The sequence below is a fragment of the Schistocerca gregaria genome, chromosome 1, assembly GCF_023897955.1.
Source record: "Schistocerca gregaria isolate iqSchGreg1 chromosome 1, iqSchGreg1.2, whole genome shotgun sequence".
In the NCBI taxonomy this organism is placed as follows: Eukaryota; Metazoa; Arthropoda; class Insecta; order Orthoptera; family Acrididae; genus Schistocerca; species Schistocerca gregaria.
Window position 1 is genome coordinate 803944015 of NC_064920.1, and position 72089 is coordinate 804016103.

Consider the following 72089-nt stretch of genomic DNA (forward strand, 5'->3'; position numbering starts at 1 on the left):
ATTCCTCTGTAATCTTCCTCCGTCTCGTCATTGACTGTTACAACATTATATAGGATGTTAAAAGAATATTCCATATGTTGACAAGTGGTGGTATGGACCAAAACAAGACAAAATGTTCAGCATGCATGGGCTCTAAAACACGTAACTTAAGAGCTATGAGCAATGTTTCTACTTCGCTATTCCAAAACACATCTCTTCCACTTCAAGTTCGATGCTGTTATGAACGCCGAACAGAATGCACTAAATAAATGAGGTCACATTCCTCTGTTACTGTTCATGGAAAGAACTTGCACTTGTATTATCGCTACCCATACATTTAGGAAATGTAATTACAAGTAGTGATAAAGCCACAATGAAGTATTGCATTAGCAGCTGCAGGCTGGTAGCCACAATGTGGTGGTACGTGGGTCAGAATAACATACCACAGACAGAAGGGGACTGCTCTGCTCCTTGCAGCGGTAATGACCATAGAGGGCGGGTCAATGTCACCACACCAGGGCAGGTCTCTTGTTATGGGCGACGTACTAGGTGCCAGGTTTTAGTGAAAGAATTGAGGTTCTGTGTGATATAACATGTTTGAATTTTGAGTCAGAGGCAGTCTTGTCGCCAGACTCCAGCGCCACCACCACGGCGCCAGGGTCATGCTGGACAGTGAGACGATGGGACACCGCCAGAAGCAGCCATGAGTTCGAGACAGGGCTGTGCCTGCCACTGACAGCACTAAGCTCCTCACGGGGCGGTTTCCGAGCATCGCCAACTTGCCGTCAGCATCTGCGGTTTCCAGCACTGAGTACACCCCCCAGGTACACAGTAGCCACGGTCCGACTTCTGTCTGGGAGATGCGCGAATCGAGTCGCACTCACAGCAGTCTCCACACACCGCCGCAGTGGCTGCGGAAGGAGCCGAGGGGCCTTCCATGGTGTCGTCACCGATGTAGCAGTGGTGCGCTGCGCGCGACAGTGGCCTACAGAGGCCACCGACCTTCCTGGGAGCCTACCTTCAGCATTGCAGGGCACCTATGCAGTATCATCTCACCAGGGCATACGTCTGCACCGGCTAGGGTCAATCTAGGCTGGCGTGTTTTTCCGCACCAAGCCATGACAATGCATGTGCTGTAATTCAATAAAAGCCTTCTCTATTGTCAGCAGTGTTTTCAGCCCATTACCACCACCACTCACTCCATTAAGTGCAACTGCACTCTTCACAGCAAACGTCTGTTGATGTTGTTACTATAAACCACATTCACAGTACCGGTAAGTGCAGATAGTTCTAATGTTCTAATGCAACCAGTTTGAGATTTGATAAGTTTGTGAATTGCTTTTACATTGTACTTTTCTCTTCGTACTTACCAGCATAGTAGACGTCCCTTTATTCCAGACCAGAATATCACACCAAATCTTCTTTTGTAGTCTGGCAAATAGAAGCAATCACTGAGCCCATGCCATGTATGCTGAAAAATATACAGAATGCAGAGTACCATCTACACAATTTTCAAGCGTCTTTCCCAGCAACTTATGGATCTGTAGCTCCAACAACGACTGGTCATGGCAGACCTCGCACCATTCACTCCTACTGTGGAGGTCCTAGTGTTGCAGCGAGCGAAAGAGGATCCTGGAACTAGTGTTCATAGAATTTCAGCATCCATCGTAGTTAGTCATCCTCTAGCCTGCGCGATCCTGCATAAAAAGTTATTATAGCCATTTCCCTGCAACGTTTTCAAGTCCTTCAGCCACAAGATCAGCCTACCAGAAAGCTGTTCTGCCAATAGTTAGTGCAAAGATGTAGTGAAGATCCACTTTTCATAACAAAAATACTGTCCATGGACGAGGCTTGTTGCAGGCGAGATGGAATTTCCGATTTTCACAACCAACATTGGGCTGATGCAAATCCCCATTGCATCAAAGCTGATTTTAATTAATGTTTCAGCTCGAATTACTGGTGATACACTAATAGGACCTTACATACTACCAAACAGGTTGACTGCGGCAAGGCATCTTCAGTTGTTATCAAACGGCTTGCCTGTTCTGCTAGAGGAGCTATCAGTCAAACAACTGCTGGAGATGTGGCTCTTTCATGATATGGCACCAGCCCATCTTCTCTGAAATGTCCGGCAACACCTCACACAATAATGGGTAATAGATTGATCAGAGAGGTACAGTACGTAGGCCAGTACTTTGCCCCGATCTTAATTCCTTGGATATTTGCTTGTTGTAACATTCCAAATCTTTAGTGTATGCAGGTTCCATTAGTAAAGTACAAACATTAAAGGCATGTGACATCAGTGTCTGCCACCGCATCTGTGACCAACCCGGAGTTTTTCGGAGAGTGTGTGGTTCCCTATGACGTTGGAGAGAAGCATACCTTGCTATGAATAATTGTGTACCTCGTTCACCGTTAGCTCACAAGTACAGGTCGTATATAATAGCAACCAGGGACTGGGTGTTTGTGTTGTCTTCATCATTTCACCATCATAATCATTTGTGATAGTGACTAGGTCGGATTGTGAAAAGAAAATGGACTGTGTAATAACTGGGACTTTATAAGGGCGCTGATGACCGTGCAGTTGAGCGCCCCACAAACCAAACATCGTCATCAACATTTGCTTATTTGTTTACTGCATTTTGTAGGTCGTTTGTAACAGCAAAGAGTTTACTGTAGAAAGGATATTTTTCACAGCAGCGAAGATGAAAACTGATAGTTCTTAAAGTGAGGATTTTGCACCACATGTTAACGGGACATTTTTCTTGTTTTGGTCCATACCACAACCTCTCGAAATATGAAATGTTTTTTCACGCTGTACGTATTTATAAGCTCCCATTAGCACACATTCCGCTTTATTGTGACGATTCAAACTCCACTACATCCAGAAGCTACAGGAAATCACTGCCCGCACAGAGATTCGCCTGAAGTGTAAAGTACAGGAGTTTTGTGTCATTTCTTAAGAAAATCTGTCTCCATTCTTTGGATAACACACTGGCCAGTGCTAAAGGCGCGGCTTTTTTCCACGACTTCAGGAGGATTCTTATTGAGCCAGTCTGAAGTACGAAGTCTGTCAAAATCAGGAATGCCTAACACGATTGCTGTACTAACATCCTGCTTCGAGGCATCTAAAGCAGCTATCTGACTGTCCGTTCATTGAAAGGGGGTGACCTTACGACGCAACTTGTTTAGAGGAGCTGCTAGCTGAGCAAAGCCTAAAATGAACTTGCGGAATAAGTTGATCATCCCAATAAATCGAGCGACATCTCGCTTATTCTGTGGCTGAGAAAAATCCCTTAAGGACTCGGTACGTTCTGTGTTTACCTCCTCTCGGCTCACTGACAATAAGTATTCCAGGAAAGATACTTCTGAACGTGGCAAATTGATCTTACTTGGCTTGATAGTAAGACCAGCTTCGCTAAACTTCTCCAAGACCTGATGTAAATGGTCAACATGACCTTCAAATGCATTTCTATACACATCCACGTCATCCATATAGGTGTAGATGAAACGAAATTTCAGCCCACCCAACGCAGAATCTAGGGGTCTGGACAAAACAGTAGGTAAGCCAAATGAGACACTGTTAAATTAAAAACAAATTGTAATCAGTGCAGAACTCGTTTTATAGTTTCGAATCCTCAGTAAAGGATATCTGATTGTAAGCCTGCTTGAAATCTAACAGCAAAGAAAGGGACACTCGTGAACCACGTGAAACAATTGTGCAAATAGGTAGAGGTACCGACTCGAGAACTACCTTCCGATTTAGGGCTCTATATTCAACAACCGGCCTATACTCTCCACCGCTTGGTTTGGGCACCAGAAACATGGGTAATGTGTATGAAGATGATGGGCTGATAAACACTCCTTGTTTATCAATTTTTGTCATTTCCTCCGTCTTGGCTGGAGGGAAATCTATAATATGGGCGGCGCACTGGGATATAAGTTGTCAAATGGATTCCATACTGAACCTGATTAGTAACCACCAGACGCTCGGTAAGAACATCCGGAAATTCTTCCAAAATCCTCACCAAGCTCTTTGCTTCGTCTCTCTTCGAATGAGCAACATCAAACTCCACGTAACTTCTTTGTACTCGTACACAATTAAACCCGATCTTAGAATTACTGCAAAACTAATACCTCCGACCTGATCTAATCTTAAACCAAAATAATTTGAAAAATTCAACAGCAGTTTGCCTTATCAAGAAAATCACAATCCAAAATGACATTAACAAACAGATATTTTACGATACGAAATGTAATGGTAAACGAGAAATTTAGAAATCTTAATGTGAGCCCTCAGTCTACCCACAACGGGAACAGACTCGCCAGACTGAAAGACACTACTGCTTCACTGGTGTTAGTTCAGGAAATTTACACATGTTTCTATACCTTAAAAACAGCTGGAAACTTAAATTGCTGTCCGAGTCGCAAGGCGTACACACGCGGCAACGAACCACGGCCCACAGCACTGAGCTTATTACATTCCGCCGGCACCCAGTTCTCAACACGACGGTGAGCAGGCAACTCTTTGCGGCAGCTTGTGTTACTGTCTTTACGTCCCGGGTAGTTTCTAGCAAAATGGTCCGTCTGCGCACTACGAAAACAATTTCCTTGCGAGACAGGGCTTTGTTTCTCAACAAACCCGTGAGGAGCAGCTGAACTTGCTTCAGCAACACCGAACTATTACTTTCCTCGTCATTGAAACGAATCCATTCAATACTGCTAGCAATACGATCGAAATCTCGATAGCTTACAGGTTTCCCACAGACTGCAACTCTCGAGCGGTCGTCCTGCCGCATACCGTCCAAAATACTAGCAACAGTTTGTTCTTCAGTGAAATTAAGGCCGAATCAACTTTAGCCGTCATAATACTTTCAACACAGTTAGCAAAGGTCTCGGTCGACGATTGAACATGAAACTAAAACCCGTTAGTAAGCTCATTTCTCACTCTGTCAGAAACAGCTTCTTCAATAATTTTATCCCTCACATGCTGTAACGATTCGCCTTCGCAAATAACGTTATGAACCACTCCGCCTAGCCGCCCCTCGTCCATTGTAGAAACTGTAAAATAAAAGCAAGAGAAATTTGAAAAACCTCAATATGAATGACCAGCCTAGCAAATAACCATAAACGTTTTACAGTACTGGCTCTCGTCTCAACACTAAGCTCACCAATCCCCTCCAGGAACGGCAACATCGCATTCGGCAATTTACCAAACGAGTTGGAAACCTCAGTCTGTCTGCTATTAACTGACATGTCTCCCTGTTTACTGACATCCTTTGCCCTTTATGTTGCCTTTTCACTGAAGCACTTTCATTTTCTATTGAAGGGTTGGTTCAAATGGCTCTGAGCACTATGGGACTTAACATCTGTGGTCATCAGTCCCCTAGAACTTAGAACTACTTAAACCTAACTAACCTAAGGACATCCCACACATCCATGCCTGAGGCAGGATTCGAACCTGCGACCGTAGCGGTCGCGCGGTTCCAGACTGAAGTGCCTGTAACTGCTCGGTCACACCGGCCGGCGCGCCGCGAAGGCTCTGTAACACTTCCACGACACTTCTTCCAAAGACTGCGCACTCACGCTAAGTTCAAACGTTAGATGGTGAGATGTTCCATACCCAAATTCGCTCGTGACGTCCTGATAACCAGTTAAACTTGAAAGCAAAAATCTGAGCATTACACAAGCGCCAAAAAAAAAAAAAAATTAACAGTCTGAAGAACAATTACAAGAGACAATATATTGTCGTAAACGTCGTCATGGCATGAAGTTACCGCTTAAATAAACGTTCTGCTACCATCTGGTGTGGAGCGAGGATTTAGGTTGAATGGTAAGTATCTAGGATGTGAAAACATTTAACAAAACTAAACAGTCTCCTTATTGATCCTTGAGAATATGTAACACACCCAGCATAACTGATCAATGAACAAAGAGGGAAACATCTCACTATCCAATTTAGCGTTTCATAACAGGAAGAGCAATTCAAATTTAATTTTATAAAATGCAGTTTCAACCCACATGGGAAGGATTGTCAGACTGGCTCCTTGGACAGTTAAGACAATACTAAACTAGAAATAAGGTACAATGTAAAAGAAGCAAAACAAATCTTAAGCCACCGAGAATCGGCCACAAGTAACCTAGATAGTGAAATTCTAAGGATTCACTTTAACAGCTGAGCAACAAGACCGTGAATAAGGAAACTTTTATGTTTAGTTCTACATAAATTAAAATCAAAATAGGACAATAACACGCGGAGAAAGTGGCCCAGGCAAATAGCTCGTTTTCAAGGGAACAGCTCGTGCATAGAACACACGCGATGCTCACCTTTTGTAACAGCTCCCCGTCAACCCATGCGTCCAGCGCTGTCTGCAATCGACCCTCTCATCTGCGTCCACCACATTGAAGAGGGTACCAGGTCACATCTCGTCACAAAATGACCAAGTACGTTCGACGACCAAGAAATGACTCAGCTTGACCAAGGCACCATCGCGTCACGAAATTCTAAAGTGACGCCACACACGAAGATACAGAGGGTACCCATTGTTTAGTGAGAATGGGGTTTGTGCCTTGCATGACCACTGCTGCGCCTACACTACGTAACAGACTCTGCGCGTAACTCCACAGATAAACATTGATTGATGCCGACAAGAAGTCACAGACCAGGGGCAAAACTTCAATATTTCGCTTCCCGGGTAGACTCCTCGTGAGCGCCTCAGCTCACCGCTAGAAGAAGCCTCGCCAAAACCCACGGCGGCGCCATCAGAGCGGCCACTCCAACTTTAGATGAATGACAGCTCGGGTAAAATCAAATCGAGATATCGCGTTCGAGATCGAGCCAGCACCAAATTAGCTCAATAATGACATAATGTTGTAAAAGGTTATCTTGGCTGTTACTGTAACGGGACGGGACAGACCTCATGCGAAACGCGTTATGCACAACATCAAATAAATTTTGTATAAATTTAATTGTACGTGCAGTAAAGAAACGTGTCAACTCACAGCTTACCTGCAGTATTTAAAAATTCACTTCGGTCTCTCTCTCTCTCTCTCTCTCTCTCTCTCTCTCTCTCTCTCTCTCTCTGACTGTTCGTTTAGTTGACTCCGACTCTCCGTGACCCCATGAACTAAAGCGCGGCAATTTCTTGCGTGCTGCACTTTCTCACGTTGACTTTCCAGGTTGGAATCCATTACTTTTGCGATGCCATCCATCCTTTGCCGCCCTCTTCTCCATGTACCTTGCATCCTACCCAATATGAAAGTATTTCCAGCGAATACGTCTTTTAGAGCGAATTATGTCTTTACACAACGTTCCCAAAGTCAGTTTTTGTTTCAGTATCAGACTTTCCAAGGAGAAATCTGGTATCATTTGCTACAATACTGACTTGTTCGTCCTTTTTTGGTCCGTGGAACTAAAGAATTTCTTCCAGTTCCGTAATTGAGAGGTGTCTGTTCTACGCCATTCTTATGGTCCAAGTCTCACAGCCATACATCAGAAATGGAAAGGCCATAGCCCTTATAATACGGAACCTCGTTCTTAAACTCCTCAAAAGTTTGTCACGGTTGGACATTGACTATTGCCAAGTAACAAGCGTTCCTTGATTTCACAGCTGCAATCAGCATCAACAGAAATCTAGGAGCCGAGATGACTGAACAGAGAAACTACCTCCGTTGTTTCTCCTCCTTCACGCCATGAAGTAATAGGTGTAGTTGCAACAGTTTTCGTTTCCTTGAATTCAGTATTAGACCAGCCTTTGCACTTTCTTCTTTCACTTTCAGTAAGAGAATCTTAAAATTTTCTCACTTTCTGCGATCAGTATGCAAATGTAAGGTTATTTACACACTGGCGGAATAAAATCGGAAAAAGAAAGAGTTGTGCGACATAAACGAAATTTGGTAGGAGTGTTTATACATCTGAAAGATGATGTTTGTTCAGATTCCTCACCAGTCGCTTCAGACTGGCGCTAGCAGCTCCACTATGAGGAGGCAAATCAGATTTGCTTTCAGTGTACGCCGTAACGGTCATCGTGAGCATTAGTTACCTTTGAGATGGGACGAGGTGATTTATGTTAGTCAATAATGCCTTTAAGGCGACAAAGACGCCATTATCAACATCTCACTGAGTCTGGACGAGGTCTGTAATGGACTACGAGAAGCTGAAGGTCCCTTCTGTGATATGGCAAAAGGACTTGGCGGGAATGTAGCCACTGTACATGGATGCTGCAAGAGAATGTGCGGTCGCAAGGAGACTGGGCTCCGGACGGCCTCGTTGCATTACTGACAGGTAAGACCATCGCGTATGCCTCTGGCGCATCGCGCTGCATCTGCATCAGTAATTTGAGAAACATTTCGTTCCACAGTGACCCAACGACCTGTTACAAATTGGTTACTTCAAGGACAGCTCGGAGTCAGACTCCCTAAAGCGTGCATTCCCGATCACCCCAAACCACCGCCATTTTCGACTTCAGTGGTGTCAATTGAGAGCTCATTGAAGGGCAGTGTGGAGGTCCGATGAAGGTTCGTTCGGTGCCACTGATGGCCTGGGTGTTGGTTACAAGGAGACCAGTTGGCGGCCTGTAACCGATCTATGTGCTGGACACACTGGGCCCACATGTGGAGTTATGGTCTGGGGGTGTGATTTTGTATGACAATAATAGGACTCTCGTGGTTATTCCACACACCCTGACTGAAAATTTGTCCTTCTACAGAGTGTCGACATGATGCCTTGGGCTGCTCGATCGCCAGATCTGTCATCAATAAAGCACATACGGGACGTCACTGGACGACAACTCCAGCGTCGTCAACAAACACCATCAAGCGTGCCTGTGTCGACTAAGGGCAATAGGCATGGAACTCCATCCCATAAACTGGCATCCGGCATTTGCACAACACAATCCACGTAATTTTGCATGCTTGCATTCAACATTCTGGCGGTTGCACTGGTTATTAATGTACCAGCGTTTGATATTTCCAATGGCTTAGTACATGTACATTACCCGATATCTTGCAATGTTTATCACCAATGTTACCTAGACAAATTTATTACCGAACTGTCATTACTCGCCATCAATATTTTTTTTGTCTTGGGATTTTTATCCGTCATTGTATTCGTTCGAGCTATTTTAATTACGGTTTCTTCTTCAGCTAACGCCTCAAAATGCGCTCCGCATACGGATTGACTAAACGTGAAAATATGCAGCCATTCCGTGCTCCTTTCTGAATCTTGACCCATTTAGTTGCTTATTTCGGTACGAGTTTGCAAAGTATTGCATTTATGTGTTCAATAATGACTGCTCATTAATACGCCATAGCCATGCTTAGCTCATCAACTATATAATAAAAACCGCAGTCATTTTACGTGTACATTGAAGTTAGTTAATTTCATTGAAATCTTGTCAGAATATACGTTAATGTCTGTCTGAAATGGTGGAACGTTATTCGAAGCACGCCCTACTGTCTATGCAGACGCCTCTGTCAGCTACGGTCTGTGGCAGTGCGGGCAGTAATTGTAGCATGAGTAAAGTCTAAAGGTGAGTGAAAAGATGAATGACTGACATTGCGTCTCATTTTATACTTAGGCATTAAGTAACGTATAACCAACCGCACTGCCTTCCATTTGTAATGGGCCATCCATCCGTAGAGGCAACAAGGTCGAATATTGTTCAAGGACAGCGCTCGTACTACCAGTAAAGGTTCTTACAGTCAGTTTCAAACAGGAGGGCCGATTTCCATCACTGGAGGGAGATAAAATGACTCCTTACGTTTACATGTACCGACAGTCCGAAGTCGCAACCTTGCGAGTGCCTGAGATTAAGCTCCGGTAGGCCAGTTTGGTTCTCAGCTGGAACCGTTCCACGCAGGCCCAGCTCGCGTTCCGCGGCCTGGGCATAATTGCGGGGCGCTTTCTCGGGCCGCGTCGCAGCGCCTCGCCCACGGCGCCGGCCGCTTGTCGGCCGACACGGCGATCGGAGGCGTTTCGCAACCAGAACGGCGAGCAGCGCCGGCTCCAGAATTTTCTGCCGGCCTAGGTGCCGCAAGGGCAGCTTATGCAAGCCCGTCTCCTCCAAAAGCGACGCCCACGCGCCCTCTCGCACCAGCGGCACGCCCGGGACTCGGCCCTGCCTATCCGCCGCTTCGCCTGCCACTGTTGTGTCAAACAACTCATCGACTTTACTCTGTAGATAGATAAACAACCACGCTCCCACATACACTAGGCTTTCATATTTCATGTTTGCCGCATTTCTTCCCATGATCAAACTAAAAGTAGTTCTATCCTAGCCAAGGTTGCCAATCAGTTACCATTTACAATAACACCACTTTAGTCAGAATATTATTTCATTAGTTTTAAGAATATTTTATGAAATGTAGTCGAATTAAGTCGGGTGATGCTGAGGGAATTAGATTAGGAAATTAGACACTTAAAGTACTAAAGGAGTTTTCGTATTTGGGGAGCAAAATAACTGATGATGGTCGAAGTAAAGAGGATATAAAATGTAGACTGGTAATGGCAAGGAAAGCGTTTTTGAAGAAGAGAAATTTGTTAACATCGAGTATATACACTCCTGGAAATGGAAAAAAGAACACATTGACACCGGTGTGTCAGACCCACCATACTTGCTCCGGACACTGCGAGAGGGCTGTACAAGCAATGATCACACGCACGGCACAGCGGACACACCAGGAACCGCGGTGTTGGCCGTCGAATGGCGCTACCTGCGCAGCATTTGTGCACCGCCGCCGTCAGTGTCAGCCAGTTTGCCGTGGCATACGGAGCTCCATCGCAGTCTTTAATACTGGTAGCATGCCGCGACAGCGTGGACGTGAACCGTATGTGCAGTTGACGGACTTTGAGCGAGGGCGTATAGTGGGCATGCGGGAGGCCGGGTGGACGTACCGCCGAATTGCTCAACACGTGGGGCGTGGGGTCTCCACAGTACATCGATGTTGTCGCCAGTGGTCGGCGGAAGGTGCACGTGCCCGTCGACCTGGGACCGGACCGCAGCGACGCACGGATGCACGCCAAGACCGTAGGATCCTACGCAGTGCCGTATGGGACCGCACCGCCACTTCCCAGCAAATTAGGGACACTGTTGCTTCTGGGGTATCGGCGAGGACCATTCGCAACCGTCTCCATGAAGCTGGGCTACGGTCCCGACAGGCGTGAATGGAGGGACGAATGGAGACGTGTCGTCCTCAGCGATGAGAGTCGCTTCTGCCTTGGTGCCAATGATGGTCGTATGCGTGTTTGGAGCCGTGCAGGTGAGCGCCACAATCAGGACTGCATACGACCGAGGCACACAGGGCCAACACCCGGCATCATGGTGTGGGGAGCGATCTCCTACACTGGCCGTACACCTCTGGTGATCGTCGAGGGGACACTGAATAGTGCACGGTACATCCAAACCGTCATCGAACCCATCGTTCTACCATTCCTAGACCGGCAAGGGAACTTGCTGTTCCAACAGGACAATGCACGTCCACATGTATCCCGTGCCACCCAACGTGCTCTAGAAGGTGTAAGTCTACTACCCTGGCCAGCAAGATCTCCGGATCTGTCCCCCATTGAGCATGTTTGGGACTGGATGAAGCGTCGTCTCACGCGGTCTGCACGTCCAGCACGAACGCTGGTCCAACTGAGGCGCCAGGTGGAAATGGCATGGCTTGCCGTTCCACAGGACTACATCCAGCATCTCTACGATCGTCTCCATGCATTGCTGCGAAAGGTGGATATACACTGTACTAGTGCCGACATTGTGCATGCTCTGTTGCCTGTGTCTATGTGCCTGTAGTTCTGTCAGTGTGATCATGTGATGTATCTGACCCCAGGAATGTGTCAATAAAGTTTCCCCTTCCTGGGACAATGAATTCACGGTGTTTTTATTTGAATTTCCAGAAGTGTATTTGTATGGAGTGTAGCCATGTATGGAAGTGAAATGTGGACGATAAATAACTTGGACAAGAAGAGAATAGAAGCTTTCGAAATGTGGTGCTACAGAAGAATGATGAAGATTAGATGGGTATATCACATAACTAATGATGAAGTATTGAATAGGATTGGGGAGAAGAGAAGTTTGTGGCACAGCTTGACTAGAAGAAGTGATCGGTTGGTAGGACATATTCTGAGGCATCAAGGGATCACCAATTTAGTATTGGAGGGTAGCGTGGAGGGTAAAAATCGTAGAGGGAGACCAAGGGATGAATACACTAAGCAGATTCAGAAGGATGTAGGTTGCGGTACGTACTGGGAGATGAAGGAGCTTGCACAGGATCGAGCAGCATGGAGAGCTGCGTCAAACCAGTCTCAGGACTGAAGACCACAATAACAACAACAAGAATATTCTTCAAAGTTTTATTGCTTGTTGTACGTAATATAATATTAAATAAGGCCTGCATGAAATGCATGGAATAAGCGATCACATGTACCTCAACAACATATCTAAAGAGATTGATCACAAACGTTCTGACATTGTTTCCTAAAGCATGAAATGTCCTTCTCTCGTACTTTCGTTTCAATTAATAAGACGTAAATGAAACTGTTGTGGACTTTCTGATGCAATGTGAGTTGATTGATAAGAAAAATATCCAGTTCTTAGTAAAAAGTAAACATAACTTTCCCGTCTGGTGGGCTATAGAAACCCCGACTTCAGAATCCCATTGTTAAATATTTTCAGCTGTGTATAATTTATTTTGTTAGGTCTTAATCCGATAACAGTGCAGGGCGAGTCAAAAGTCCTTGGACACCTTCATAATTTGGAAGATTAAAGGGAAAATTGAAATGTGGTGATGGGAACATAGGTTTGACGTGGGGTCGCAACTTTTGGAGGGAATGTCATATATGGCGGCCATCTTGTAATCCGCCATTTTGGATTCAAGTCTTTTTTTTAATGATAAGGGCAGTATGACACATCAAATAACACTCGCTTGAGCTCTGCAACTGAGTGGCGTAATTTATTTTTGTCCATCTTGTACATTTTAGACGTTATTAATGTTCAAAGTTACCTTAATACCGACTCATGTCTCTCTTTGGTCCAGGTGATCTAAAATGGGTCTGACACGTGAACAGAAGATCGAAGTCATCCTTATATCAGGGGTACGCAGCTACAGAACAATAGCAGCTGACTACAACAGACGGCACCCAGACAGAGAACCGGTATCGCACAGCACGGTGGCTCACATGATCGCTAAATTCCGGGAGACGAGTTCTGTTCACGATAGGGCACGTAGTGGGCGACCAAGGACTGCCACCAATGAGAAAACTGCAACTGCGGTGGTTGCGTCGATTGTGAAAAGTCCTAAACGAAGTACCCGTCGTCTGACCGTAGCATGCGGAATAAACCAAATCTATGTTGTCCGGATATTTCACACCAATAAGTGGCATCGTTACACGCTGCAGATGCAACGTCGGCTTAACGAAGATGATCCTGATCGCCGATTGGAGTTCTGCCTGTGGGCTACTGAACAACACGAACTGCATCCTACGTTTGCCAAGGGCAACTTATGAAGGTGTCCAAGGACTTTTGACTCGTCCTGTATTTGGATTGTGCATTTCAGATTCCACCAAACACGAACGTACAGCACTATTATGGGTAGCCATTTTTTAAAAATACAACCTGCAACATTCTTCAAGTCTACGTAATCCCAAAAATTATCCGATCGCCAATAAAGCACTTAAGCCGCTGTTTCCGTTACCTAACCGTCTTAAGTAAAGCGCAAATCATACACAGATCCCAACCTTGACCAGAACGTAATATTTAAAGTAAAAGTTAGCATAAAGTTTTATCGCTGATACCCAGCAACAGCATACTAAAGCTAGTTTCACTGAGCTTCGTGTATGCATGATGAAAAGTAAGTATTTAATGCTTTACCCTCTCTGCAATCAAATAGGTCTTAAACTTATTTGCGAATCCTTATGCCAGGAACATCAAAGATAGGAAGGAGGAGCGACAAAAAATTGCAGTCAAATAATATAATTGTGGTGAGTCCTGCCGATTACATCTAAATATACGTGGTTTTAGCAATTGCGAAAACCTTCAAAATCCACCTCAAGTAACAAAAAGGGACGTCATTAGCAAGCAAGGAACTTGTTGGTAATTAACAGAAAAGACCCATGTTTTGCGCCTTCCTTTAATATGATCTATGGAGGAACTCTCGCTATTTGATGTCATTTGTGCTACCGTATTGCAGTGCACTCTAGCGAGACATTTACAGACTTAACAACGTTTTACTACAGTGGATAGAATTGACAATACCACAAACAAAATAGTATCTACAACGCTATAAAATCATTAACACTAAACGTCCGTTAATGACACATCAGAAATAGCAGAGAGATAGACACACCAGGATTTGAGAGTTAATGTTAGTAGGAGGGGGAGGGGGGGGGGTGCAAAGTTCGTCGTGGTGTAGTCTGCGTTGTTGCCAAGATTCGTGGTCCCCTACCATCTCTCCCTGGGTTGTACCTTTGGCAATGTTACAATCAAAGTGATATCCAAGTTAATTAAAGTAATTATGCAAATTAATTAAATTCAAAATGGTAGTAAATTCAAAAATGGTGGGAATTTTAAAAACTGGTAAAAATTCAAAAAACTGTGGTAATTTCAAATTTTGCTTCCCTGGTTCACAATACCACCATCTGAGGGCGTTGATGGACCGCCTACCTCCCCCACTTCCCCTCTCGCATTTCCCACTTCCCCAGGTCTGAATTGAGGAGAAAAAGACTCAATCTGTGCTGAGCTGCCATGCGATGTTTTCAGTGGATGAGATGTAGGTGTTGGACAAGAAGGAGTTTATCAGCTGTCTTAGCTGCAATCATGGACTGTGTCCACAGCTCCCTGCGTGATGGACGTTCCACGGGTGTTTGAGTGTTTGTTGCAGACAGCGCTAATCGATGTCCCGACAACGTTGGATCACAGACATTTATGCAGAGGTATGGAATACATCATTACTCATCATTCATGCACCGGAAGGCGAGTACCCTGGAACGTCTGAATATAACAATAAAATGTAAAACGTGGATGTGTTATAATTTCCGTATTTCATACAAATGGACAGATATCCTCCCAGATATAACTGCAAGTATAATGGAACCAAACATAGCACAATAAAAATGAGGCCAATCGATGTTCATAATAATGGACTCATGGATTTGGCATACTATCATATTAAAATGCCAGATCCATAAACAGATATTTAATATAGATGGTTTGGTACATACCTCAAAACACAAGACAGCATCTGAGAAGTTATACCTATCCAACCGGTCTGCATTATTTTTTTTCTTCTTTTAAACGTATAGTTTGCATTCCCAGCATTTATAGTTTCCAAAGTGCAGAGAACAAATTCTAGAACTCAAATCTTAAGGGTTGCAGTGGCACTGAAATTTCAGGATGCTTTTACCCAGAGGAATTGCAAAAGAGCTCAGAACCACAAGAGTTTCTCATAGAGAGAATCATAAGACGTCGGGGGGAAGAGAGCACTAGTCATATGGCTTTGTTTTCCGGCAACACAAAGCAGTTGGATTCACGCTGACAATCTCCTATATAATGGGTTGCACAGAGCAGAACCAGCACCACAACATAACATGTGTGATAGGAGGCACATAACAGGAGGTGCTGGCATTCTGGACAAACATCCAGTTGACCTGCACATTCCGGAATATAACTACTGTGGATCTATTACAAAGCTTCAAAAACGATTGGCTCATGGTGAAAAGTGGGTTTAACCTGCCTGGCAAGGTATGTTTTCAACACAACATTGCACACGCAAAACATATAGATCTCCCAGGACGCCACACTGCAGATCGAAAATTGGCTGATAAACCCAAGGCAATATATGTGGGAACGGATATCAGTATAGAGCAGCACACTGCAACATTTACAATTCAAAAAACCATGCGTAGTAGATTTAAGTTGGGGTTGTGTGTAAACTTCAAGGAAGTTGCGAATGCCACATGTCATGTGCTGAAGGAGAAGAAGACAAAGATGAAGAGGAATAAGAAGAAGAAGAAGAAGCCAGGGCAAGGGTGTTTAAAAAAACTGTGTCCTGACAGCATTGTATGCGGCTAAAGCGAAAAGATCAGTTAAAGCGTCCTGGGTTCTATTGATTCCCAAGACAGATGGAATTATATCCTTCCTCATTCCTACCCTTTCAGATCTATCAGTGATGAGTCCACTGACTGGTGATGTTGCGGCAACTGCAAGAACAGTCAAGAACGCCCAGGACTCTCAGAAGCAGGTACAGGGAGCATGAAAACATAACCGCATGATGGAAGCAGCCATTGGAAATGACTATACTTAAAACCATATAAGAAAAGACTACGCCTCTTCATCAATAAAAAAAAGCCCCTTAACCATCCATAGATCACTTACAAATACAGACCTGCTCAAGCTTGTTAGTAGGAAATTCAACGTTCAAAGTGCTTATTCAGGATACTTTACTGAAGACTATGTGGAAATCTATAGAATGTGGAATTGTGAATCTAGATGTTACTGGGGGACCCGAAACCCACTGGGTAGCTCGTGTTAAGAAAAAAAAAACAAGTAATGTCCACTTTTCCATTCATTTGGAGGCCTGCAACCACTAGAAGAGTTACAGTGATATTTCACTGGCAGAGGACGTACGTTCTACAATTTTCATCGCTACCAAGACTTTAATACTTGCCCTTTCGGACATCTGTGTTTCATGTTCCTCCTAACGCTTAAGAAAAAAACATGTATATAAGGAGGTGCATTAAGCATCCACTCGTCAGATGACGTTCAGATGCAACGTCGTATAACTCTGTCTTACGTATCAATAGTATTACGCGCGAATTACTTCCCGCTGATTGTTTTAAGCAACGAAGAGCTGGGTATTGCGCTGATTCGGCTGGAGACTTACAACAGCATTCCAAATATCACAAAGGCTAACAATAAACTTCATCTGTAAAATAATGGTAGAAAATAAATTGTGGAAATAGAATATGTTGCATATCAAATTGACCATTCCAATGATATGTCAAAGCAGTCTGGAAAAGGGACTGTGCTACGTGCAAACATCAAAACACTTAAATCTGAAATAAAGGCATCGAATGCAACGGCTGACTAACCAGAAAGGCTCGGTGGGACTGTGTTTCACAAAAGGACAGGTTTTGCAGAAGGGTCCTAGTAAGATTGACAGATCAGATTAGGTCGTGGATATACTTTCTGTCAGCGTAATCCATTTGGAGTGTACCATTGCAACAAACTCCTATTTCAACAACAGATTGGTTCAGGCGATTTACAGATTTTTCCCATCAGTCGGGACTGAATATAAGATAGTAGAGACCCCTACCGACGCTATATAACTACCCGCAACAGTTCAGACATTGGACTATTTGGAACTGAGTACTGTGGATGAGGGTAATCACTTGTTGACTTTCATGGTGAGGAAATCGTTGTATCTATTGTCGAATGGTAATAACTTCAAATGGGAAGAGGCCTGTTGATAACAACGAACTCAACTCGTCGGAACCTTTCAGACACCAGAAGCGGTGGTGACCTTCAATCAATCGGGACCCACAGCAGCCAGTACATTCCCTTCATCCACGTACAGCCAACTAAAACGTGACGAGTGTAAGGTATAAAACCACCACACACAAATCACAGTGTGACACTTCACAACAGAACACCAATGTGATAACATGTGTAAACCACGAGTTTCTTAAATCAGTAGGTTTGAAACCCAGAAATGACATCATGCAGTATCACTAACTCGGTAGCATATTATATACAAGGAAAACTTCTCGCATAAACCTTATGCTTCAACCAAATTTAACAGGAACGATCAAATTAGGATAGTCATCAAGCACAAGGACGCTTTAAGTCACCATGCAAGAGTTTCATACATCTGGAGAGGGATTGTACTGCTACAGTCGGATCAAAGCTTTCACATAATGCTTTAGCGTTCTGTCATGAGATATGGGCTGAACTTAACGGGGTCGAGATTGACCGTATGCATAAAGCGGGTATCATATCAACTCTTAAAACATATGCCTCTGCTTCTGCCTCGGATCTGAACAATACAGAAAATGGAGGATGGTTCGTACATAAACCAGAAGGTGGACATGTTGAAGAGTACAGGAGATTTACTCTAAAACTGTTTTCGGGTTACGTTGAGGATGAAAAGTGAGTTATTATGAATGGTAAACAGGAACTTATCATGGTATGGAGTGCAACGGATAACAATTCACACATTCAAAGAGCTAATGACGAGAACGAGATTACCGTCAATAGAATAATATGGAAAATGCCACACATCACTGTATGTGACGAGTAGCATTTAAAGCGTTTAAAAGTTCTGAATGCAAATGTATTAGTACCATTAACTTTCCAGTCATGGGAGCTTTTCGAGTATCCAGTGCGACCGACGGCAAGCAGACAAACATGGGCTATTAAAACTTCTGTGCAATTGGAGATTCCGAGATTCATAATACTTGCATTTTAGACCAATAGAAGAGGGACTATAGTAAATGATTCCACCGAATTTGACAATTACAAGGTAACTAATTCCAAACTCTACCTGAACTCAGAAATTTACCCGTTTGAGAATTTACACCTAAACTTGGATGAAAATGTATCCAGTCTAGCATTTGACATGTATGCAGGGTTCCGTTCTTCTTACCATGAAGAGGAAGGATGTCTACTCTGTGCACGGAAATTCAAGCAGCTGGCACTGATCGTTGCAATAGACAGCTCAAAAGAGAGCGAGATAGTTAAGTCTGGACCTATAGTTGGGCAAATTGAATCTGAATCTTCTGCAAATTTCCCAGAACACACTGCACCGTATGCTCTAGTTCTGGATGACTTTGTGATTAACTACTGCCCGCTCATTGGTGTTGTGCAGTGAGCTGCACAAATGAACAAGTCCAGCACCATACCTGAAGCATTTCACAATGGCGTCTCAGTGTGTGAACATCATTGCAGACATTCAGGGTTTCCATGATAATGAGCTTGGACAGTTCATATTTAAAGATGTTGCATTTGTAGCGTGGGACCAATGACCTCGCTGTTTGGTCTCCTCCCCGAAATGAACAAAGTAATTATTCGTAGTGTACACAGAAAATGCTGGAATAGTAGAGACATTCTGAGCGTTAACAAGTTTCTACCATGAAATTCACTGGGAAGAAATATATGTGACATCGCTTCAATTATTTTACCATATTGACACCATCATCTACGTCAAAGGTGAGGAGAAGATCGAATGTATATGTCAAATCTTCAAGTATGCTGCCATTCAAGACCTGGAATTCAACAGATGCCCTGTTCTCCATCGACTCAACTAGAAAAAGATGTGTGAACTTGGTGTTGCTGTGTCTGCTTATGTAAATGTAAAATTACTTTTTTTTTAAAGTTGGATGAAAAATAAACGAATTTTTATCTCAGTACAGTGTACTTTATTTCTTTCACACTATGTTAGTATGTAACTTTGCCCAGATACAACGTGTGAGGTTCTCCTCAGGCACGAGAGATATAATTTTAAATATGTCTGCCATATGTATTTTGGAAACAGACATTTTCACACGCCACTTGCTCCCTCAACGAAAGACATGCTGTTCACTAGGCATATTCCAATGTAAGTATTACATATATTTATTTATTCTCCATCTTAAACTTCACTTCCTGATTAGCAATCTTGTTCAAAACTAATATCACTTTTCTCTTGCACAGCTTTTATATATATACAAATAGGATACGTTTTCTGTTATTAACAACAACAAAGACATATGCCAATGAATTCTTTTTCGTTTATTCAGTTCTCACAGATCCAATTTAGTTCTTGTGATACAATTTGGTTCATAAGATTACAATTTGACCCTTGAGATTAGATTATAGTTCTTGCGATACAATTTGGTTCATGAGACACAATATAGTTCTTGAGATTACAGTTTAGTTCTTGAAATTAAAATTTGCTTCTTGAGATTACAATTTCATTCTTGAGGTTACAGTATAGTTCTTGAGATTGCACTATAATTCTTGAGATACAATTTGGTTCTAACAATAATTTCTTGCATAGCACTGATTAAGGATATTCTTTTACAATTTTTTCGAGGGTACTGGTCGAATATTTTTAGGTGGACTTCAAGCTATTTACAGAAAAACTATTCGGATTGGATGGTTGGCGGCAGGTGAAACTTACAAACTACCGTATTTACATGACGTAGAGTGGCTATTTACATGATAAGCTTAGTTCTCTGTGTATTTCCGTTTTATTACACATTGTGTGCAACTATTTAGAAATGCAAGTAGTGCGTATCCACACACAGTATGGATATATTTTTTATTTACACACACACACACACACACCGTTATAGTAGAAATATTTACACTAAGATGATCGAACCATACTAATCCACATACGTATTACAACGACATTTACTTTCTCACACACTATCTCTCATTCATGCTCTACTCTCATCAATTGAATATCGTTCGTATGGTCGGTATTCAGTCACATCATCACAAATGACTCGCATATCGTCATGAGCTGACAAACTAATTTTAGACTGCAGCACAGTATACACCTCGCGTGGTGGCTGCAGTGGAGCACCGCGAAGTCCGCCTTACAGACACCGCAAGTAGTCTTCATTCTCGAGGACACTTGATGCTGCATGATGCACATCCATTTCCCGCCTCTAGGTGGCTCCTTCCAATGTGCGATATGTGTACATCTTGGATTATAGACCTACAAATTCACCATTCGGTGACCCATCCGCCTCGTCTTTCATTAGGGTGATAACCTCCTTGTTCTGTGGAACAATGCCGTAAGGAATATTTGCCATGTATGAAGACATGACGAATTCTTTAGCGTGACACCTCATTACTTCACATGGATTGAGGTTCTTCACCCAATAAACGAAGCTACCTTTATCCATATTCAGTAACTTATGATCTGCAAAATGAGGTTTCGCAACCCCGTCATGAAGGCTGTACATGAGGAATTTGATAGGTCTAGTATGCACATCCCCACGCAGTTGGGTTTCATGTACTCTACTGCAGTCTTCGCCTTCTCCAGAGCAACTAAGTTCTTGTTGAATGTTGTGACATGTTTGAAATTTGGTGTGGTGACACACTTCCTTACGCCATGACGCCCATCCCAACACGACCTAACGAGAATTTCACCGTGTTTTCTCTAACTCTCCGTCGTCTTACCGAAAATGTCTTTATTCACCAATTTAAAGAAACATTTTTCGAAATCATTTCATGTTGAAATCAATATACCCTTTCCCCAATGGTGCCTGCTTAAAGGAGATATCGCACCTTATAGCAAGTTACTCCATTCCAAAATCGAGTCACTGCTCAGGAGTACAGTACCAGTAGTGAATAATGTACTGCATTGTCACCAACGTTGGGATGGTGTCACCCTGCGTAACTAAATGCTCTGGATACAGCGCTTTGTGCATCATATAAACTTTCCAGGTATACCAGGTCTACCTCCAGAAAATACCATACACCAAAATCAGCCGCCATACCACTACCACTAAGGAAAGTTTCACCTAACCTGGCACATTCGTCAGCGGACAGCCATCAAAACTCGCCAACCGGCAGCGATTGCTACATAGAATTCTTGTACAAGTTTCTGACATCTAAGTGCATAATGTTACTCGAATCGTCAGATGCAATGCACTTCTCATCCATATGTGGGTTATTTGCCTTGGTGCGTCTACGGACACATTGGCAAAGTCTCCCATAGTCCCCCCATTCAAAAAAAGAAGCATGTCAAGATAAGTCAATAGTTCGATGCCGACCTTCGTTTTCTTGAGCATGGCGTTCCAAGACAACCCTGGCGCTGTATAGTAAAAGGCATGGTCCAGAGAATATGTGGTCAAGCATACATTCAGGAATTTCTCGAATACATCATCAAGGAAGCGCAAGTCAATATCCCTGTAAAGTCTCACATACTCACCCAAATTTGGTATGTTAAATTCCTGCAATACATTCACAGCTTCCTCATACTCTGCGTTAAATATGACATCGCCTGTGAGATTACTGTAGAATGCAGCTAGATCGGGTGGCCTGGTTTTGTTGAATATCCCCATGAAATCCAGACACTAGTATGGGAATAACCACTTCCTTGTCACATGCTGAAACTTCGCGTCATCATGATGTGCAGCTCGGGTGATCCACATACCATCTTGAGCCAATGTCATAAGAAGTTTCTGAAGCTGTGCATGCATAAAGCGTAGCGAGTCCAGGAAGCGGACCATAATTCTTGGCGTCATTCGTTTTGCAATTAAATATATTTCTCGATGCTATCAGGCAGGACACTGACCTGATAGTTCTCAATACCGAAATTAGCCAAATGCGCAATGATAAAGTAGTGAGTGTCGAGTGTCATACCCCCCCCCCCCCCCCCCCTTGACTGTCGATAAAGACGGGTTTGTGTCTTGGTGCCTCATACTTCAAAAAACATTTAAATGTGTGTGATTTCTTAAGGATCTAACTGCAGAGGTCATCGTTCCCTATACTTACATACTATTTTTAAACTAACATGAACTAGCTTATGCTAAGAACAACACACACACCCCTGCCCGAGGGAGGTCTCGAACCTCAGGCGGGAGGTGCCGCGCAATCCATGACGTGGCGCCTCAAACCACGTGGAAACTCCGTGCGGCACTCCTACTTCAAGTTGCACATGTTATGGGCAGCAGCACCACGGAACTTGCTAGTTAGGTGACAATGATCCGTGCGAAGAGTTTCTGCTTTCCAATCTAATGGCTGCCTGCAGATATGACAATCAACTGCCGCCTTATACAAATCTCTTTTCTCCTTTGATTTGGTCATGTGAGTGTTGCTACAGTAAAGCTTATCAACCTCCCATGAAAGTTTTTCCAGCTCAGAGTGCAACCAAATCTCAGGGTTATCCCTGACTGAGCTGTGCTGCGGCTCGCGTTGTTGCTGTGTGTAGGTTTCTGCCAGACCGTATCGTGTAATTGGTATGATTGCTTTGTATGTCTACTTCTCGTGTTCATTGGCGCCACTCGGTTTCGTAAGCGTTGCCTGTCCACTAGTGGCAGCAGCGGCGCTTATCGATATGTAGTTCTGCTGCCCTTTCTTTGGGGCGACCTCGTTCTTCTTCCGTGTGGTGTGAGTGGGGAGTTCGGTTGGGGACGCAGGAGCAGCGAGGTCCGCGCAGAGCGACAATACGCCGGGACCGCTGGCTGCGTGTATGGACTGCCGGATCGAAGAGCAGTGGTCACAAGAGTGCATGTTTAAGTTGAGTGCATTGTATTATGGTTACTTGCTTTAAAATTATGATTGCGACCTCATTTGCTTGTTTTCAAAAATTATTTATTAAAATAAATGAGTGACATTGGAAAGCAAACCAGTAGTAATTGATTCGTAACCCGATCCTGTCTTCCTTAATTACCAGGTTTCACAGACATATGCTTTGTGACGGTTAAGATTTGAATCATACGAACATTGAACTTGATACACTGCTGCAAACGGTACGTGTTTTTCTGTGAGGGTTGTATGTGAAGCTGTAGAGTGGACTTCACAGTGACATAGGACCAAGGAGGCATTCAAAATCTGCCGACTTCCTACAAAGGGGTATCGCTCCTGGTGATGGACATTCTTAAATTTTAAGAACCTGTTTTCCTCGGCAGACATTATAACACGTAAGGTTTCATAGCAGAACAATCGATTTCATGTTTTGCTTAAAGGAAGCGTGTGGAAAAATAATTCAGACATCTTAAGCAAATATGCTGTACATGATGATTTTTTGACAATTGGAAGGATAGAAGGTGGGAGATATCCTCCGACCACCAGAAATGGTAATTAGTTTTCTCTTTGGCGCAGTGGTTAGCACACTAGACTCGCATTCGGGAGGACGACGGTTCAATCCCGCGACGCCATCCTAATTTAGGTTTTCCGTGATTTCCCTACATCGCTCCAGGCAAATGCCGGGATGGTTCCTTTGAAAGGGCACGGCCGATTTCCTTGGCCGTCCTTCCCTAATACTATGAGACCGCTGACCTCGCAGTATGGTCTCTTCCTCCAAACAACCCAACCCCTTATTTTCCTCATCTGAGAACAAAAGCATGTTCACATGCAAAAAAAAAAAAAAAAAAAATGGTTCAAATGGCTCTGAGCACTATGCGACTTAACTTCTGAGGTCATCGGTCGCCTAGAACTTAGAACTAATTAAACCTAACCTAAGAACATCACACACATCCATGCCCGAGGTCGGATTCGAACCTGCGACCGTAGCGGTCACTCGGCTCCAGGCTGTAGCGCCCAGAACCGCACGGCCACTCCAACCGGCTGTTCACATGCATATTACGCTGATCTGCAAATTCAGAGAAATGGATGGGTCGGACTCCTATGTTTGAAACTTTACCATTAGCCGACTTGCACTCATCCAGGGTATAAACATGAACCAATATGTAGGTATTCTGTGCCTCAAATGTAGGTTATGTCTTGGGGTTTAACGGGAAACTCGATGCTATCAAATAAAAACCCACGAATGTCAATATCTCTACTGTGTCGAGTTGTGAGCTCTGGGTTACTTTTAATATTTCTCTCACAAGCCAGGAGTAACCACTCAAAGAAAACTGATCTGCCAAATTTTTGACATTAATACAAGACCTCTTGGCAGCTATATCCTTAGGAAGCTTGATATAGCTGGACCTGACATTGACTAGATCATGAATATGCATTTGGATTTCGAGGTGTATTACTCGTCTGAGTGCTTTACCTGAGTCTACAACTTCCATCTAGCAAAACTTACCTCATATAGCACTCAGGTTCAAATCTTCGAACTACGTATCGGTTGAGATGCTTCGTTATACCATCACATTTCTCCTCCAAATGTAGATGATGCTGATCTGCTCTACACCACCGACTTGTTTGGGGATGGGAAGGGGGAACGTGTCAGTTCGCAGCATAGCACAACACTGCACTGTATTTAATGAAGGGGTGCTGCGGGCTGCGGGCTTGAAAAGCTGAGTGAGCTCTCACTCCAACAGGAGGGAGCACGCTCTTAGAAACCATAGGCGATCTTTGGAACCCCCTCCCCCCCCCCCCCCCCCCCCTCGCATGTACTGCTGCCAACCTCGGAAAAACTGTGATTCTGTTATGGTTGAGCAAGACGCTGCTGCCGGTCTTCATTGCCCCAGCGAGAGCATCGAGGCTGGCTGGGGTGATGCAGAACGATGAGGTGCACCTGATCCAACTGGCTGCTGTCGGCCTTCGCTGCCCCAGAAGGAGCACCGGGCTGAGGTGAGTCTGGACAGTGGGCCTCTGCAACCAGGTGGATATTTCTGCGGGGGTGGTGGTGTCTGCCGGGGACGCCATAACGGGACTGTGGGGACAGTAGCGGCGGCAGAGAGGGAGGCGGTGGGGGCGGTGGGGGGTGATGGCGGTGGCGGGTGTGATAGAGGCGGCTGCAAGCTCCCTCCCGCAAGATGAGACGTGCCTAATAGGGCAACGTTTGCTGGTGCTACCATCTGCCACTGTACCCTCACCTCAGCATACTATGATGGTGTGATGTGAAGGAGAGAAGGAGAAAAAGTAGGCATGTTATAAACTCGTCTGCTGCAGCTGAAAAGAAACAACAGACACTGATTATATACATGTAGTGTAGATAGTTACCTGATCCCCCATTTCACCAAGACATGTGTCGTCGCAGGTCTCATGGTCACCTGGGACGCACTCTACCCACTCAGGCATCGGAGGGGAGCTGGGGCCACAGTACGCCCATTCGTGTGGCATTTTCTCCATTGAGTCTGGCATGGAGGACTGGGGATGAGGGAACTGCGAGTCATGTTGATCTAAGGATGCTGTAACATGAACAACGGAAGAAATAAGAGCTCGAAACTTTTTTCTAAAATGTATACTACGATAGCAGATTCCTCACACACTCAGATGATACCTTTCAACAAATCACTCAGTCTCATCGAGGTCCCACACTGTATCAGGAAAAAGAATTGTAAACTTCCTCTAATGTGAATATATACTTCGAACGCTAAATTATATACTCACATATCTGATCTGGTGGTAAGACAACAGCTGGATCTGAGGCGGCTGAGCAACCACATCAGATGGCAGATGGCAGTTATAAGAGTCAAGGGACATGAAAGGGAAGCAGTGGTTGGTTGGTTGGTTGGTTTAGGGAAGGAGACCAGACAGCGTGGTCATCGGTCTCATCGGATTAGGAAAGGATGGGGAAGGAAGTCGGCCGTGCCCTTTCAGAGGAACCATCCCGGCATTTGCCTAGAGTGATTTAGAGAAATAACGGAAAACCTAAATCAGGATGGCCGGACGCGGGATTGAACCGTCGTCCTTCCAACCACATCAACCGATCCTCTTTCAGTGTGCATCCGCTGAATCGAATCCTCTTGCTATTCGTGCATGATGGCTTTATCAAAAATGAAATGGAATTTGAAAAATATAGTAGTCGTTTTAACGAAATCCATAAGCTGCGGAATAAAGAACTGAAATTACGCAAAATCACACACAGGGATACTAAATTTGAGCTAAGAAAACACTTGATACTAATCGTATAACAAGAATCCACTGACGCTAAATTACGAATGAGAGTTCTCGAACAGTAGTTATTTAACGAAAAAGTATATACACATATATAGCTAGTAAATCTCCGAATCACAGTCGTTTTAACGAAGACCCGTACGCAGAGGCACCTGATCCTAATTTCTTGGCACATACTTCGTAAGAAGCTCCTTCGGACCAGGGGCGCCTGCAGGTTTTTGTCTCAGTATGGGCAAAATATTTTGTTGCATTTTTAGGCGCACCGTCAAAAAAAAAAATGAAATGAAATGATCGTATGGCATTGTTGGCCGGGAGGCCCCATGCGGTTAAGTTCGGCCGCCGTATTGAAAGTCGTTTTTAGTTGACGCCACTTCGGCGACTTGCGTGCGTCAATGATGATGGAATGATTATGAAGAACATACAACACCCAGTCATCACTGCGCAGATAAAATCCCTGACCCCGCCGGGAATCGAACCCTGGACCCGGTGCGCGGGAAGCGAGAACGCTACCGCAAGGCCACGAGACACATAGGTAGCATTTTTAGGCGCAACCTCAAAATGTTTCCGCAATGTTTCGTCAGCTGACTGTACTCTAAATTGTAAGAAGTCATGAAATACAGCATTTGAATTTGTTTTTCCTCTTAACGGTAAGTCATGTAATGCACAAAACAACACACAAGAAACAACTGATTTTAACTTTGTACGACTAGTTTCTACAAATTTTGCAAGATTCTCGTTGGCGAGTTCTTCCACACTTTTACTTTGTTTGTCACAACACTAATGAAATTATTTGACTTTTCTATTGCATCTTTATGCCACTCGGAATTCATATGCATTTTTGCACATTCATGGAACTTTTTGGAATTTGTGAATGGGCGGCTTATGAATGCGCCATGATGACTACCATGCGTCATGCGTGGGCGGAAAAGTTCACAGAACTTGCAGAGGGCACCTTTAACTGCTTTAGAATAGACCAGTCACGGATATAATGACAGCAAATCTGGCCGAAATGTTCTTTTTGTGCCGTCTATGTCATTCGTAAAATTATAACTTTTTTCAGGTTGCCATAGATTCAATAAAATCTTATACTTTAGGCAATTGTCTATATCCTTTTTTCAATGTAATTTCCGACATCGGGAATACTGACCATGATACTATTACCCTTTTCATCAACGCACTTGAAGCCAGCAGAGGTACTGGCTTCGTCTTTATTTTCTTCATCAGCACAACTACTGGAATTTTTAATAGTGGTGGTTGCATTTGACTCACCCGTTTCCTGTGATACCTCATCATAGATGACACCTCCACTTTCATTTGTAGTTTTCATTCGCTTATGAGGCACAAAAACTTACGTATATCGGTCATTTTGCTACTCTATACACTGCGCTTTTACATTCACAACGCATAAACGCCTATGTAAACCACAATCATGCACCACTATCCACTTACAACTCACAATGAATTTACCCAACCCTTAACGCGATGCGATGCCGAACCGAGCTGAGCGATGACTAAAGAACAGCAGCTGAAATCGTATCGCCGGCCGAGGTGGCCAAGCGGTTCTAGGCGCTACAGTCTGGAACCCCGCGACAGCTACGGTCGCAGGTTCGAATCCTGCCTCGGGCATGGATGTGTGTGATGTCCTTAGGTTGGTTAGGTTTAAGTAGTTCTGAGTTCTAGGGGACTGATGACCTCAGAAGTTAAGTCCCATAGTGCTCAGAGCCATTTGAACCATTTTTCTGAAATCATATCACAGTGGTGGGAGGGAGGGAGAGGTTTTGGTTCAACAATGAAATAGCGCGGTGTCCATTAGACCGCAAGCCAGCGACTTTGAGTTTGGAGCAGTTTCTTGCGATGGATGTGGAAATATTTATGCGATATGTTCCTATTAGAACACAGCAAGACTCATCTAGAACGTTCCGGAAATGAAGGTAGCTCACGCACACCCTGCTAGATAAAGTTCGTTGACAGTAGTTCCAATGACGAATATAGCCTACTTCTACAGACAAGTAGCGATATTAGTGGCCACAAAGTACCCTCGAACACTTCTTCAGAAAACGAAAAGTAACGTATTACAATACACTAATTTAAATCATGGTCTGACAATTGTTAACCATTATTTGAAATTTGAAAGAATAAAATTTTGCTGAGTGTGTTTTGTTGTGCAACTGTATTGTGTTGCCAGTTGAGGTTTATGAAGAGGTTTGTACCTAGTGAGGTGGGAACAGAGACTGTGACATTTTAGTACCCTATAAGTCAACATTTTCGAGATGGAACTCTCACCATGGGTACCATTCTTAATGGGACCATGTACACATGTAGTAGCTTGTCGATCGGCAGATTCGCTTTATTTTATTATAGCTTATTAGTAATACCCAGAGTTTGTTAACATGTAAACGGTCTTTCTTTATCAGATATGCGTTGTTTAAAGTTACTAAAATCTCGAATATTCCGTCTATAGATATATATATCTTTCATTTTGCATTTTTCGTCAAATAGATACTGTATCGTAGATTATTTCTCAAGGAAGATATAATTTTTTTACGTTTGTGTTTAACGTCCCTTGTGTTTAACGTAAAAATTGGCGTGCCTTCAGGAAAAACGCTTAAATGTTGCTCAAGAATGCACTTGTAAAAGTTAACAATAAACTGCTGGTTCATCTGATTATTCCCATTGTAGCCTCACTTGATGTTTTTAATTTCTACCACGTGTAGGTGTAGAAATAAAAATAAAGTTACTTCGTAGGCAATAGCTGTAAGAAGGATATGTAACAATTTTGCACATCTTCAACAAACGAGATTTCTTAAAGAAAAACACACAATTTTTAAATTTATCATCATTTTTTAATTTTAGTTCGATTCTTCTTTAAAGTTTTTCATTGCTCTAGCTTATCCTGTAATTCTGTTTACATATGTTTTATATCATTTTTATGTCATTTTGTCGATATTTTCCGGTTATTTTAGTGGTAATTTTACAGGTACTTCAAATCATATATAACTGAGCCCCAAAGTTACAGGTATTTTTTATATTCGTAAACTGAATGAATTTTCACTAGGGGCACTGCCTTCGCTGCCCCCCTCCCCCCGCCCCTCCCCCCCGCCCCCTGCGGGCGCCCCTGCTTTGGACGAAATCTGTAGGCTACGAAATAACAAGCGAGAATACACGAGAACAGTAGTCATGTTAACGAGGTATGTGGGCTACGACATTAAGAACACAAACAGATATTAATACCGAACTCTATGTCCGGAAAACACACACACAGAGCTATTAAATTCGAGCTAAGAAGGCACATGATACTATCGTATAACGAGAATACACTGACGCAAAATTATCAACGAGAATACACCTACAGTAGTCCTTTTTATGAAAAATCACACCTGTGTAGCTAGTAAATAACTGAAATAACAGCCGTTTTAACGAGAAAACACACAGAGCTACTAAATAACAAATGTTTTGCAATAACGGGCGCTGACGAAAACACGTAGAGATAACTGGTCCTGACACAGATTAAGATCAAACACGTACACAGCGAAATCACAAAGTATAAAATCCTAAACAATGGAAGTTTTTTTAACTTACATGGCAGCTGTTGTGGTTGAACCACAGCTGGAGCTTGCTGTTGTCTCTCAGCCTCCAGTTGGGCCACACCTTCGTGTATATATGCTGAAATAACGACAAGTAACGTTACTACGAAATTCTCCTCAGGACAGAGTTGCAGTTTTTATCATGTAACTGCAATATTGACTACCACATACTTGTGAAAGCACTAAATTATATACTTACACGGTAATTCACTCTCCTTTTCCTGCCTTGGGCGTTTACTGTCAACGGCGCTGTTGCTGATGCTTGCAAATGGCTTCATCTTACACTTACTACCACAGAAACAAGCAAACTGACGAACAAAGAATCACAGCTTCAGACAGAAAGAGAGAGACTAAGATCTAGTTTATACAGAGCCAAGCTAATTTGGCATCCAGCAGGAATGCAGGAACAGTGATCAACAAGTTGGCAATAATCTGGGGATGAATGCTGGACCACACACAAATTGGAAGTCTTTTCCATAGGATGGAAACTGCCGATGTTCCCCTTCAACTTCGATTTCTATTAGGAAAGCTTTTGTGAGTATACCTCTTTTTGAGATTATTTGTTGTGTTTCAGCCAAAACTGCAAGTTCTCACACATACAGAGGGTAACTGCATACTTTTAGACTTTTCATAGAAGTACACTGACAACGAGATAAGTTAAGAGTTCCAAGGAAACCATTCTCGGCATTCTGCATCCCTCCCAGGAACGTCTGTTGCTGTCTACTCCAAGCCACCGTCTATTTTAACCTATAGTTCCAGGATGGTTTTTGTCACCATTCTGCACCCTCCCAGGAGAGAGTTTTATTGTCTACATAAAATCAGCCGGCTTTATAATTTTCCTCAGATTCATGGATGTTTTCGGAGAATGGATCGATTCCTGGAAGCATTGTTCTTCGTCGGCGAGAAAAAATGTTCACCTTTATTTTTCTAGGAAGATCGTAGAAACTGGCGCAATAAGGTGTAGCTGTCCCTGCTTGCATCCCCATACAGCTCACCCCAGCTGCAAGGATGGCTTTGAAGCAGGCGGTGACTGATGAGGCGATTCTGGTGGTTAGAGTTTTTCGTCTGTGTTCACTATTTTTTCTAGGAGGACCATTGAATCCAACGTCCCTTTAGAGTGGGGTCGATCCAAAGGCATACACCATAGAGGATTTCAGTATTCGCTTATGACCATGACAGTATGAGTCTTTTTCTGCCAATCCATAAGCTACTACCTGTCAGAGAAACATAACTCAGGATTAACAGTCCAAAAAAAAAAAAAAAAAAAGTCGCTATTTAAATAATTGTGGGAAATATTTGAAATGATTTCTGATGTTTTAATTTCTATAATACATTATTGAAAAATATGTTCTAACATAAAGTTATTTTGTCAGTAACTGGCGTTGTGAGATTTAAGTGGTTGTATTATGAAATATGTTATGAAAACAGCGCCCAACCTCTAATTTAAGATCTTATTTGTTCAACGCATTTTATTTTTCCATGCTATTACCAGTTTCCAGTTTCGAACTTTTGTTCATCGTCAGATGTCTGCATTGCTGGAGAAAATCTAATCACACTTAGGTTGTTTTGTTTTCCGCGGACCACGATTGTGAAAATCTATTGACTGATTAAACAAAGGTAAACCCAGGAAGAAATAAGGACAGTATTATGAAACGGTTGGTCCAGCGTCACAGGCCGGAGACAGTGGTCGTGTAGGTACGAGCTATGCTTGCGTGAAAGTGTGTGTGTTTTCTACTTTAGAAGAAGAGATTTCAGAACAGGCTCTAAACTGTGAGATATTTCCAGAGGCACAAATGGACTCGGACCACAATTTATAGGTTATGAACTGTAGATTAAAACTGAAGAAACTGTGAAAAGGTAGGAAAGCAAGGACACAAGGATAAGTCTTAAGAACCAGAGGTCGTTGAGAATTACAGAGGGAGGATTGCATAACGATTGACAATAAAGGGGGAAAGAAACACAGCAGAAGACGAATGGGTAGCTTTGAGAGACATAGTTACGGCAGCAGAGGACCAACTATGAAATAGGCCAAGGCCTAGTCGAAATCCGCGCATATTGCAGGAGATATCGAATTTCATTGACAACAGGAGAAATATAAAAATGCAGCAAATGCAACGCGTGAAAGGGAATACAAACGTCTAAAAAATGAGATCGACAGGAAGTACAAAATGGCTAAGCGGGAATGGGTAGAGGACAAATGTAAGGATGTAGAAGCTTGTTATAAGTACCACCTATCAGAGGCCTGTATGAACGTCAAAGACTCAAATAGAAGGCCAGAAAGCCGGCCGCTGTGGCCAAGTGGTTCTAGGCGCTTCAGTCCGGAACCGCGCTGCTGCTACGGTCGCAGATTCGAATCCTGCCTCGGGCATGGATGTGTGTGATGTCCTTAGGTTTAAGTTATTCTAAGAGTAGGGGACTGATGACCTCAGATGTTAGGTCCCATAGTGTTTAGAGCCACTTTTTGAGAAGGCCAGAAGTAAACAAAGACGGGAAACCTGAAAGGTGCAAGTGTTATATGAACGGGCTATACAAAGGGGATGAACTTCCAGGCGTTATTGTAGAAAGGGAAGAGGACGTAGATGAAGATGAGATACGATACTGCGAGAAGAGTTGGAATAGCACTGAAAGACCTAAGCCGAAACAGTGATCCTGATGTAGGCGGCACTCCGCAGCAACTACTGATATACCTAGTGAGCGAGCCATGACGAAACTATCCACCTGGTGTACCAGATGTATGAGACGGCCGAAATACCCTGCGTCTTCAAGAACAATGTATTAATTCCAGTTTGAAAGAAAGCAGATGCTGACAGATGTGAAAATTACCGAACCATCAGTCTCTCAAAGCTACAAAATACTAACTTGAATTCTTTATAGAAGAGTGGAAAAATTTGTTAGAACTGGTGATATAACTCTGTACTATAATTATTAATAAAGTGTGATCTGTAGCGTCAGCAGAGAACCTGTAAGCGTACATCGCGAACGGGGGCTCAAGGATCCAACAGCTTAAAAAAAATTGAAAACATAGTGCCGCACTGTCCGCTGGATTCCGTAGAAATGTAGGAACACGTGGGGCGTGCTCACAGTACAACTTCTCTTAGAAGACAGGTTAACTAAAGGGAAACCTACGTTTTTGTAGACTAAGAGAAGGCTTTTGACAATGTTGACTGGAATACCTTCATTGAAATTCTAAAGCTACCAGTGGTAAAACACAGGAAGCTAAAGGCCATCCTTTACAGAAACCGGAGGCAATTATAAGAGCCGAGGACCATAAAAAGTCCAAATGGTTCAAATGGCTCTCAGCACCGTGGGCCTTAACTTCTGAGGTCATCAGTCCCCTAGAACTTAGAACTACTTAAACCTAAGGACATCACACACATCGAACCTACGACCTGAGCGGTCGCGCGGTTCCAGACTGTAGCGCCCACTCCGACGGGCGCCATGAAAGGCAAGCAATGTTTGAGATAGGGGTGAGACAGGGTTGTAGCCTATCCCCGATGTTATTCAATCTGTACACTCAGCAAACAGTAAAGGAAACCAAAGAAAAATTCCTAGAAATGATTAAATTTCAGGGAGAAGAAATAAAAACTTTGAAGTTTTCCAATGACGTTGTAATTCTGTCAGAGATAGTAAAGGCTCGAAAGAGCAGCTGAAGGAGGATATAAAATGAACATCGACAACCGCAAAACAAGGATAAAGTAATGTAGTCGAATTAAATCAGGAAATGAGATATATAGAGTAGTGGATATGTTTTGCTATTGGTGCTTTAAAATAACTGATGAAGCCCGAAGTAAAGAGGATGTGAAATGTAGACTGGCTATGGCAAGAAAAGCATTTCCGAAGTACAGAAAGTACTTAACATTGAATATAAATTTTTAGTGCTACAAAGCCCTTTGTGAAAATATTTGTATGGAGCGATGTATTTATGGAAGTTCTAAACATTCATGGTGGTGTCTGCTTGTTCTATATCGTGTCTCCCTACCACTTTCGCGCAACGTCGCTCTGAGCGTGATTTTTAGAGAATTGACTAGTTTGAGCCTGCGACCTGTTGCTGGTAAGGAGACGCCAGACCACACATGACATGTAGAATTCAGAAGAGTTCAGTGAGAATAGCGATGATATAGCCAAATACTAAATGATCTCAGCGTCAGCTCCACTGCACTCCCTGTAAAAGAATCTTAATACTAACTAAATTTAGTGGAGGGGTTCAAGGCTTTCCTATTTTTAGGTAGCTGGTAAAATAACGTCGGAAAAGCAGTTAAGTTTACCAATGGAAATTTTATTCTACTCACAAAACATCATTTATAAATTGCACTATTGATAAAAGGAAGTATTTTAATACAGGATGGTAAAAACCAACTGCGTTCAACAAAAATGTGAACGAATATTCCCTGAGTGGATTTCCAAGTTCTACAATGGATCGAAGGATGACCTATCTAGGTTTAAATTAAGTTTCACAATGGAGAAAACTATCAAAATGTTCTACAGTGACCCTCAATTATCTTTAATTACTTATCTAACTTGTCGTAAATTACAGTGGTTGATGTGGCTTCTCAATAATTATATAGCAGAGAAATCATCGCGTTTCAGATTTGTACTTCAAGTGGCAAATGTGAGCACCATGAGCTTTAATTTACGATCGACACTAGTGTTACGCAAAAAGGGGGTGTAACAGATGAGACTTCTGCAGCTCTGAGTGAAGCCTTATGCGCTCAAAAATGCGGCATCGCGTGCGTTCATTATCTTGTCGGTGTTTAGGCAGCGTCAGGGCGGCGGCGGCCGGCGCAGCAGCCATCCAGCTCGCCGTCTCGGAACAAACTCTTTTTTCCTAACTTCTCCTTACTACAATTTACCGAAGTTGGTTTAAAAAAACTATCTCGCTATGTTTTCATCTGACCAATCAGGGTCTCAATGTTAACCTTAAGCTCCGCCTACAAAAATTCTGTCTATCCAATGAGAAACGTTATACTTGTCGTGGTGGGGCAATGTTTTTAAAGTTTGCAACGTAACAGAGACGCTAAAAACTCTCACGCTAAAACGGGCGGGTGGTGTGGTCCTTTTAGCGTTATCGTAAGATCTATACTGTTCTTCTGGAGGGCTCTATCTTTTAACATGGGCTTGGGGGTGGTCCTTGACGTACCTGAGACGCGAAAAAGTCTCACGCTAAAACTTGCGGGTGGTAGTGGCCCTTTATGTGTTATCGTAAGATCTATACTGTTCTTCTGGAGGGCTCTATAACATGGGCTGGGGGGTGGTCCTTGACGTACCTGAGACGCGAAAAAGTCTCACGCTAAAACGTGCGGGTGGTGTGGTCTTAGCGGTAGGCTGGCGACGTGGGTGTCCAGTCCGTTCCTTATCGTAGGGCCTTCTAGCTTAACACGGTTCTGCTCTCGGCTTCTGTTCTCGTTTCTCCCCTCGGAACTGCGTCGGTCTCATGGTGGGAAGGTACGACATGCATTTAGGCATTCTTGTGTTAGTGTGTGGTATTCCATTTGCTCACTCGTTACTCGTATTACTTTGGTTAATTTAATGTCACGATTTATTCGGAGCTATGTGACATACTACTGGATTTGCTTATCATGTCAGGGTTTTCATGGAAGGTGTTGGATTTGCCTGACACCTTACAAAGTGAAACAGAGATGATAAACAGTTTAGACTAGAAGAGAACAGAATCTTTTGAAATTTGGTACTACAGACGAATGCTGAAAATTAGATGGGTATATCACGTAACTATTTTGTTGGTAATGAACAGAACTGGCGAGAAAATAAATTTGTTGCACAACTGGACTAAAAGAAAGAGTCAGTCGATAGGATATGTCATGAGAACTTGAAGGTGGTTCGATGAACCCTCTTCCAGGTACTTAACAGTGAATATTGTAATCATGTAGATGTATATGTAGACATCAAGGAGCCACCAGTGTAGTTTTTGAGGGAAGTGTGTGTGTGTGTGTGTGTGTGTGTGTGTGTGTGTGTGTGTGTGTGTGTGTGCGTGTGTGTGTTGAGGGGGGTTGAGGGAAGGGAGGGTAAAAGTCATAGACAATGCCAGCCATTCGTGCTGGCGAAACGTCAGCAAAATGATTACATGAACGTCGGCCGAAGAACCCGATGCAGAAGCCAACGGGTAGTTTGTCAGCGCTGAACGACTGAAGCCGAAGCAGTGCTCCTGAATACAGTAAGCAGATTCAAATGGATGTTGGTTGCAATAGTTACACGGATATGAAGAGGTTTTGCACAGAACAGAGTAGAATGGGGACCCTCGTCAAACGAACAACATATGTAAGTGTTGTTTTCACTTGCCTTTCTCAAGCAGAAAGGATCTTGCGTTGCACTGCTTAATTAACTCGTATTCTGGAGGAGCGGACTTCAAATCCCTATGTGGTCACTCAGATTAAACCACTTTTGATGAATGCTAGGATGCTTCCTTTTTAAAATGACAACTCTTTTCCTTCAAGATATTTGTTCCTTCCATAACGTATTTGTTGCCATGGGTAGTTAAATCCTAATGTGCCTTTCTCCCTGTTTTCTATTTTACAGTGATATCCTCTGTTTCGTTCCCTTTCCTTTATCCATCAAACTTTGCTACTGGTAATTTATCGAAAAGTTTTATAGGAGCATATTTTACCCGTTTCTGTGCCAAAGGTAGGCTAAGTAGAGGGTAGTGTAAGTCTTTCTATCGTCTGGTATTACAATAATGAATGTAACTGTTGTTTTTAAACTGGTCCGTGTTGTTGAGAACAAGTTTCATTATTGAGTAAATGTACTGTGAGGCTATTGTAAGAATTCCTAACCTTTTAAAAAGATACCTACAAGATGTGCGATTATGAGCCCCACACATTATTCTAACCGCTTTCTTTTGAGCAGTGAAAATTTTTTGCCTAAGTGTTGAGCCACCACAAAATATTATTCCATATGACATCAGAGAGTGAGACAATGCAAAGTATGTTAGCTTGTTAATTTCTATATCCTCAAAATTAGCAGTTATTCTGATTGCAAAAGTTGCTGAACCTAATCGCTTTAGGAGATCAAAAATGTGAATTTTCCACACCCAAAAACTTAGTATGCTGTACTCTGGTTACTGACTTCTGTTGAAGTGTTATATTTATTGAAAGAATTGTACTGCTTGCAGTAGAAAATTGGATGTACTGTGTTCTTTCAAAGTTCAGTCCATTCGCATAAAACCAATCAATAACTTTTCCAAAGACATTATATATATAATTTTCTATTTGAGTTTCTTTTACTGGATTATAATGGTGCTTCTACCATCAGCAAACAGTGTAAGTTTAGCTTGTTGTTTCATATAAGAAGGGAGGTCATTCACATATATTAAGAACAGATGGGGACCCATGATCGAACCCTGTGGAAAACCTAATGTAATGTGGGAAGCTTCCTTAAATCACTTAAACCGTATAAAGAAACTTTTGCTTCGTTTACAGTAGATATGACTTTTAAACCACTCTTATGCCATTCCATTTATTCCATAGAATTGTAATTTCTGTAACATAATGTCATGTTTCACACAGTTAAATGCTTTGGATAAGGCACAGAAAATTCCTATTGGTCACAATTTACTATTTCTCGACAATTTTTGGAAATGCTGTGAGCAAGGATGCTGGCCAGTAATTATTGACATCTGTGGTGTCCCCTTCTTTGTAGAAAGGCTTGACAATGGCATATATTAACTCGTCTGGGAAAATACCTTGAGTTAGTGAAGCATTACAGATGTGACTCAGGACATCAGCTGTAACTGCTTCACATTGTTTTAATATCTTGTTAGGGATGTCATCTACTCCAACAGAACATTTATTTTTCATATATTTAATGATTTTCTTTATTTTACAAGAGGTTAGTAGATGAAAATTTATCTGACTAGGATTTTTTGAAACCGTCTCTTCCATGTACTGCATGGGTTTTTCTTTTGAACTATTCTCAGCAAATTTTTTCATCTACGCTTAAGAAATGGTCCTTAAATACATTAGCTGCTTGTGCCCTGTTTGATTAAGATGGTCTCATTACCTTTAATGGTAATACTACCTACCCCAGTGCTAACTTTTCCTGTCTCTCTTCTAACAACATTCCATACTGATTTGATATCATTGCCCAGGTTATAATTTCATCCCTAATATACATATTTTTTATTTTCTGACAACTTTTCTCAGTATGTTACAATAATGTAAATCTACAATAGTGTAAAATTACTTCTGGGTCTTTAGTGACTCTTGCTCCTCATTCAATTTTCTTTTCGTTTCTGAAGACACTTTAATACCTTAGTGGTCCAAGGTTTCTTTGAAAACTGTTTGGTGTTAAATTTAGTAATTTTTTTGGGCAACAGTGTTCAAAAAGGGATATAAATTTATCAAGAAATATGTTGCATTTATCATTGTCATTTGGCTTATTACATACACCTCCCCAATTAATATTTCTTAAACTTTCTCTGAAGTCCTCAATAGATATCGGGTTGACCAGCCTTACACTTTTATTTAATGGTTTCTGAACTGTACACCCTGTAAGTTTTGTAAGTTAATCAATTGTGTATCATGGTCTGATAATCCATTTATCACACGGAAAGCATGTGTTAGTTTTACATCCTCTTGCTGCATAAATACATTATCTATTAGAGTGCAACTGTCTTGAGCTATACCTGTAGGGAAATTGATCACTGATCTAAGTTATATGTCACTTCTAATTCACTTTTCCTATCAGAAAGTGAAGTTGCTTTGTAGAGTGTGTTTTTTCCAGTGAAGCTCTCGAAACGTCAGCGTTTAATATTTTTAGGAGTATACAAGGATGCGGCCCAATACTCAAAATTATTTTATCGAAAATGACGTCGGCTGTGGAATCCTATGAACGTATATCGTATTAGTAATTTGTTTGTGAAATGACATTAAGTCATTCCCTACTGGCATTTCATAAAAAAATAATTTGCAGCTCAATTTAGACATACTTCTATTGACTTGCAGAGATAACGTACATAGAAACCGTAAGAGTGGGCACTGACTTACTGTGTACAACACCGGCGCTTCTTTAACAACATTTGCGTGTAAATATTGCTTAAATTGTACCCACGCAGCAGAAGTAAGCAAGAAACAGAGCATACGGAAAAACGCGATGAGTTCTTTGTTCCGAGCGAAAGGTGAACGAAGCTGACAAGTTAAAAAACGAAAAGCCGGTTAACCGTAGATGTGAATCGTCGGTCACGCTTCAGTTCAGTTTTGTTATTCAGAAAGGAGTTTGATGTGTATCGCACAAAAAGTCGCCGTGCCGGCTCAAAGGAACTGCCGCCCCGTTCTACTGTAATAGCGGCGGCGAGCGGCATGCGAACAGTCCGGCATTTAACTGGATCACGCCCAGCTCAAACGGTTCTGGAGGGTCGCGTAGCTGCGGTACGTGATACCAGCGACACCCGGAAATTATTCGTAGTTGCTGAAAGCATATACCTCCACAGCACTCCACGCTTAAAGCACTAATTTCCGTGTTTTTCTTTCACAATACTGTACACATAAGCGACAGCGCCGAAGAAAATCACATGTCATTTCGCAAGTAAACTATACTACATGTAGAATGTGATTTTCACTCTGCAGCGGAGTGTGCTCTGATATGAAACTTTCTGGCAGATTAAAACTATGTACCGGACCGAGACTCGAACTTGGGACCTATGCTTTTCACGGGTAAGTGCTTTACCAACTTTTTTCTTTTTTTACGGTGCTTGAACGCTAACAACTTTTTATTTTATTTCATTTTCTATTATTATTCTATTTTTTGTCGTTTTTAATTTATTGTTTTTTATCTTTTTTAATTGAACGAGAGAAAAATATGCTGGGGGTATAGGAACCAAAGCACGAAGAACTACATTTGGTTCATTTATTATTATTTCTATTTTTATATACAAAGAAAGAAAATTACCTTTTCCACTTCAGGCGTTGGCCCCTATCACCCATACTACCCCAAAAACCTATCTAGCCTAAAAACAAAAACAAAGATACTGCCACCGCCACTTTCATCCTAAAGCTAACTAGGACGGCCGTTCGCCACCACTTCTGGTTCCACCCACGAACAAAAATTAAATATGCCTCTAAACATTAAAAAAAAAAAGCAGAAAGGAAAGGGTACAATGCTTTATTATATTTTATTTGTTGCTGATTTTGTTCTTATGTATTTATTTGTAATTTTTTTTTTGTTCCAATGTTTTTTCTGCGTTTGTCTACAGCAGCCAGACGGCGGGATGTCCTGGTCGGCGTCCCAAGCACGACTCACGCGCCGTCCTCACAGCTTTACTACTGCCAGTAGCTCGTCTCCTACCTTCCAAACTTTACAGAAGCTCTCCTGCGAACCTTGCAGAACTAGCACTCCTGAAAGAAAGGATATTGCGGAGACATGGCTTAGCCACAGCCTGGCGTATGTTTCCAGAATGAGATTTTCACTCTGCAGCGAAGCTTCTCTAAAGTTTGGAAGGTAGGAGACGAGGTACTGGCTTAAGTAAGGCTGTGAGGACGGGGCGTGAGTCGTGGTTGGGTAGCTCAGCTGGTAGAGGACTTTCCCACTAAAGGCAAAGGTCCGGAGTCCGAGTCGCAGTCCGGCACACAGTTTTAATCTGCCTAGAAGTTTTATCCTACATCTGTGGAAACACTCCATAAGTCAATGTCCAGTGTGTGTGTGTGTGTGTGTGTGTGTGTGTGTGTGTGTGTGTGTGTGTGTTTGTGTGAGGGGGGGGGGGTTAGTACCAATAATAGCGCGAGTTTCTGTCTTATTCCCCCAGCGTACCGAATAAAATTCTGTATGCTACAGCACGAACTCCAGTCTGTCTTGTACTCACAGACTCTATGCGAGATTTTCTTCCTCAAATACTGGTTCTCTACATTTACACGAGAAAATATCGCGAGAACGACGTTGCTTTCTTCTATAGGTACCAATTTAAGATCCTTGCACATCTCTGTTACACCTCCGTCTGGACTGGACAAGCCTACTACCGTGTTAGTAAAATTTCTCTGAATTACTTCGATTTCTGTCTTCTCCAAAACCTGAGGCAGTAGAATTTTTTATACTAGCCCATCACATCCGATTTCATTTACAGATGTACTAAGCTTTCCCAGAATACCTCCAACAGGCCGGCCGCGGTGGCCGAGCGCTTCTAGGCGCTACAGTCTGGAACCGCGCGACCGATATGCTCGCAGGTTCGAATCCTGCCTCGTTCATGGATGTGTTAGGTTTAAGTAGTTATAAGTACTGGGGCCCCCCATGAACCATGGACCTTGCCGTTGGTGGGGAGGCTTGCGTGCCTCAGCGATACAGATGGCCGTACCGTAGGTGCAACCACAACGGAGGGGTATCTGTTGAGAGGCCAGACAAACGTGTGGTTCCTGAAGAGGGGCAGCAGCCTTTTCAGTAGTTGCAGGGGCAACAGTCTGGATGATTGACTGATCTGGCCTTGCAACATTAACCAAAACGGCCTTGCTGTGCTGGTACTGCGAACGGCTGAAAGCAAGGGGAAACTACAGCCGTAACTTTTCCCGAGGACATGCAGCTTTACTGTATGATTAAATGATGATGGCATCCTCTTGGGTAAAATATTCCGGAGGTAAAATAGTCCCCCATTCGGATCTCCGGGCGGGGACTACTCAGGAGGATGTCGTTATCAGGAAAAAGAAAACTGGCGTTCTACGGATCGGAGCGTGGAATGTCAGATCCCTTAATCGGGCAGGTAGGTTAGAAAATTTAAAAAGGGAAATGGATAGGTTAAAGTTAGATATAGTGGGAATTAGTGAAGTTCGGTGGCAGGAGGAACAAGACTTCTGGTCAGGTGACTATAGGGTTATAAACACAAAATCAAATAGGGGTAATGCAGGAGTAGGTTTAATAATGAATAGGAAAATAGGAATGCGGGTAAGCTACTACAAACAGCATAGTGAACGCATTATTGTGGTCAAGATAGATACGAATCCCACACCTACTACAGTAGTACAAGTTTATATGGCAACTAGCTCTGCAGATGATGAAGAAATTGAAGAAATGTACGATGAAATAAAAGAATTTATTCAAGTAGTGAAGGGAGACGAAAATTTAATAGTAATGGGTGACTGGAATTCGAGTGTAGGAAAAGGGAGAGAAGGAAACATAGTAGGTGAATATGGATTGGGGCTAAGAAATGAAAGAGGAAGCCGCCTAGTAGAATTTTGCACGGAGCACAACTTAATCATAGCTAACACATGGTTTAAGAATCATGAAAGAAGGTTGTATACGTGGAAGAACCCTGGAGATACTAAAAGGTATCAGATAGATTATATAATGGTAAGACAGAGATTTAGGAACCAGGTTTTAAGTTGTAAGACATTTCCAGGGGCAGATGTGGACTCTGACCACAATCTATTGCTTATGACCTGTAGATTAAAACTGAAGAAACTGCAAAAATGTGGGAAATTAAGGAGATGGGACCTGGATAAACTGAAAGAACCAGAGGTTGTACAGAGATTCAGAGAGAGCATAAGGGAACAATTGACAGGAATAGGGGAAAGAAGTACAGTAGAAGAAGAATGGGTAGCTCTGAGGGATGTAGTAGTGAAGGCAGCAGAGGATAAAGTAGGTACAAAGACGAGGGCTAGTAGAAATCCTTGGGTAACAGAAGAAATATTGAATTTAATTGATGAAAGGAGAAAATATAAAAATGCAGTAAATGAAGCAGGCAAAAAGGAATACAAACGTCTCAAAAATGAGATTGACAGGAAGTGCAAAATGGCTAAACAGGGATGGCTAGAGGACAAATGTAAGGATGTAGAAGCTTACCTCACTAGGGGTAAGATAGATACTGCCTACAGGAAAATTAAAGAGACCTTTGGAGAGAAGAGAACCACGTGTATGAATATCAAGAGCTCAGATGGCAGCCCAGTTCTAAGCAAAGAAGGGAAGGCAGAAAGGTGGAAGGAGTATATAGAAGGTTTATACAAGGGCGATGTACTTGAGGACAATATTATGGAAATAGAAGAGGATGTAGATGAAGATGAAATGGGAGATACGATACTGCGTGAAGAGTTTGACAGAGCACTGAAAGACCTGAGTCGAAACAAGGCCCCCGGAGTAGACAACATTCCATTAGAACTACTGACGGCCTTGGGAGAGCCAGTCATGACAAAACTCTACCAGCTGGTGAGCAAGATGTATGAGACAGGCGAAATACCCTCAGACTTCAAGAAGAATATAATAATTCCAATCCCAAAGAAAGCAGGTGCTGACAGATGTGAAAATTACCGAACTATCAGTTTAATAAGCCACGGCTGCAAAATACTAACGCGAATTCTTTACAGACGAATGGAAAAACTGGTAGATGCAGACCTCGGGGAGGATCAGTTTGGATTCCGTCGAAATGTTGGAACACGTGAGGCAATACTGACCTTACGACTTATCTTAGAAGAAAGATTAAGAAAAGGCAAACCTACGTTTCTAGCATTTGTAGACTTAGAGAAAGCTTTTGACAATGTTGACTGGAATACTCTTTTTCAAATTCTAAAGGTGGCAGGGGTAAAATACAGGGAGCGAAAGGCTATTTATAATTTGTACAGAAACCAGATGGCAGTAATAAGAGTCGAGGGGCATGAAAGGGAAGCAGTGGTTGGGAAAGGAGTGAGACAGGGTTGTAGCCTCTCCCCGATGTTATTCAATCTGTATATTGAGCAAGCAGTAAAGGAAACAAAAGAAAAATTTGGAGTAGGTATTAAAATTCATGGAGACGAAGTAAAAACTTTGAGGTTCGCCGATGACATTGTAATTCTGTCAGAGACAGCAAAGGACTTGGAAGAGCAGTTGAACGGAATGGACAGTGTCTTGAAAGGAGGATATAAGATGAACATTAACAAAAGCAAAACGAGGATAATGGAATGTAGTCAAATTAAATCGGGTGATGCTGAGGGAATTAGATTAGGAAATGAGACACTTCAAGTAGTAAAGGAGTTTTGCTATTTGGGGAGCAAAATAACTGATGATGGTCGAAGTAGAGAGGATATAAAATGTAGACTGGCAATGGCAAGGAAAGCGTTTCTGAAGAAGAGAAATTTGTTAACATCGAATATAGATTTATGTATCAGGAAGTCGTTTCTGAAAGTATTTGTTTGGAGTGTAGCCATGTATGGAAGTGAAACATGGACGATAACTAGGTTGGACAAGAAGAGAATAGAAGCTTTCGAAATGTGGTGCTACAGAAGAATACTGAAGATAAGGTGGATAGATCACGTAACTAATGAGGAGGTATTGAATAGGATTGGGGAGAAGAGAAGTTTGTGGCACAACTTGACTAGAAGAAGGGATCGGTTGGTAGGACATGTTTTGAGGCATCAAGGGATCACAAATTTAGCATTGGAGGGCAGCGTGGAGGGTAAAAATCGTAAAGGGAGACCGAGAGATGAGTACACTAAGCAGATTCAGAAGGATGTAGGTTGCAGTAGGTACTGGGAGATTAAGCAGCTTGCACAGGATAGAGTAGCATGGAGAGCTGCATCAAACCAGTCTCAGGACTGATGACAACAACAACAAGTACTAGGGGACTGATGACCTTAGAAGTTAAGTCCATAGTGCTCAGAGCCATTTGAACCAATAACTCCAACAAATATTAGTGTTCCATTCGCCTTCCCTAGAAATGATTTTATGTTTACCAATAACGTTGTAATTGCACAGTAACGGGCCAACGGCCGTTCCACGAAAGTAACACCAATTCCCGTCACATCACCCAAGTTAAGCGCTGTCGGGCTTGGCTTGTACTTGGATGGGTGACCGTCTAGTGCTGTAGAGAGCACCCAGCCCCAGTGAAGCCAATTGAAGAACTACTTGATTGAAAAGTAGCGGATCCAGTGATGGAACCTGACGACGGCCGGGAGAGCGGTATCTTGACCACTTGCCCCTTCATATCAGCATCCAGTGACGCCTATCGGCTGAGGATGACATGATGATCGATCGGAACCGTTGGGCCTTGAGAGGCCTATTCGGACGGATAGAATAGTATCGGGTTCTTTATGTTTCTTACGGACGTTATGTTACATTTGGGGGAAAATCGTAGAGGGAGACCAAGAGACGAATACACTAAGCAGATTCAGAAGGCTGTAGGTTGCAGTAAGTACGGAGAGATGAAGAAGCTTGCACAGGAGAGTAGCATGGAGGGCTGCATCAAACCAGTCTCTGGACTGAAGACAACAACAACAACATCCACATTTAAACAAAATTTCCATTCATTACGCCAAAGGGAAGTTTTCTCCAAATCTTTACTCTGACGTGATCAGATATTTTCCAGTAACCTAAGTATTAGGATTGTATCAAACAGAAGTGGAACGGATTTCAAATTGTTTAAACATTTTCCCTCCTCCATAACTCTGTTTCGTAATTTCTTTCGTCACACGCTTTTCAGTTCTTTCTTGTATCGCTATATTTACAATAGATAACAATTTTCATATGTTCCTTGTATAAAATGGGCAGTCCAGTGGAAACGAGACAGATGGGAAAAGTGAGTAAACCATATAATAGCCGCAAAGGATTAGCCGAGCGGTCTAAGGCGCTACAGTCGTAGACTGTGCAGCTGGTCCCGGCGGAAGTTCGAGTCCTCCCTCGGGCATGGGTGTGTGTGTGTTTGTCCTAAGGATAATTCAGGTTAAGTAGTGTGTTAGCAGTTAAATACCATAAGATTTCACACACATTTGAATTTGAAACCATATAATATTTTGAAAGTAATCACCATAACTGCTAATACATTTATCCCAACCCACTGTGAGACAAGATGTTCAATGCCTTCACGGAGAAATATGTTTGCGGTTGCTTACAGAACTATGACTAACCAGCTGTGCACCTCGATCTTTGTGGCAAATCCACGGCCAAGAATATCTTTCCTCAGGGCTTTAGAAATATGGAAATCCGGTGGGGGGAGACCGGAAATGTTTGGGGGATGTTTAAGGGCTTGTTAGCCACGATTTTGGCAACATGTGGGCCTGCCCATTCTGCAGCAGTTTCGCTGGGAAGCTCTTACACGTGGATTTACGCTGGACGAACAGGTGCACGCCTGGGTACAATTGTGGTTCCGTGGGCAATCACAAACCTCTTTCCATGAAGACATTGACTGTCTCGTTCCACATTGGAATAAATGTATTGTTAGTTATGGCAGGTACTTTTAAAACAATAATAAGTTATCTTACTTTTCTTCCGTCAGTCCTGTTTTCATGTGACTCCGCTTCTATGTCATTTGCCAAATTTCACAAAACTTATTTCTGATACCAACGCTCGTGTCTGGTATACAGGGATATTTCTACATCCAGGGTCATGATTCGTATTGTGATGATACAGGGCTTCTTACAACATCAATTATCGTAGCAACGACATGTGGCAAGTGTCCGTTTGAACTTATTCATTTTAAGTATAACACAGACAATGTTTGTATTAATTATGTTAATTCCTGTTTTGAAACCTACAAATGTGTGTTCGTTGTTTCTTGCGTTTCATAAACGGCGAAGCAGCTAATCGACAGCGGAAGGGCTCTTCACATGGGCCAGAATGCTGAAGTCACCGGACGCTGAAATCAGAGAGCAGACGTCTGTGCGCAGGAAGAAGATGCCGGAAACTTCCTTTGATGCTGTGGCTTATGCTTCTAACAATGAAATTACGTGTCATAAACGAAAATTTAATATTGTGACTTCAGCTCTACGTCAGAGTTCGATGTTAGCTGTTCTGAAAGAACCAATTTTGATGGCAGATGTAGTTTGAAATGCTTACGTAGCAGTCATCTGTGTATGGTGTTATGAAATAAAATGTTTTGTGTCTTCTGAAAAGAAAAGTGTTAAAGAATTATTTATTTTTTAAATTGATGACACCAATTTACTTATAATGAAATGTGTGTGAAGACCAGGAAGAGCTGTGATTTTTGCTGAATGGAACTTTATGTACCTTACCTCGCTAAAACAAAGTGGTGTTTAATCTATGACTTATCGAGTTTACGAGAAGTGGTATAAACAGTGAATATAGGAATGATTTTCAAAGCTTAATGACCTGATAGGTAGCTGAGTGATACAGTATCAGTTTTATTATTCACTGGGCGTCTAAATTGAACAAAAATTACATAATAAATCGTTTCCTGCATTTAAGAATTTTAATACACTTACGCGACATAATTTTGCTTAGGGATCTTTGTGTTGACTGTCATCCAAGATCTTTGGTTTCACCTCACGTAATTACGCCAAAAGATAATTTTTCTGAAGTATTTGTACTATTCAGTGGCCACAATTTGACGGCTGGAACGAAGTGAACTTGCCTAAATAATAATATTATTAATCTTCGGATATATAGAGGTGTGTCTGGGTGCGATCTCTGTGAATCAAGTAGTGGAACTTACTTTGCCTACGAGCCACGTAAGACTCGCTCTGTCAGAAGAGTCTTTAAGCTTCTTATCACTAACATACATATAGAGAGATTGCGACGTAACCCAGCCTGAGACATTAATACCTCAGAGGCTACCGTGGAAACGACAGAAATTGTGAGCACTAACGAACACATAAGAGAAATTCATTGACAGAAACCAAGACGTACAAAACGAGAAAATACACTCCTGGAAATGGAAAGAAGAACACATTGACACCGGCGTGCCAGACCCACCATACTTGCTCCGGACACTGCGAGAGGGCTGTACAAGCAATGATCACACGCACGGCACAGCGGACACACCAGGAACCGCGGTGTTGGCCGTCGAAAGGCGCTAGCTGCGCAGCATTTGTGCACCGCCGCCGTCAGTGTCAGCCAGTTTGCCGTGGCATACGGAGCTCCATCGCAGTCTTTAACACTGGTAGCATGCCGCGACAGCGTGGACGTGAACCGTATGTGCGGTTGACGGACTTTGAGCGAGGGCGTATAGTGGGCATGCGGGAGGCCGGGAGGCCGGGTGGACGTACCGCCGAATTGCTCAACACGTGGGGCGTGAGGTCTCCACAGTACATCGATGTTGTCGCCAGTGGTCGGCGGAAGGTGCACGTGCCCGTCGACCTGGGACCGGACCGCAGCGACGCACAGATGCACGCCAAGACCGTAGGATCCTACGCAGTGCCGTAGGGGACCGCACCGCCACTTCCCAGCAAATTAGGGACACTGTTGCTCCTGGGGTATCGGCGAGGACCATTCGCAACCGTCTCCATGAAGCTGGGCTACGGTCCCGCACACCGTTAGGCCGTCTTCCGCTCACGCCCCAACATCGTGCAGCCCGCCTCCAGTGGTGTCGCGACAGGCGTGAATGGAGGGACGAATGGAGACGTGTCGTCTTCAGCGATGAGAGTCGCTTCTGCCTTGGTGCCAATGATGGTCGTATGCGTGTTTGGCGCCGTGCAGGTGAGCGCCACAATCAGTACTGCATACGACCGAGGCACACAGGGCCAACACCCGGCATCATGGTGTGGGGAGCGATCTCCTACACTGGCCGTACACCACTGGTGATCGTCGAGGGGACACTGAATAGTGCACGGTACATCCAAACCGTCATCGAACCCATCGTTCTACCATTCCTAGACCGGCAAGGGAACTTGCTGTTCCAACAGGACAATGCACGTCCGCATGTATCCCGTGCCACCCAACGTGCTCTAGAAGGTGTAAGTCAACTACCCTGGCCAGCAAGATCTCCGGATGTGTCCCCCATTGAGCATGTTTGGGACTGGATGAAGCGTCGTGTCACGCGGTCTGCACGTCCAGCACGAACGCTGGTCCAACTGAGGCGCCAGGTGGAAATCCATCTACGATCGTCTCCATGGGAGAATAGCAGCTTGCATTGCTGCGAAAGGTGGATATACACTGTACTAGTGCCGACATTGTGCATGCTCTGTTGCCTGTGTCTATGTGCCTGTGGATCTGTCAGTGTGATCATGTGATGTATCTGACCCCAGGAATGTGTCAATAAAGTTTCCCCTTCCTGGGACAATGAATTCAGTGTGTTCTTATTTCAATTTCCAGGAGTGTACGTCCTGAAGAAAGAATACATTCCGAAGAAAGGGGAAACAAGCAAGAAGACGAAGCGAAAGCAGTTAACGAAAGTTCAAGAAAAGAAGAAGAAGAAGCCTTTATGGAAGCAGAGAGGGCCTCTTTGTACAGGTGGAGTTTTCAAGTCGACAGGTCGAGCGACCGGCAACAACGAGCAGTCGCCCACACTACAAGTTGGTGCGTAACAATTTGCAGCTGATACAGAGATACTCCCAGCGGGACGCAGAGCAAATTGCAGCCGACGCAGTACAGCAAAGCAGTTCATCTTCGTCCAGAATCAGTACTGATCGGCGCCTTCGCAGCGACTCACCCCAGCGTAGACAACAAATGGATGCTGTGAATCGCATTAATAGTTGAAACGTTGTTTAGTGTTCTTTAAAAGGTTTGAGAGACTGTGGTGACACTTTTTCGTGGATTATTGATAGCAAACTGAATCAGTTGAGTTTATTGAGCCGTGGTGCCATTGAATTAGTAGACTGTTCTGTCTGGCACCACTGGCTCAGGTGTAGTATTGACTATCCCTCTTACGGCCCCAATGCCAATATCTATGAGGAAGAGTTGGTATCTGTGGGTTGTGTCCTTAGGTCTTTACTTTCGCTGGCCCGAGAGGAAAGCAAGAAGTTTGGGGATAGGCGGTAGTGTCGCGACTGCAGGTGGTCACGAGGTCCGAGCAGCCGAAGCCACGAGCACCGCAAGGAAGGCTGCGCAGAGTGAAGATACCGGAGTACTTCACCCGGGTCAGCGTCGGCTGGTTGGCAACTTTCGTGTCGGACTACCGCTCGTGGCCTGGCTGCCCTCTTCGGTAACCACTGCGACGCACCGTGTATCCATGGAGCTGTTTGTTGACAAACGGGAGTAACATTCTGTAATCCACGTGGTGATTTGTTTCATTGTCTACCTGCCCTCCTTATTATTTCCTGGTTTGTACCCGACCCTCAGAGTTTCACTCGATCGGCTCTTTGGTCGTAAATATAGGCAGAAACATTTTACTAAGACACTAGATGTCGTTTGAAAATTTGTCAGCTATTATATTGCCTTTCCTTTCTGGTTTGTACTTGATCATTCATGTTTTAATTAATCAGCTCTTGGTCGTAAATACAGCTGTAACAGTTGTATTGAGGCACAGGTTGCCGTTAAACAAAAGAGGGACTTTGTCGTTAGATTTAGCTGTTAACCGGTTCGATTCTTTGATTGTAATTGCATTTCTCAGTCATTAGTTATAATCTGAACAACCTGTTGTACTAAGCTGTTGGTTTCTGTGTTTGAGAGACCGAGTAATTATTGGTGTATTTTAGCTGGATCTCATGGTTTCGCCTAGTGAGTTCACTTTTAATAAGTGTTCACAAGTAATGTTGTAAGAAGTTCCTTCAGAGTGGTCTTAATAACTGACAATCAGTTTAACTTTGAAAATATTAACAGCCAACTGTCGCCAGGGCTTTAGTCAAAATAAAATTGTCAGAAGGAATCGGTTGGGATCAAGTTGGTTGCCGACTGAAATTAAGAGGTTGGTTGCTTTGAAGTCAGCCTTATCACTGATATATTGTTTGCTAATCTGTTTCACCTTCAAGCACAGGTACACATCTTAACCCCAAACCTTCCGACATACAGCTATCAAATTAAAAGTTAATTCATCTGTTTTGAGTAATAGAGTCACCCTTGTCATCAATGGTGCTTATATAATTTTCATGTGTTGCAGAAGGGCACATAATAAGACAGACTGTGTCCAGCGCGGTAGTAAACACCGTTCATTAATACGATAAAGGGCGGGCTGTAGGTCCGAGCGTCTTGTAATCATTTTCATATTGTTTGCAATACATCATTACAGATTTCTTTTGCAAAGATTAAAAGCTTATTCAACTTAAGTTAAGAAAAGAAAATTTTATGATTAAATGTTTCCATTTTCTGTAAAACACAGTATATATATTGTTAAATAAACAGTTTCTGTGAAAAGAAAGTTGGTGGATCCTCCCTTCCACGTTTTCCTTAATTACAGTAAGTACCAAGTATCATTTATAAACCTTAACTGGGAAGATTAACTTTTAATGTTACTGTTAAGAGTTAATTGTTTGGTGGATCCTAAATTTAATGAAATATTCCGTTAATTAATAACTTACCATGGAAATTAAGTCATCTATATCAGACCATTTTCGTATGATGAAGGAGATTAAGGAGGTGTTAGATCGCCAATAAAGAGCAATTAATGATAAAATAGATGCAACTAATAATAAAACAGATAACGGTTTGCAAGAAGTAAATAATTGTTTCGACGCAGATCTTAAAGAGATGAGAGTCAAATTAACCATTTTTTAGTAATGAAATAAGTCCAAATATGCAAATAGTGAATAATGAGGTAACTCAGGTCACTGAAATGTTGAAGACTCGTATTAAAGAGTCAAGATAAGAAAATGGGACCATTAAGAACCAAATAGAAACTTTTAAGGGGTAATTTTTAGAAAGAATAAAAGAGAACACAGGTAATTTGAAGGAACATATTCAAGGATCTCAGAATAGTGAAGAAAAAATGATTAAAAAGTTAGATAAATGTTTGACGAACTAGATACTTTGAAATTAAACTCCTATGAATAAGTAGATGTAAGATTTAAATACGTCAACATTTTACTGAGAGTTGGATAAAAAAATTACGGGAGGAAATCATAGTATCTTAGGATAATTATGAAGCCATTAATGAGAAGAGGCAAGAGGAAACATCCATGGAAGTAGAAGACGCAACAGAACACTTGGAGGGTAAGGTAGGAAACATTAGAAGTCAACGGGGAAGTAACAGAAATGGTTTAGAGCAAAGTAGTAGTGATACTCGGTCATCATCATGTGGAGGGGGAGACAGAGTAGGCTCAGAGGCTCATAGGACGGAGGACAATAAACGAAGTTCTGAGGTTTTCCCTTCTCGATTCTGAGGGTATTGTACACTTGGTAGTCCCTTACCTGCAAGCCTGAGTGGGCTTAAAGATAGTGAACTGGACCTAGAAATCGTAAATAGTAATAAGGAAGCTACAAGCATAACAAGACAGTAACTAGAAGAATGTCCGTGTAACAGTAGTAATGGTACGACAAACCGCTTACAAACATTCAAACCGGGTAATGGCGTAAGGGCTATAGTCTTTTTGGAAACATTTGAATCGGCTTTCCAGTCCTGGTGGGATGATAAGTGGCGAATTCAGTTCATCATTTGTTATTTGATGGCTGAAGCCTCTGAACGGGCAGTTTTAAACACAACAGAATTTACTATCTGGTACGAGTTCTGTAGGTTATTCAAACAGCGAAATACTGATCTACACTAGAGTACCGAAAGCTATTTAGAGAACTCACAGAACACAGTCCATATGGAAGGAGATGGGGAGATTATCGTAAGTATTTTGAATGGCATATGAATAAGGCACAATTATTAGACAAACCGTTAGATGAAAGACAGATCGTGGCACCGCCGATTTCATTTCACGTAAGAGAAAAGATGGTTGGAAAGGCTCTAGGCAAGATAAACGAAATTTTAACATACATAGAACAATTAAATTGTTTACAGAAAGAAATGGAAGAAGAATAGTCTCGCAGGAATAAATTTGGGTTACAGGAGAACCGCGGAAATGGGTAAAGGGATTCAGAGGTAGTAAATAGCCAATGTTGCGAGACAAAAAGGCCAAAGTTCAGTAATTGCGAAAACCAAAACAAGAATGATTCTAAAAATCAAATGCAGTATCGCCGGAATTCAACCAGTGTCCAGTGAGATATGTAATAACTGAATAGGAGGAAATCGGCGAAGATCCCAAGACGGGGTCATCTCGTGGAACCAACAGTAAACAGTTCTCTGCACAAAAGATTAGGAATACAGATATTACGGGAGGAACATGAGATACGGGAAGAAGAAGAAAGAAAAATGGATACACAAATTGAGACTATCAAATCTATAATAATTTGGTATGTAGGGAATCAAGTTCTGGAAATCATCCTGGATTCAGGCAGTAATACCCCTGTGCTGAACAAGAAATTTTTTGATCATGTATGACGCCAGGGCAAGTACCCATTATACTCGGTAATAGGGGTTCATGTTGTAGGAATCACGAGGAAAATCTGTGAAGGAGAAGTTTTGTTAACCTTTTAAGTAGTAAATTTGATCATATATTTTTAATTATTCCGCATGTAAATGTTTCAGTGCTGTTGGGACTGGACCGGTTTGAGAAGTGCCAGTCCTTATTAGGCATTTAGGAATTTAGTGCTGTCTACTATTAGTTCGGTAGTTGATATTCCTTTTCTAGGAAATAAGCAGACAGAACAACGAACAGAAAACCAAGTAATGATGTTCACATGTTCAAGTAAAGTAGAACCTTCAGAACTGAGTAATATTCAAAATAAGCAGGATTTAGAAGGTTGGACTGACAACAAAATACAAGAGAAAGCTCAAAGCAGTGAATCGTTTTCGAGTCAAGAGAAAGAAGAATTATGGAATTTACTGAGACGGTATGAACAAGTGTTTTCAGACCAATCTGTTAATACATGAGTGATGAGTACAAATACAAATAAAGGAAAATAAACCACTCCTTGTGAAAAGCCTTATGCGCTATCATTTGCAATAAGGAAACATGACAATAAGGTGATCAGTAGAATGGTGGCTCAAGGTTTGATTAAATAGTTTTTTGTTTTTAAAAAGCATGATGGAGAAGTTTGATTAGTCCTAGATGTTTGCACTCTTTACCAATATGTTGAAGAGGAAAGAGATGGAGTACGATACATAAGCTCCATGGATCTGACCTCTGGATACTGGCAGTTCCCTCTCCACATTAATTCAAGACATGTTACAGCTTTCTTGTTTGAAGGAATATTCTACCAATTTACTGTATTGCCCTTTGGGTTGAAGCATTTTTACAAAATCTTTCAACAATGTTCTGGGTCCACATCATTTACAGAAGATAATAGTGTATGTAGATGATGTCCAAATTATTTCGCTAACCTGGTGTGAATGTTGAGAACTATTAGAGGAAGTATTGGACACATTCCTGGAAAAGGGTATCACTATAAAACTGAGTAAATGGCATCAAAGCAGAGCCAAGTAAAATCGAGGCCATTATAAAATGTTGCTACACGACATCTAGAAAGCGAATGAAATCCTTTCTATACATTATCGGTTTCTATAGAAGATATATTTCAGGGTTTAGAACGGTACAGCCAGACACAATGAACTTACTGAAGCAAAATACTGGATGGAAATTGGCTGCTGGGGAAAAGAAAGCCTTTGACAATCTTAAGGCAACTATAGCGAATGCCAACCATTTATACTATTCTAGAATGGATGAGGTATTCAAAATGTCATCTGATTCCTGCGATTATGGCATTGCCTATGAGATTTTTCAAAGGGATTTTGAGAACAATAGTAACCATAGAAGTTATCATTTTTCAGCATGAAATAAAATACCCCGTTACAGACAAAGAGGCGAGTCAGGCAGCAGGAGTCGCCGAGACAGACGCAGAAACAGAGAAGTAACCGATTTTGTGACTTTTATGAGTCCATATCCAGGAGCGAATTGTATTATTTCATCTGTGTGCTTTGATAGTTTAGTTTCTTGAGTTTCTGCGTGTTATTAAACATCTAATAGCCACAGTTCTCGCCAGTACGTTTCTGTCGGAAAGTAAACCGATTTTCTGAAATGTTACAAGTTCCTTGTCAGGGGCAAATTATTTTGTTCCACCTGAGTGCTTCGGTAGTTAGGGTTTTGAATCTCTACCTATTAATATAATTTATTAGATGCAGTTCCTGCTTTTTCTTCAGGGCCTACAGTGGACTTCCGCAGCACGTGCTGATAGTCCATTACCTGGGTAGTTTAGTTTTCCATGGTCTTTAATATGGATAGGGACTGTGATTGTTGTGCGTGCATGCAAGCTGAGTTGGTGACATTTCTATCTCAGCTCCAGGCTGTGATGACTTCAGTTACACAGCTTGAAGCTGCAATGGATGGGCACCACTGTTGTGGATCGGCCCTAGGGGATCCAATGGACGTTCAGCACGTCCGAGTCCTCGAATTGGTCCTCACTGGTGGACAGCCCAGTTACTACTCGCACTGAGGTTGACCCCTCATCTGTGGTCGAGTGGGAGGTCGCCTTGGGGCGTGGCAGGAGGAGAAAGACTTCCCAGGGAGCCGCACGTAAGGCCTCCCCAGTAAGTCTAACAAACAGGTTCCAGGTGCTGTCTGTGGCTGACACTATCGCTCAGCCAGACGCCGTCGCCTGTCCTGTTTCAGAGGACACTTCTCAATCTGCAAGATCCGGGCAGTCACAGAGGGTGGGATTATAGATAGTTGGGAGCTCGAATATTAGGCGAGTTATGGGGCCGCTTAGGGTCATGGCTACAAGTGGGGGAAGAAAGCTAATGTGCACTCCGTGTGCGTACCGGGTGGACTCATTCCAGATGTGGAACGGATACTTCCGGATGCCATGAAAAGCACAGGGTGCAGCCAAGATTCTCTCTGGTTTCGAGAGGCTAACAGAAGTGGTAAAGGCTGCCAGTTTTGCTTGATAGATGAAAGCAGAGCTGACCATTTGGAGCATAGTCGACAGGACCGGTTGTGGTGGGTTTCAGTCAGAGGCTCAGACGATTCTGCGACCGTGTAGGCCGCAGATTCCTCGCCTTGCGCCATAGAATGGTTTGGATTCGAGTTCCGCTGAATAGGTCAGGAGTCAACTAGACGCAGGAGGTGGCTACATTTTTTGCAGGGGCTATGTGGCGTGGACTGGGGGCTTTTTTAGGTTAGTGTGTTTTGGGAAAACACAAAAAGCTCTTCAGTCACGAACGGTGCTGGCCGAACACAGGAAGAATGTAGATAAAGGAACCTTGGGTACAGTTGTAAATTGTTGTAGCTGTGTTAGGAGAGTACCGTAGCTCTAAGCTGCAATAGAAAGCACTGATACTCAAATCGTTATAGGCACCGAAAGCTGGCTAAAGCCGGAGATAAGTTCAGCCGAAATTTTTGCGAAGAATCTAACGGTGTACGGAAAGGATAGGCTAAACACAGTTGGCGGTGGCGTATTTGTTGCTGTTAGAAGTAGTTTATCTTGTCGAGAAATTGAAGTAGACTTGAGTTAGTATGGGCGGAGGTCATTGTTGGCAACCGGAATACAATACTGACCTCTCAATTTAGATGATATAATTGCTGAAAGGTTCAAAGAAAACTTGAGTTTAATATCAAACACATACTCCACTCTTATAATTATAGTTGGTGGTGACTTTAATTCACCTTCAATATGTTACCGAAAATACATCTTTAAATCCGAAGGTACACATAAAACATCATCCGAAATTGTGCGAAATGCATTCTCCGAAAATTATTTCGAGCAGTTACTTCATGAGCCCAAGCGATTAGCATACGGTTGAGAAAACACACTTGACGCAACAAATAATCCAGAGCTAATAACAAGCATCAAAACGGATACAGGGATTAGTGAACATAGGGTTGTCGTAGCGAGATTGAATATTGTAACCCCCAAATCCCCCAAAAATAAAACAAAAATATACCTATTTAAAAAACATTTAAAAATTCACTCGACGCCTTCCTCAGACGCAATCCCCCCTCCTTCCAAATTAATAATGTAAGTGCAGACCAGATGTGGCTTGAATTCAAAGAAACAGTACCGGCAGCAGTTGAGAAATGTATACCAAATTAATTAACAAAGGACGGCTCTGATTGTCCTTGGTACAAAAAAAGGGTCAGAACACTGTTGCAGAAACAACAACAACAACAAAACTGACACAGACGCAGAATCTCAAAGATTGCGATCTTTTACAGAAGAGCGTCCTCTTTGAATGTACAAAGAATGGTCTAGTAAAACGCTGAACCCGGCTTGTGCAGGTGTGGTAAGACGCTATAGTAGCTGCATAAGATTTAATGGCACAGAAGTCAAAGCTTGTTGTATATTTGCATTCAACGTTGGATAGATGTGTGCTAGTTTTGTGGTTCGTATTGCAAGGCTTGGTGTGAGGGTATTTTCGTTATTTTCAGAGCTGTAGCGATCACAATCTGAGTCGAGACGATACGTGAATAGATGGATGTGACGGGAAACCTTTGAAGTACAGTGTAGAATGGGGTGTATCCATCCGAATATTAGGACATTTGAATTTATCACATTCCAGATTAATGAGCATTAGATTTATTTGTGTTTCAGTGTTCCAGCTGTAGTGATTTTTGTTCCACTTGTTTCATGCACTTGTGTTGTGTCCTTCATGGTGGCCTAACTACTAAAAGATTCTCAAGTTCATCCCTTGTCACTAATTTATAAGTTTTGACATCTTTACGCCCGAGCTGCACTTTGCAATCGGTATCGAACTGTCTCATATAATCTCCATTCAGCCATCAGCAGAAGTAGAAATTTTCCTGAACTATCATTGCTGTCAGGGTATATACGCATACATGTTTCAAAAACTGCAACCAGTAGTGTGCCTCGTCAATTTTCTTTGCATGTTTCTGTAGAAGGTAAATTCCCACAGAAGTTGCAGAGGGTGCTGGCATTTTATCACTTTATACAGGGTGTTACAAAAAGGTACAGCCAAACTTTCAGGAAACATTCCTCACACACAAATAAAGAAATTATGTTATGTGGTCATGTGTCCGGAAACGCTTAATTTCCATGTTAGAGCTCATTTTAGTTTCTTCCACCTACGCTCAATGGAGCACGTTATCATGATTTCATACGGGATACTCTACCTGTGCTGCTAGAACATGTGCCTTTACAAGTACGACACAACATGTGGTTCATGCACGATGGAGCTCCTGCACATTTCAGACGAAGTGTTTGTACGCTTCTCAACAACAAAATCGGTGACCGATGGATTGGTATAGGCGGACCAATTCCATGGCCTCCACGCTCTCCTGACCTCAACCCTCTTGATTTTCATTTATGGGGGCATTTGAAAGGTCCCGGTACCAAATGTAGAGACTCTTCGTGCTCGTATTGTGGACGGCTGTGATACAATACGCCATTCTCCAGGGCTACATCAGCGCATCAGGGATTCCGTGCGACGGAGGGTGGATGTATGTATCCTCGCTAACGGAGGACATTATGAACAATTCTTGTAACAAAGTGTTTGAAGTCACGCTGGTACGTTCTGTTGCTGTGTGTTTCCATTCCATGATTAATGTGATTTGAAGAGAAGTAATAAAATGAGCTCTAACATGGACACATGTCCATATAACGTATTTTCTTTCTTTGTGTGTGAGGAATGTTTCCTGAAAGTTTGGCCGTACCTTTTTGTAACACCCTGTATATAATATGCCTGCTTGTGTCTGTTTTTATTTTCAGATTTCTAAACAGATTCATCGCTCGGTACAGAATATATCTTTGCAGAGCGTCTGCAACTGAACAACACGCTAGTATGACAGGGCGGTCTCCAGGACCATTTTCGTCTGATTTGAAACTTGACACCCGTCCGCTGATAAGGTAACTTAATTAATTAGTTACTAATTGATCTGCCGGCCGGGGTGGCCGAGCCGTTCTAGGCGCTTCAGTCCGGAACCGCGCCACTGCTACGGTAGCAGGTTCGAATCCTGTCTCGGGCATGGATGCGTGTGATGTCCTTAGGTTAGTTAGGTTTAAGTAGTTCTGCTGTCATGATGATGATGAAGGTGAAATGATGAAGAAAACACAAACATTCAGCCCCTAGGCAGAGAAAATGTCCAACCTGGCCGGGAATGGGACCCGGGACCCCGTGATTCAGCGGCAGCAACGCTGGGAGAAACGTAGCAGAGGGTAGTGACAGTGAGACCGCAAAGGTGAGACAGTCGCTCGGGGTGGGGCAGCCGAGTTGGAACCTGACGGCGAGACGAGTAATGTGCCGGCAGTTGGTGGCTGGCGCAAGTTCGACAATTAACAGGCACCGACTCTGAAGGGAGCACCGATACGAGGGGGAGACACTCAGGCGGGTTTCTGGTTTGCGAACTATTATGATCTCGGTTGAGGCAGGCTGCCGACCCTTGGACTTGTGGGGCGCGTACCGAGGGAAGTAGCGTGTTGCGTGCTTCAGCGAACGACCGCGACCTGGGGAGGGGAGGCGGACGGCCGCTGTGTTGGAACTGTGTGTCGGCTCCACGCTGTCCTTCCTGGACCGTTGTACGGACATGTCTGCCCACCTTCTGATTTGGTTTATCGGGTGCGAGTGAGCCGAGCAGCGGGAGTAATCACACAGCTGTACTACCATTTACTATACCAGTACTGTCACTGTCTAGTTGGGCAGTTCTGTCGTTGTTTGTTCGAGATTCGCGTCCGGTCCCATATCAGACTCCTGGTTGACGATCCCGCTTTTGTCTCTAGGGAGGAGAGTTGTTCGTACACTTCTATAAAACAACTGAATTGGTTTTTCATTTAATGATCCAATCTCTGTGCTGTTTTCCAAGTTTGGTCTCAACTACCTAGTTAGCTGCTGTAAGGTGTCGGATTTGTGACGGTGCGCATTTATATAAGTGGATTCCTTTTATGCGCCACGTCCTAAATGTAGTATTAATGCAGTAGTAAAATTTGATCTATTGTCTTACTGGGTGTTTATACTACCAAGTACTGTTTCTGGAGCGTCTTAATTATTAAGTTTCTCTCAGCGAGGACTTAATTTTGCATTTGTTACTTCTATCTTATACGTGGCTGTAATGATATTCAAAAGGTTATGTTCTACCTGCTGTTAGTCAGAGGTTCGTTAGTCAACCGAACGTGTTACTTCGATTTACTGCTCCGTTCCGTATGGCGGTTACTTGTTTACCCCTTGCCCATGTGCCGTGAGTTTGGTACAATTTGTGGTTGGCAGTCGAACTTCTTGCGCCGTAACTGTATTAGGAACACTGATTTAACTCCGTTCAGTCACTGAAAAATTATATATTTTATTTTCTCGTTGCTGTAATATTGACTGCAGTGTGGCGGCGTTCGGTCTATAGTAGAGGGCTGGCCAAATTCTTGTACTAAATTCTGTATTTCTCTGTTAATTAGGCTACCATTTGTGTTCCTTTTGGTATGCTGCGCAGCGTAGCCGTGCGGTCTGAGTCGCATTTCGTGCGGCTCCCCCCGTCAGAGGTTGGAGTCGTCCCTCGGGAAGGGGTATGTTAGTTGTCCTTAGCGTAAGTTAGTTTGCGTTAGATTAAGTAGTGTGTAGGTCTAGGGGCCGATGACCTCAGCAGTTTGATCCCATAGGAACATATCACTAGTTTCCAAATTTCTTTTGGGGAACTGCCTGCTTGATAGACCAGGTGCAGCGTCCGAAAGAGGAGCCAGGTTCGCGCTCGACCGAACGGCCAGCCGGGTGCAGGTATTCCTGCACCACTAAATCTTTCAGAGACCGCTAGACCTTGCCAAGAGAAGGCTGCGTAGCACGTCGATGTACACTCCTGGAAACTGAAATAAGAACACCGTGAATTCATTGTCCCAGGAAGCGGAAACTTTATTGACACATTCCTGGGGTCAGATACATCACATGATCACACTGACAGAACCACAGGCACATAAACACAGGCAACAAAGCATGCACAATGTCGGCACTAGTACAGTGTATATCCACCTTTCGCAGCAATGCATGGAGACGATCGTAGAGATGCTGGATGTAGTCCTGTGGAACGGCAAGCCATGCCATTTCCACCTGGCGCCTCAGTTGGACCAGCGTTCGTGCTGGACGTGCAGACCGCGTGAGACGACGCTTCATCCAGTCCCAAACATGCTCAATGGGGGACAGATCCGGAGATCTTGCTGGCCAGGGTAGTTGACTTACACCTTCTAGAGCACGTTGGGCGGCACAGGATACATGCGGACGTGCATTGTCCTGTTGGAACAGCAAGTTCCCTTGCCGGTCTAGGAATGGTAGAACGATGGGTTCGATGACGGTTTGGATGTACCGTGCTCTATTCAGTGTCCCCTCGACGATCACCAGAGGTGTACGGCCAGTGTAGGAGATCGCTCCCCACACCATGATGCCGGGTGTTGGCCCTGTGTACCTCGGTCGTATGCAGTCCTGATTGTGGCGCTCACCTGCACGGCGCCAAACACGCATACGACCATCATTGGCACCAGGGCAGAAGCGACTCTCATCGCTGAAGACGACACGTCTCCATTCGTCCCTCCATTCACGCCTGTCGCGACACCACTGGAGGCGGGCTGCACGATGTTGGGGCGTGAGAGGAAGACGGCCTAACGGTGTGCGGGACCGTAGCCCAGCTTCATGGAGACGGTTGCGAATGGTCCTCGCCGATACCCCAGGAGCAACAGTGTCCCTAATTTGCTGGGAAGTGGCGGTGTGGTCCCCTACGGCACTGCGTAGGATCCTACGGTCCTGGCGTGCATCCGTGCGTCGCTGCGGTCCGGTCCCAGGTCGACGGGCACGTGCACCTTCCGCCGACCACTGGAGACAACATCGATGTACTGTGGAGACCTCACGCCCCACGTGTTGAGCAATTCGGCGGTACGTCCACCCGGCTTCCCGCATGTCCACTATACGCCCTCGCTCAAAGTCCGTCAACTGCACATACGGTTCTCGTCCACGCTGTCGCGGCATGCTACAAGTGTTAAAGACTGCGATGGAGCTCCGTATGCCACGGCAAACTGGCTGACACTGACGGCGGCGGTGCACAAATGCTGCGCAGCTAGCGTCATTCGACGGCCAACACCGCGGTTCCTGGTGTGACCGCTGTGCCGTACGTGTGATCATTGCTTGTACAGCCCTCTCGCAGTGTCCGGAGCAAGTATAGTGGGTCTGACACACCGGTGTCAATGTGTTCTTTTTTCCATTTCCAGGAGTGTATTTATTGCATCTCAATTACTGCGCACCTACTGCAGCTCTTCTTTAATTTTTTTTTTTCCATTTCCAGCTCGTGTAATTTGTTGAAGTGTTAACTGGATGATTTGCCAATTGAGTAATTACTAGATTTATTTACTTAAATGTGTTTATGCAAGTGTCGCTCAGCCAACTGGTTGGTTATTAATCTTATTCCTGGCCAAACACTAGGAGATTTAAGTTCAGTTAATTTCATAAAAGTTCTCACTGACTATTTGCACCATTCACGACGCCATACTTAACATCAGTTTCGCCTGGTTATTTCTAAATGGATCAAATGTCTCTCAGCACTATGGGACTTAATTTCTGAGGTCATCAGTCCCCTAGAACTTACAACTACTTAAACCTAACTAACCTAAGGACATCACACACTTCCATGCCCGAGGCAGGAAGGACCATAGTGGTCGCACGATTCCAGACTGTAGCGTCTAGATCCGCTCCGCCACTCCGGCCGGCGGTTATTTGTCTTGCGTACTTTGCGCACCTCCGCTGTCTGGCTGTATACTTATTTTCTTATATCTGTTTATTTGCAGACTCTACTTCTATCATAATTCTGTCGAGAAGGAATATGTAGCTGTTTCGTTGCACTGATACGGTTTTTATCATTGCATTTAATAGGTTTGCTATTAATCCATCTAGTACAGTTTTATGATTGTAAAATATTCTTTTTCTTATTACTCAATACCAGTGGAGATGTTTTACTAGTAGATGTTTAATAAACCTAACTTAGTGAGTTCTGTTAAAATAAAGACTTACTTCACAAGGCGAATGATGTTCAGTCTCCATAGGGCTAGGGCACTGTGCTTCCTGCCAGAGAAAGCCTGATGCGGGTATTGCGAACCAGTCTCTCTCCCTTTGGACTCTCTCTGTCACACTCACCCTCCTCCTCTCCCCCCCCCCCCCCCCCCCGCCCCCTTCCCTGATCAAGTGTTTGAGGAGTCCTGTAGCGATTGAGTGTCGCGATCTTTGAGTGCTACAGTGGTGCGGGCACCAAATTGATATTTTTCCGTATGACAGTCTACCTGTTGTGACCAATAATGCCAATACACAGTGGCGTAGGTCGAAAAAAGTTATAGATGTGTGTTAGCGCAAAACCCCACCACGATTGTCTTTCTGTCTGTTGTCATAGCAGCAGATATAAATGCTCTAAAAAAGGGGTGTTCTGGAGCAGTGAAGCATAGGCAGGCGATCACATTGTGGCTGTAACACATTACGTCACTTGAGATCTGTTACGCCATTTGACGCAACAGACGGATGTGTAAGTACTCCCATCACGATGTTTACGTATTCATTCACAGAAAAATTCTTTAATAATTGTTTTAAACACTCAATAGCAAAATAGCTTTCCAGAAAAGATCTGATCGCCACCATATTAATAACTTTCTCGCCAACATGCAAGGGTGTGAACAGGTAGTAGAAAATATAACCGCGTATCTATCGTGATGAGACAGTAGTGGTGTGGGCAGGTAGCTGAAAAAATAAATTAATATTCCCCTACGTGTCGTGAGCAATAACTCCAGTACTCAGCAGTGTAACGCAGTGCGAGTGCTGTCCACTGCAGGTCGTCTGTTCGACAATACTGTGGCAGCAGTAGTCGTTAATTAATAAAGGGAATAAGTGCTGCGGACACTACAGCTGAAACGGAAATAGTTGCTTCCAGTAGCACAACGTTGTGAAGATTAGGGATACTGGCAGTATAGCTTTCTCAGCATATGCAAGGAGGAGCTCCGCCAGGACGCATTGACATTGAAAAAATAAAAACATTAATGTTTTTTTTCTATCTGCGCGACCGGCAACACAAAAAAACACACACACACACACACACACACACACACACACAGTGGTGTAGGTCGAAAAAAATAATTATAGGTTTGCCAGATAAATACCGTCGTGCGAGTGCCCTCCAGTGTAGACAGTCTGTTCTAAAATACCGTGGTTGCATTGACCACACTGTAGCTAAAAAGAAAGATCCATATGTGTTCAGAGCAGGGGAGCAGAGAGGATCAGGTATTGTCTGTTTGTTAATAACGACAAATTACATGCGGCTATTTGTCGATAGTAAATTACACTAACTGACATCAGCAGATATCTAAGTACACCTCAAAACATTTTAAGTATTTACCTATAACAAAATTCTATAGGCACTATCGATTTCCATAATGTTATGTATAACAAATCTCAGCCGCGGTATGGTACATTTGTTAACCGGACACGGACCTTATCCAACGCACTTAAACCGCGTGAGTCTGAGGCAGATGCGGGGAAGAAGGTTCCCCAGAACGCACTGTCTTTTTCTGCGGGCAATACGCGAACAATAGACATACGCTACACTTACATTACAAAGTTACAGACATAGGTATATACACAGCAATAAGAGACGAAGAACAATGGGCACAATTAAACGCACTGACAAACAGTATTTCAAAAACAACACATGAAGAGTACATGCGGACACGACATCACAGACATGCCTTATGTGCAGCGTAACAGAAATCTCCAGAGGATGGACAGCGATACCCACAGTGACATCGAAAATAGTGACAATGAGGAGGAACAGGAGGAGGAAGCTGAGATGTGGCAGTAAATAAGCAAATTGCCAAGAAAACGCCAAATGCTGTACATGGATGCGCACCTAATGTATTTCATACATAGGATTAGTAATAAATACAATAAGCAATATTATTTCTCTACTAATAACCATTTGTGTGTGTGTGTGTGTGTGTGTGTGTGTGTGTGTGTGTGTGTGTGTGTGTGTGTGCGTGTGCGTGCGTGTGTGTTTCTGTGTGTCTGGCGGTCAACGGCTCAAAGAAACTGTTCCGAGGTATTCACCGTCAGTCACATTCGATGACGGTACTAACAAATCTCTCCTCTATCCAATCATCTTTTTACACTCTTCTTAAAAAACAACAAAATTTTATTTATATTTCAGCGTTAAATTATTGTTATTTTGAAAAGTATCATTCTTTGTAAATGTTGTAGATTAAACAAAAGAAAAGACAACTGTAAAAAAATGAAAAACGAAAATCATAAGATGTACGACCTGTTTAAAGTATAAGGTGACAGGTCTATAATTTGGCAATAAATAAATGAAATAAACAAATACCACGCCACGATCCCTCTACAGTAGCAGATTGTGTGACATTATGTTAAGTTCTTTACGAGGTTACTGATTCCCAACCAGAGATGCTGGGCTACAGAAAAAAATACACACGTAGATAGGCTGCTTTTTTTCTTTAATGAGTTACGTTACGTACCACCACTAGGGTTCTGGTACGCCATTCGGGACATCCATCGCAAGAAACTGCTCCAAAAGATCACGCGGAACTCAAAGTCGCTGGCTTGCGGTCTAATGGACACCGCACTGTTTCATTGTTGAACCAAAACCTCTCCCTCCCTCCCACCTCTGTCATACGATTTCATAAAAATGGTTCAAATGGCTCTGGGCACTATGGGACTTAACTTCTGAGGTCATCAGTCCCCTAGAACTTAGAACTACTTAAACCTAACTAACCTAAGGACATCACACACATCCATGCCCGAGGCAGGATTCGAACCTGCGACGTAGCGGTCGCGCGGTTCCAGACAGTAGCGCCTAGAACCGCTCGGAGACAGGTGTGTAAGTACTCTCAAAGTATTGTTTTATCCATATTCCCGCATTCCGCGTCGCATCGACGAAATGATGACGCGATTAATTTATTATTCCAACAAAAGAATACACCGATAAACAGGGAGAAGGACAGTGTCACAAACACTGTAAGCAATGTCGTGCAAGACCGCCCCCGGCAGTGCCGTGATGAGCGGGCAAACAAAGGCGGGCTGCCTCCCTAGAAAAGAAACTAATGTAGATGTATTAAACGTTGCCAATTTCCTATTACCGCAAGCGCTCCTATCTGTCTCATACTCAAAATGAATCGGTATTAACATATCACTGACACTAGCACAGTCTTCTCGTAACTGACAATCGAAACAATCTCCCGAAAAACGCATCAAAGGTTATGCATCAGTCGACAGAACCGCCTGTGGAGGCCTGGGAGGACGGTGATAGGTTGCGGTGGGGGGGGGGGGGGGGGGGGGGCGGTTACTGCGGCACTTGCACTTATGTTAAATGAAGTGCATTTCTTATCCTATACTACAGCTTTGTGAGGGGAGAAACATCGGCGCGCCTCTGGCTAGGCAGGCTGGCGGACGGGCAGACAGGCTTGTAGGTAGCCACTTGTGATGTTTTTTCTGTGACTGACGTATAATGCATGGACAGAACCAAGCACGTATTTATTGCATTGCTTATGTTCTGTGGCGCTTTGCTTCCTCTTGTTTCGTGCTGGACTGCATAGCGCAGTTTTCTCTCTCTATAGCCAGCTTGACAGAGTTGCCTGTGGACTGCGACACACATTTCTTTTTAAATAAAGTGCATTTCCCGTCCTATACTACGGCTCGAAGGCATAACTATGTACTGTACCTACAGCTACAGCGGAGCAAGCGGCCGTGCTGCTGCTGCGATATGGCGCTGCACAGAGGTGTCGCGGTCATAGAGTGCATTGCTTACAGAGTTTGTGACACTCTCCTTCTCCCTGTTTATCAATGTATTCTTTTGTTGCAATAATAATGGTAAATTAATCGCATCATCATGGCAGCGACGGGACGCGAAAAGCAAAAATATGAATAAAACAGTACTGTGAGAGTACTTACATACCCGTCTGGCGCTCCGAATGACGTAATAGAAAACAAGTGGTGTTACTTGACTTAACTTATTAGAGAAAAAATCCGTCTAACTATGTGTGAATTTTTTTCTGTTGCCCAGCATCTCTGGTTGGAAATGAGTAACCTACTAAAAGGCCGGCCGGGGTGGCGGAGCAGTTCCAGGCACTACAGTCTGGAACCGCGTGACCGCTACGGTCGCAGGTTCGAATTCTGCCTCGGGCTTGGATGTGTGTGATGTCCGTAGGTTAGTTATATTTAAGTAGTTCTAAGTTCTAGGGGACTGATGACCTCAGAAGTTAAATCCCATAGTGCTCAGAGCCGTTTGAACCATTTTGAACCTCCTGAAGAACTTCACATAATGTCACACAATTAGTACTATAGGGATGGTTTTGTAAGAGAGGGATCATTGCGTGGTATTTGTTATACATTATCTTGTTGGAAGTTGGTATCGCTTATAGATTTTTGCAATGGATCAATACGTAAAACGTTGTGAGAGTACCTAGATATGTGTCGATGTCTCGAATGACGTCACTTAGTGTAAATTATTATTAACAAATAGTCGCAGTCAGATCCTCTCCCTTCGTCTTCCGGCTCAAGAATGTCCTTGTAGATAGAGTGTAACAGCTAGTAATTGATGACTGTCGCCACAGTATTGTTGGCCTTCAACGGTATAATAGAACACAGAGTGATTTGGTTTTGGTATGGCAGTCTTTTGCTCAGGTAGCATGCCGAGGGGAAATATGGATAAATATATTAAAAACGTTGTTGGGAGGACTTACATATTTTCCAGTGCCTCGAATGATGTAATTTGTTGTTATTATCAAACAGACAATACCTGATCCTCCCTCCTCCCCTGTGCTGGGCACACAGTCGCCTTTCTTTGTAGCTACAATGTGGCCAAATCAACCACAGTATTCTCGAATAGACTGTCTGCAATGGACAGCACTCGCCTAGCGGTATTAATCTCGCACACTTATAGTTATTTTTTTCGACATACACCACTGTGTTTGTGTGTGTGTGTGTGTGTGTGTGTGTGTGTGTTTTGGCGTTGCTGTTCACGCCAATTAGGAACACAATTTTTTTTTCTTCTTGTTCAAACGCCCGTGTGTGCTGGCGGAGCTCTATTGGACGTATAATAGCTAGGCATAATATCTAGGCTATATTTGCACTGCCCCCACGTTCACAACATTGTGTTACTGGAAGCAACTATTTCCATTTTAGCTGTAGCGTCTGTAGCATTTATTCCCTTTAGTAATTCACGGCTACTGCTGCCACAGTATTGTTGTACTGACAACCTACAGTGGCGATGCTGACACCTCACGATAGATACATGGTTATATTTTCTACTACCTACTCACATCATTGCATGATGGAGCGAAAGTTTTTAACTTTATAGCGACCAGATCGCTTCTGAATCAGAGATTTTGCTATTATAGAATTTTCCTCTGAATAAATACGTAAAGATCGTGGTGGGAGTACTTAAACATTCCGTCTGGTGCGTCAACTGGCGTAACACTTATCAAGGGACGTAATTTGTTATAGGTACAATCAAATCCTCTGTCTATGCTGCACTTCTCCAGAGCCCCCACCCCCCGCATTTTTTTTTTAGAATATTTGTAGCTGCAAATAAATCGAGGCTGCTGCTATGACCACAGACAGACGCGCAATTGTGATGCCGAGCGCCTAATAATGCCACACTCGTTTTGCGCTAACACACACCTGCAATTTTTTTCGACCAATGCCACTGGTTATTGGCATTATTGGTCACGACAGGTAGACTGTTATATGGAAAAATATTAATTTCTTCAACTACGTACTCACACCACTGTAGCATTACGATAAAAGTAGGGAAGTATTAATTAACTCGAATGCTATTGGGCTCCTCGGGGGGGGGGGGGGGGGATGAAGTAGAAGGAAGGGTGCGACAGAGATCGTCCAGAGGGAGACAGAGCAGGATTACGTAAGACACCAATTAGGAAGCATTTAATTAACTTATTATCACAGCAGGGGTCAAGAGTGGAGACATAAATGAGATAAACGTTGTCCTGGAATCAGCCCTGTCGTACTACTCAGGCGAGGCTTTGGTACACCTTTCTCGGAAATATCGTCCTAGAAACAGATTAATCACTTTTCAGATAACCGAGTTAGAAGAAGTGTTTCCATTTTTTGTAAAATAAATGCTGGCTGTGGTAGCTCACTACAAACTAGTCTCAACTTGGAGTCTTCCTGCGACGCCTCGCCTTCGCTGGGATTTCACGGAAAGGAACAGAGCTCCCTAACGGCCACATTTGAAACAGCTCGCCCAATATTACGGTACAGAAAGAAAAGTAAAGAAGAAAAGTGAGTCATTGACTTTGTTGCGCCTCCTAAAAGATAATTAACAATCGATACGTACCCGAATTTTTAATTTATTTTTCCATGTCTAATTCTCTAAACTAGAGGGTATAGTGGGCTGTTCGCGATCCGAGGGACTAACTGTTTTACAAAATCTCATATGATCATGGCAGTTTTAAAACTGTAAACTGAATCAGACTGCTCCCTTTCCTGTTTGGCCACTTTACATTGCAGTGTTTTCCAACTCTACTTCTCCAAAGCCTTCGCACATTGCGATACTGCCGTGCGGCACCCTGATACCACCTGGACAGTTTAGACGTGTTTTAGAGAGGGGTTTTCTTCTCCTCAGTCTTCCACAATACTCTTCATGAACTTTGGAAGTTGTAAAAGGCAGAAAAAGATTGGTCACTACGTCTAATGCCGCCTCGTTTTCTACAAGATTACGAAAAGCGTTTCTCATATGTTAGCTTTAGGAACACAACTGAATCAGGGATACCGAGTAGCAGAAAGCGCTTTTAAGGAACCGAGTCACACATCAGTCGGAGGAAGAATTGCCGGAACTGAGGAATAACAAACAGTGCTAGATAAATCAAAAACCTCGCACCTATCGTAACGAACAGTCAGGAATGTTTTTGAGTGGGTCTGTCCGTTGGTAAGTTGCTTTTAACTCCAACGGAAGAACCTAACCTTGTAATGCATATAATTTAAAAATCGGCATTCTAATGAAATGCTGCATATTTTCTAGGACAGCGTCACTTGTAGCCTTAATTAAGTTTTTCCGCTTCAACAGTCCATGCACTGCCACATCTCCTTAAGCGTTAAACACACATATTACAATATTTTGCAGAGTGGCTAACTCATGGATTTTTAATCTAATCAGCAATCGGTCAGTCACTCATAAATTTCACTCATAAATGTCTTTTAACATCATTTTCCATGTAAATAATTCGTTAGTTTCGTCCTATATGATGTATTTATCAGCTATTTAGTTAAAAGCACAGAGAAAATTGCTTATTTGAGCAAGATTGAAAAGGCATCACTAATTGTCAAACTCATTTTAGGAGAGAGATGAACATCGTATAATGAAATTTAGTTATTATACACTACTGGCCATTAAAATTTGCTACACCATGAAGATGACGTGCTACAGACGCGAAATTTAAACGACAGAAAGGAGATGCTGTGATATGCAAATGATTAGCTTTTCAGAGCATTCACAGAAGGTTGGCCCGGTGGCGACACCTACAACGTGCTGACATGAAGAAAGTTTCCAACCGATTTCTCATACACGAACAGCAGTTGACCGGCGTTGTCTGGTGAAACGTTGTTTTGATGCCTCGTGTAAGGAGGAGAAATGCATACCATCACGTTTCCGACTTTGATAAAGATTGGATTGTAGCCTATCGCGAGTGCGGTTTATCGTACCGCAACATTGCTGCTCACATTGGTCGAGATCCAATGACTGTTAGCAGAATATGGATTCGGTGGGTTCAGGAGGGTAATAGGGAGCGCCGTGCTGGATCGCTACGGCCTCGTATCACTAGCAGTCGAAATGACAGGCATCTTATCCGCATGGCTGTAACGGATCGTGCAGCCACGTCTCGATCCGTGAGTCAACAGATGGGGACGTTTGCAAGACAACAACCATCTGCACGAACAGTTCAACGACGTTTGCAGCAGCATGGACTATCAGTTCGGAGACCGTGGCTGAGGTTACCCTTGACGCTTCATCACAAACAGGAGCGCCTGCGATGGTTTCCTCAACGACGAACATGGGTGCATAAATGGCGAAACGTCATTTTTTCGGTTGAATCGAGGTTCTGTTTACAGCATCCTGATGGTCGCATCTGTGTTTGGTGACATCGCGGTGAACGCACTTTGGAAGCGTGTATTCGTCATCGCCATACTGGCGTATCACCCGTCGTGATGGTATGGGGTGCCATTGGTTACACGTCTCGGTCACCTCTTGTTCGCATCGACGGCACTTTGAACAGTGGACGTTACATTTTAGATGTGTTACGACCCGTGGCTCTACCCTTCATTCGAACCCTGCGAAACTCTACATTTCAGCAGGATAATGCACGACCGCATGTTGCAGGTCCTGTACGGGCCTTTCTGGATACAGAAAATGATCGATTGCTTCCCTGGCCAGCACATTCTCCAAATCGCTCACCAACTGAAAACGTCTGGTCAGTGGCGACCGAGGAACTGGCTCACCACAATACGCCAGTCACTACTCTTGGTGAACTGTGGTATCGTGTTGAAGCTGCATTGGCAGCTGTACCTGTACACGCCATCAGCTCTGTTTGACTCAATGCCCAGGCGTATCAAGGCCGTTATTACGGCTAGAAGTGGTTGTTCTGGGTACTGATTTCTCAGGATCTATGTACCCAAATTGGGTGAAAATGTAATCACATGTCAGTTCTAGTATAATATATTTGTCCAATGAATACCCGTTTATCATCTGCATTTCTTCTTGGTGTAGCAATTTTAATGGCCAGTAGTGCATTTTTTTTCTTTTTTGTGGTCTAGTTTTTAGCTTTTAATGATAGACCATTTGTTTTAGGCCAACGTGAGTGGGAACGCACGTTGTGAGCTATCGAATCCCTGTGTTTAATGATTTAGGAAGAAGACAAAAGTTTTGAATCAAGGTGTACGCACCAGTCGCTGAAGGTGGACGTTCCCGAATACGCGTCTATCTTCAGTTGCTGTAGTACTGACACCAGTACAAGCATCGCAAATATTAGACACAGTCGCTGCTTCGTCACACCCGCAGCGGATTTTGTCCGTGTTCCGCTCAATTGCCGTCCCTTTTACGTAACTGACAATGGCCGGGTAAGAGGTCGAGTAGTGGGACTGCCCCGCCCACGGCTTGTGAAATGTTCTGCAACGGCATTCGTGTAATGAGACGGTCGGCGTAATCCTCAAGGAGCAGGCAAGACGTAAGCTGCTCTGCGACTAAAAAACCAGGCCAGCTCCACAAAACGTCGCATATCTAGGGCGGTGAAAGACAAGAGGAGCGCATGTGCGACCCTGGTAGTGGCATTAGGTCTGCCGACATTCCGGATATCACGCATGTACCATGCAATCTTGCCCTCCCGCACATCACTACTAAAATTCTCTCTCTCTGCACAAGTTTTGAAAGCTTCGAGAGGCGTAGGATATACAAAAGAAGAACTTTTTACGTATCTTCATTTTCTCTTCTAGTTGTTGGCTGCAGTT